The sequence below is a fragment of the Bufo gargarizans genome, chromosome 4 (genome assembly GCF_014858855.1).
Source record: "Bufo gargarizans isolate SCDJY-AF-19 chromosome 4, ASM1485885v1, whole genome shotgun sequence".
Classification (NCBI taxonomy): domain Eukaryota; kingdom Metazoa; phylum Chordata; class Amphibia; order Anura; family Bufonidae; genus Bufo; species Bufo gargarizans.
In genome coordinates this window covers 404,100,930-404,173,018 of record NC_058083.1, presented here as the reverse complement: position 1 = coordinate 404,173,018, position 72,089 = coordinate 404,100,930, and the positions used below count along the sequence as shown (strand labels likewise).

The window sequence follows — 72,089 nt, the reverse complement described above, 5'->3', positions numbered from 1 at the left end:
CGGAGTCAGTCCCTTTTCCAGCCCCCTCACCCCCCCGCTGCCGTCCCCCCTTAAAGCAACGGTTAGCTCCATGGGGCCCACCGCACCCAGTGCATTCATGCTTGAATTTGCACTTCGCCCCAAATCTGCAGTTTCCCTCATTAAAGAGGAAACACAGCCCCTTTGCCGACGCAGCCGCCAACGCTCCCGGAGAAGACCCACCCGGCTCCCCCCGAAAGGACTGCCCAGCCCTAGGTGCCGCCGTCACCCTCAGCCACAGCCCGATGTCCTTGTGATCCCACCGGATATCAGGCCTAACCGCCTTACGCTGCCGGAACTGCTCATCATACCGGAGCCAGCCCACCCCCCCGTAAACCCGATACGCTTCCCCTATGGCGTCCTGATAGCAAAACAGAGCCGAACAGCACTCCGGGGACCGTTCCCCAATGACACTAGCTAAAATGGCAAACGCCTGAAGCCAATTAGCAAATGTCCGCGGAATCAGCCGATGCCGCCGCTTCTCCTCCTCCTCCACCTTCTTACCCTCATCCTTCTTCCCCCTGTCCAAGTTAAACCGTTCCAACGGGAGCAGCGAAAAAATCTCCACATACTCCCCCTTCCATATCTTTTCCCGCACCTCCTGCTTCAAATGAGCCCCCAAAGGGCCCTCAAAGCACACATACACCTCGCCACGCGCCCTGTCATCCAACCTCTGCCCCTCCGCATCCCCCCCAACCTGCGTCTCCACCGACACTGACCCAGCCGCCCCCCCCGACGCCCCAGCCCCCAACCCCGGCAACACTCCCCACCCCTGCAATGGCGACCCCCCTCCGGACCCCAACCCAGACAACCATCCCGCCAGCCCCCCCAACAACTGCCCCAACCCCTTACCTAACTCACCCATGGCCGCCCCACCCCCAGCCCCCCCCACCGGGAAGCCCTGCGCTAAAATGGGTCCCCATGCAATCTCACCAGGCACCACGGGCGCTGTGACTCCCGCTGCCGCTGATCCAGACTCCCGCCGCACCGACACTTCACTGGCGTAGCTCCCGGACGTCGACGGCTGCTCCTCCTGGACCACCTGGACGACCCTCTGGACCACACTGGAAGGCCCCCGGGCCGGAACCGCGGCGTCCGTGTCGACGAGGGGACCCTCTACCTCACCGCCTCGATCTTCTCTGGGCCTGCACGGGGAATCCCCTCCATCCCATGCAGCCCGAAGCACCTGGAACTCATCCTGCCGCCGAGTGGACCGCCCGCTGTAAGAAGGCCCAGGCCGGTCCACCGTTCCTGGTCCCGCATCCACCAAGACTGCCGCCGGGAGCGGGGGAGGGGGCGTCCCGCTCCTCTCAGGGCCCCGCCGTGTAGTGGGATTCCTCCCGCGGCGAGGGCGACTCACTGCAGGCCGAGCGGCCGCCCTCCGCCGCGGAGGGTCCGCAGAGGGGCTCCCGACTCGGCGCCGGGCCCGGGGGGTGCTTTCAGGGCTGAGGCGCGCCGGTGGGTGACCCCGCCGCGGCCGTGCCGCCCGTTCAAGAGGGGTAGCCACAGGAGCAGGCAAAACTCCGCACGCACCCACCTGCTCCTGCAGCCAGCCAGGCCCCCGCACCTCCGCCTCTCTCCTCAGCCACTCCAGCAGCTGCTCCACCGACATCCCCTGAGACGCCATCTTAACACAGGTCCGCTCCGTTCGCTTGCCCTGGCCGCACTGTCCTCTCTCTCCCGCCTCTTCCCCTCGCAAGCGCTAGCCACGCCCCCACCCCCACCCGCTCCCCTGACAACTCGCGCCTAACTGACCCTGTCTCCCACTTAACCCTTACCTCACCTGTCCCTTCACTGCCATCACCTCTTCATGAACGGCCTCCCCCACCGCTGCGCTCCTCGTCCGGCCTGACTCACCCCCTAGTGGGAAAAAATGAAATTGCGGTAAAACAGTTTGAACATTTTGCAAGTCAGTCATATAAAAATACATACAATGGCATGAAGTATTGCCAAAAAGACGCTGTAAAAGCGATGTCCTCCTTCTATGCTCATAAACGTAAAGTGGGAAATTTATGAAAGGCTGCACCCCTGAATTGTTGAACAAGATGCACAAATATTTAAGACCTCTTTCCGTTATTGTCACTCTTGGCACTTTTGAAAAACGCAGGTATGGCTTTCTAGGAGGGAATGACCTCTCATAGCCTGACATACCGTATATACTCGAGTACAAGCCGACCCGAATATAAGCCGAGGCCCCTAATTTTACCCCCAAAAAATGGGAAAAATTATTGACTCGAGTATAAGACTAGGGTGGGAAATGCAGCAGCTACTGGTAAATTTCAAAAATAAAAATAGATACCGTACCAATAAAATTACATTAATTGAGGCATCAGTAGGAATATTCAATTTTTTTTTATGCGAAAATTTGAATGCGATTTTTTATTTATTTTTTGCGAATTTTCGCAATCAAGAAAACCCTCCCTACTTCATACTTGGGAGGGGGGCTGTCCAGGGGGAGGGGGGGATGTCCAGGGGGAGGGGAGGCTGTGCAGGGGCCGGTACTTACTGCCGGTGTAAATCTTGCGGTCTGCTCCCAGTGTAAATCTCGCGGCCCGCGTGTCTCGCGAGATTTACACTGGGAGCTTAACAGAGGTGCCGCGCGGACGTGCTGGGAGCTGACCGGAGCAGCTGTAAAGGTAAGTAACAGCTTCTCCGGCCCCCAACATGTCATGGTCTGTATTATGGCAATGTAAATTGCCATAATACAGACCTAGACTCGAGTATAAGACGAGGGGGCTTTTTGAGCACAAAAATATGTGCCCAAAAACTCGTCTTATACTCGAGTATATACGGTATTTACCATAATTTAGGCCAGAACTGGTGTAAACTACAATGCAAACCTTATTTTACTGGTGCACTGACCACCATACGATGCACCTCCTGCATTGTTACATTGTGGAAACCATACTATAGCAGAAGATGCAGGCAGCACAAAGCCATTACACTAAAACCGGTGTCTTTCAGTGGGGAATTCTTATGTGATGACATACAGTACTTCTACTGACAAGATTTAGAAATGCTTAATGAAAAGGACTGAATATGAAGATTGGCCTGAATAGATGGAGGTGTGTAAAAGCTGGATGCTCATTTTCTCATGCATGAATATTTCATACAAAAATATAATGAGCAGTCACTATTGATTTGCATTTCCGTCAAAACAGCTAGATGGATTCTCAAAGGAAAGGTCAACTGATTGCATGGCCATCATGGCCAGAAATTTCCCACAGACAACATCTGTTTCTGTAAACCATAGTCACTATGAAACCAGAAGCCAATTATTGTTACAAGTATCCAGGTCAATTCTACACGGTGTTCTCCATGACCATTATCTATCGTCTATTGCTAAGACAATGACCTTTTGTCGGACTGCTTCAATCTCATGGGTTTATAATCAAATAATGTCTTTTGTGAGATTGTGTATGATAGGTATAATCTGAAGCAGGTTCCTATACTAACATTTTAATCCAGGTCATAGACCATCCAGGGCTATAGAAGTAATGCCAGACGTTCTTTAATAAAGGCTAGATTGAGGGTCACAGAGTCAGTGAAGTATGTGCACCATATACTGTATACTTTTAGGGTAATATATAGGGGATGTGGCCCTCTCCACTAAAGTCTAAAGTATTGGGGGCAACCAAGGCAGCAACACCCTTTCAAAAGAGCCACATGTGTCTTCACCTCTGGTAGGATTGTATTATTATTATAATACAGTATGAGACATAGGGATCCCAGTGTGTCGGGATCTGTGCATGTGGGTGGAGTCAGCGATGACAGAGTTCTCAGGCTCCAGCAGTTAAAAAGTACAAAACAGATTATATTTTTCGTCCGTGGCATCCATGTTATACAGTCACTTGTATAGATCCATGACAAAATGAACACAAACAGCAAAATAAAGTACTTGCCCATCTAGGCACTAACTTAACATCGGGATCAGGCTTTACACAGCCAACATGTCATGCAGCTTCCAATCTGTGACATTAAATGAGGCATTTAGGCCTACATTTATTTTCCCAGTTATTAGGCCAGTAGCTACACCTAGGTTACCTCAAGCTAGAGAGAAATGTTGTACTGGAATGGGGAGGGAATGACCAGTTCCATTACCGACCTACCCACTATTCATAAAAAATGCAGCCCATAAAACAACTTCAAGAAAAGTGCCTCAGCAAACTATACTTTGGTGAAACAACCCAGCTTTCCTAGATTCTTTTACCTCACCCACCAAGGTAATCTAGGTGAGATATACCCGCCATTACATTTATAGAGAAAGTGTTACGCATTTCACATGTAGAGTATTTTTCGCTTTATAAGAAACACTTTTCCCCCCCAAAAGTGGGGGGAAATGGCTGTGTGTCTTATAAAGCAAATACTAGTGAGTGCTTCCATTATGGAAGCGCTCTCTAGTATGTATTAGGTTCAGGGAGCGGGTGAAGAGCTGTGAGCGCTGCTGGTACTCACCTTCCTTTGTCTTCTTCTTGGGGGCCGTGCTGCACTGCTGATCCTGACCACGTACAGTGTCAGGGAGTAGTGCGCACACTATGATCCGACGCTGCACGCAGTCAGGTGACAGTGTAGCGCAGGCTGGAGAAGACAAGGGAGTGTGAATGGAGTAGCGATCACGAACGTGGAGAGGAGTGGCGGAGCAGGAGAGGTAAGTGAAATTCTTTATTTTATCTATGATCTGAGGTCTGATGGGGTCTGGGATGGAAGTCTGAGCTGAGGTCTTATAAGGTTTTAGCATGGAAGTCTGAGCTGAGGTCTGATGGGGGTCTGACATGGAATTCTCATAGGGTTCTGGCATGAAAATTTGATCTGAGGTCTGATGGGGATCTGACATGGAGGTCTGATGGGGATCTGACATGGAGGTCTGATGGGGATCTGACATGGAGGTCTGATGGGGCTCTGACATGGAGGTCTGATGGGGCTCTGACATGGAGGTCTGATGGGGCTCTGACATGGTGGTTTGATGGGGGTCTGACATGGTGGTCTGATGGGAATTTGACATGGAGGTCTGATGGAGGTCTGAACTGAGTTGCTGATTTGAGGGTATGATCTGAGGATCTGATGTGAGGTCTGATGAAAAATATTTTTTTCTTATTTTCCTCTGTAAAGACTGTCCTGTGTGCAGTGCTATGCACAGAGAAAGTGTGTGTGTGGGGGGGAGGGGGCAATTTTATTGGCAACATAGCTCAGCAGTGGAGAGAGATACGTTGTGGTGAAGGACCTGAGTGATGCGATAATCATGGAAGAAGAGAGAGCCTTGCATTGCAGAGGAGAAGTGGCGAAGGACCTGTGGGATGTCATGATGCTCCTGTGTTGTGCATGGATGAGAGTTTAGTGGTTTATCTTCCTCTATAAGTTGTCAAATAATAGGAGTTGTAGTTCTTTCCTTATGCTCACTCCCTGTAATGCTCTCTGATAGCCCATAACAAAAGTCTGGATATGCTGGGAGCTGTAGATCTCTCCTCATATACTGTACCTCTTGCTGTAATGTCTACTGATGCCATATGAGAACAGTTTGGACATGCTGGGAGTCGTATTTCTCACCTCTTATACCCTTCTCCCTATAATGTCTAAAGATGCCCTAAAATAACAGTCTGGACATGCTAGGAGTTGTAGTTCTTCCTCTTATACCTCTCTCACTGTAATATCCTCTGATAATAACATATCAGAAATGCTTATAGAAAAGAAAATGGCTGCACACCATTATACATACAAACAATAGAGCTAAGAAATGGGGGTCATTCTAAATAAAAGTTGGGCCCATCTACCAGGCATCAAGGTAGCTTCTGTAGATGGGTCCCTAACACTAGTATAAGCCTACAATATTCAGGGCAGTGTAGGAACCAGCTTCATACATACTCTGCTCAGAAGCTCCAGGTAGATGGGTGTGTTCAGTCTAAAAGAGGCGCTACCCTCAATACTACAAGAAAATTTAGACTAGAACCTTCAGAATCACAAGTGCATATCCATGAAGCAAACATCTACCAGGCATCAAGGTGGCTTCCGCAAGGAGGAGGGAAGCAGGAGGGACGCCTGGTAGATGGGCCCGACACACGTTTGATCAAATATGTGCGCTAAGAGCTTCCATTGACTCATTTATAGTAGGTATTGTGCCACTTTTATTTAGAATGACCCCCATTTCTTAGCTCTATTGTTTGTATGTATAACTGTGTGCAGCCATTTTCTTTTTTATAATCATGTTTGCTTCATGGATATGCACCTGTGATTCTGAAGGTTCTAGTCTAAATTTTATTGTAGTTGTAATATCAGAAATACTGTCAACTGTGGCATGTGAACCATCACTGCTGTGGTCACATCCCCTGCGTCAAAATGGATGTTGATGCGGGGAGACCTGGGACCTGCAGTGGCGGTGGTGGAGCCAGAACCCAGCATAGTTACATAGTTCTTACAGTTGAAAAAAGAAGAAAGAAAGTTCCTCAAGTTCAACCAAGGATGGTTGGGGAACTGAATTTTAGAAACAGAGTGATACCCAGACTACTATACATTTTTACAAGCATAAGGCTCCATTCACACGTCCGTGATGTGTTGCGGACCCGCAAATTGCAGGTCCGCAACACACCAGCCCGGCACCCCCATAGAAATGACATGCGGACAAGAATAGGACATGTTCTATCTTTTGCGGAGCTGCGGACCCAAAGATCGGGGACGCGCTCCGCAATTGCGGATGCAGACAGCACACTGTGTGCTGTCTGCATCCATTCCGTCCCCATAGACAATCAATGGGTCCGCACCGTTCCTCAAAATTGCGGAACGGATGCGGACACATTCTGCGGACGTGTGAATGGAGGCTTAATATTATTTAATTTTAACAATTCATCTGGTGGGGATCAGATAAGTATGGTCACCACCGCGGGTCGCTGCGATTGCCTGCTGGAGTTGTGGAGAAGTTGCTGGGGGTAGGTGGGCATTCACTGACTGCCAGTCAGAATGACACACAAACACTTTATTCTACTTAGAAAAGCTCAGTCTTAAAAAAGCACATAAAACATCACTGATCGACCGGACCCGTGTTTCAATTTAGGTTTCCAAATCACTTTCTCACGGTATGACTTTTTGAGCCCTTCCCCTTCCTTTGCGCTCTTCTCCTAATTTTTATAAAAGTGACATTTATGCAATAAAATATATCTCTGAAAATTTCCCCATGAAATATAATTTATTGCATAAATGTCACTTTTATAAAAATAATGAGATGGTAGAAAAAGATGGAGAAATTAGGACAACAATAGTTAGGCATGGAAGCACAATCCTGTTTGTGATGCCAATTTCATACAGCGAGCCCCTGATGAGCCAGTCCAGGGGATAGGAGTGGTAGTGGCCCTAATGAGATGGTGTGTCATGGTGTACTCCCTCAGGCCGTTGCTCCCTAGGGATCAGTGCAGTGGAATGTTTTTTTTGAAGAATCAGGCTACAAGTAAACTTATAAACATCTCTCTTTACTTAGTGCAAAATATAACTGATGGCACATGCAGCAGTAGTGAGTACAAAGAGCAGTTTCTGGCACCAGATGAGCAGGTATGGTGGCTGGTTGTGTGGCAATTAAATGACACTAGCAGGCACTTGTGGATATAGGTGTCCATTAGGTGGTGCAGACTTGATATTTTTCTGGCCTGGTGGTTGTTCTAGGTTATAGGTGTCTGACCTGTTTGCCCTTACTGGCAGCAGGGTCTGTGAAGCTGTGGTCGTGCCGATCACTCTGCTGTCTAGGCACACTGAAGCTTCTTAAAAGTACTGTTCTTGTTTCTGGCAATTTTCCTGGAGTGATTTTCTCACAGGAGAATCAGATATGGAAGTTTGGAGAAATCGGATCAGCCCACTCCTACCAAGAGATGAGGAATAGTCCTGTTCCTGCCAACCATACCTCTTCTGGGCATGAACATGGCATAACATTACATAACATTTCATCAAACAATTGCAGATACTTCCAGGTGTGGGGTACTGCAAATGTACGCTGGTGATTGACTGCAAAGAGGAGTGGAGGAAGTGTGTTTCTTTTGTATCATCATATTACTTGAAAGGAGCTGTGTTGAAGCAACAATACTACATTTGTATTTTTGGGAGGAGGACCTATCCCTGGATGATCCAGCAGCTCTCATTGATGGGCTAGAGATAGCAACTTTTTAGATTTACATTTACATTCTGCCATGTTTATAAAAACATTTATCCCACCAAACAACCCCTTTAATACCGTCCATAATGGTTGTCCCTCAGCATTTTCAGAACCAGTAGAATTTTAAGAACTCATATACGTACTGTACATGTGATCTTTTTTTTTTTCCTGTTGGCCAATGTTAGGTAATGAAGAATGAAGTAGAATATCTCTTTCATGTATATTAATTTCGTCTCCTAATTTGGAGAAATAGACTTTCCTTGTACTTCATTGCACTTGTAGATAATGCCACCTTCCTCCTCATTTTGCGCTCATTTCAGTATCTTCTGATAATAACTTTTTTATGATGACTCTTTACTTTGACAGGTATTTTATAATAAGACCCTATAAGAAAAAATTGCCATCAAGCTGTTGAGTATGAAATGATGTTCAGCAGCAGTGCTATTATGTCTAATGAGGAAAGGGTTTAATTGTTTTTATGTAAACTAGTCCCAGTGCATTTCATTGCATGGTTTTATCTTTTTATGAACTCTTGCCTTCACAGATTTACTGCATTACTGCACCGTCTCCCGACATCACCTCCTAAGTGAAATATGAGTGTTCTTTTCCTAAGGCACTGACCAAGCAGAACCAACTTGTACTAAGTCTAAGTGTAATATTGTACTTCACTGCAATTCCTAGTCTAAGCTATATAGGGGAAGGAAGGTCATATTGCTCGAATTTCAATATTTTTAGTGATGGTCTAAATTAGTCCATTTCACAACATAAGGAATAATCACACCCTTCTACTATTAAGACAAAACTATTACAGCTTTAAGCTTTTTTTTTTATTTTGTGTGTTTTCTTAAATGTATTTTTTTTTCACCAAATGACATCATTCATAATAATACTGTACAATTACAACCCATCCCGTCCCCCGCCTATCCCTCCTTCCTGGAAGTAAGAGAGAAAAAAATAGCTTTAAAGGGGTTTTCTGGGATTTTTCATATTGATGGCCTATCCTCAGGATTTGTTATTCACATGAGATCAACGGGAGTGCAACTCCCAGCACCCCCATCGATCAGCTGTTTGAGGAAGAAGCTTACCAAGCACAGCGCCATCCTTTTTATAGTGCTTGTGTTTGGTATTGCAACTCAGCCCCAATCACTTGAATAAGACTGAGCTGCGCCTAGGCTATATGACCAATGAATGTGACATCAAATAGCCTTGGAAAAGGCCTGACCACTGTGGGGATTTGCTCTGGTAGACAGGCTTGCGGACGCAGTATAGAGGCAACGACAAAGTCTTTAACTTATACAGTTCAGTGCTTTATTCACACATAAGTAAAATTACAACAAAAAGTCAGTTTCATGGAAAAAACATTCACCTTGAGTCTGGTGTTTGTTCACACCAGGCAGCAATACATAAGTCCTTGGGTGAAGCAGAAATCCATCTGCTTTCATCCAAACACGATAGCAGGCCTTAATTTCAGGCTTCAACACATAGACTGGCAAATCTCCACTGTCAGATGGAGGATAATCCATCCCTAACCAAATCCCAGCCTGGAACATGGGGAACAGCCACCCACCCTGCACTTTGGCTGCTCCCAGTAAGAGCCGGCCCGGATCGGCTTTACAGCCACACTATATAACCAATAGTGTCAGTCAGCACTAGCTGTCGCTGACACTTAAAATTACCGACTCTTACCTCACCGAGGCCAGGAACCTTGGTGACACATATCTTCCGTCAATGATGGCCCCTTGCGCTTTCCTACATACCTCCCCCCTTTGTTCAACCCTGAGGGGGTGAACACCCGCCAGACAGTGTACCCGGGACACAGCATCTGCATTTCCCTGTAGCCTGCCTGCCCTATGTTCCACGGAAAAGTTCTGTAGGGACAAAAATCACCTGGTGACCCGAGTAATCCTCTCTTTGGCTTGGCTTATACACTTGAGAGGGGAGTGGTCAGTTACCAGACGGAACTTTCTTCCCAACAGATAATAGCGGAGAGACTCGAGTGCCCACTTGATGGCCAGGCACTCTCTCTCCACTATACCGCATCTAGTCTCGGCTGGGGTAAGTTTGCAGCTCAGGAAAAAAACTGAATGCTCCTCCCCATTGAGGTCCTGAGCGAGTACAGCTCCGAGGTCCAATTCAGAGGCATCTGTCTGTACCACCAACTCCCTCTTGAAGTCAGGCGTAACCAACACCGGGACCCACACAGGGCCGACTTCAGAGCGGAGAAAGCCTTTTCCGCCTGTTCATTCCACTGGACCATCACTGACTTGCGTCCCTTCAAAACACCTGTCAATGGTGCAGCGACTGTAGCAAAGTGGGGGACAAACCTCATATAGTATCCCACCATTCCCAGGAACGACTTTACCTTCCGAGTAGTGACCAGTTGTGGCCAATTCCGAATTGCCTCAATTTTGTTTACCTGAGGTTTAATAATTCTGAGCCCAATTACATACCCCAGGTACTTAGTCTCTTCTAACCCTATCGCTTTTTTGGGTTAGCGGTTAAGCCAGCCTTCCTAAGGGAGTCCACTACGGCCTGTACTTTAGGTAGGTGACTTTCCCAGTCTGTGCTGTAGATAACGATATTGTCCAAGTATGTTGAAGCGTACCGACGATGTGCACGGAGTACAATGTCCATTAGCCTTTGAAACGTGGCGGGCGCGCCATGTAGACCAAAGATTAATACCTTGTACTGATACAGCCCCTCTGGCGTGATGAAATCCATTTTTTCCTTTGCAGCCTCCGTCAAGGGTACCTGAAAGTACCCTTTGGTGGGTGAGGTCTAACACAGAAAAATACTGGGCTTGGCCTAACTTCTCAATAAGCTCATCTACTCGGGGCATGGGATATGCGTCAAACTTGGACAACTCATTCAGTTTGCGGAAGTCGTTACAGAAGCGCAATGTCCCATCCGGCTTGGGTATTAAGACTATCGGACTAGCCATTTTCACTTTTTGACTCCTGGATGACACCTAGCTGTAGCATTATATGCACTTCCTCCACGATGGCTTGTTGCCGAGCCTCGGGTACCCGCTATGGTTTTAACCAGACTTTTGCTTGAGGCTCAGTGATAGCGTCATGTCGGATTATGGAAGTGCGTCCAGGAAGGTCCGAAGACACATCTGTGTTCCGACTAAAGAACTCCCTGACTTCCTGAGCCTGTTTAGAGGAGAGGCTGTCAGCAATTTTCACTGTGGCAGCCGCTTCCCTTGCTTCAGACAGAGGGACCAAATCCGCTTCCTCTAGAAACCCTGGACATGGGCTGTCTTCCGTACAGGTTTCCCTATCTTTCCAGGGTTGGAGCAGATTCACATGGTACACCTGCTCCGGCTTTCGCCTCCCCGGCTGATGTACCTTGTAATCTACATCTCCAATTTTTTCAAGTACCTCGTAGGGCCCCTGCCACCTAGGTAGGAACTTACTGTCTATGGTTGATCCCAGCACCAGTACCTGATCACCCGGGTTAAAGTTTTGGACCCGAACCTGACGATTATAGACCCTACTCTGGGCTCGCTACGCTGCCTCCATATTCTCCCTAACCAGAGGTAACACTGTTTCCATCTGTCCTTGCATCGAGTGACATACTCAACACTTTTGTGCAGTGTGGGTTGTTGTTCCCACACCTCTTTGGCCATGTCCAACAGACTGCGAGGGTGTCTGCAGTATAGCACTTCGAAGGGCAAGAACCCAGTAGAGGCCTGGGGCACCTCTCGCACTGCGAACATGAGATAGGGCTGAAGAAGATCCCAGTCCATCCCATCCTTAGACACCACTCTTTTTAACATATTTTTTAATGTTTGATTAAACCTCTCCACCAGGCCGTCCGTTTGCGGGTGATAGACGGACGTCCGCAACCGTTTTATGTGGAGCAACTTACAGAGTTCTCTCATGACCTTGGACATAAAAGGCGTACTTTGGTCAGTCAGAACCTCTTTAGGCAGACCCACTCAGGAAAACATCTCCATTAACTCCTTAGCTATGAGTGTGGCTGATGTATGACGCAGTGGCACTGGCTCTGGGTACCGAGTGGCGTAGTCGAGGATGACCAAGATGTGTTGGTGCCCTCTAGCGGACTTCGGTACTGGGCCTATGAGATCCATAGCGATCAGCTCTAATGGAACCTCAATAATCGGGAGAGGGACCAGGGGACTACGGAAATGTGGCTGGGGGCTGGTTATCTGGCAGGTTGGGCAAGACTTGCAATACTCTTCCACCTCTCTGAACAGATATACAGATATAGATATAAACGGTAAATAGTAAAGAAAGATCCACCAACATTGGTTCTGATATATAGCCGGCAGTTCACCAAAATACGAAGCATTGTACAGAAGTGCTTGCCTATTTTATTTGATGACAACATTCTGTACAATGCTTTAAAATATGGCTGTAAAATAGTGTCCAGAAAAGCATTAACCATGGCGAGTTCCCTTTCCTCTTCCCTGTACATGGCCAACAAAGATAAAAAAAATCACAGAGTACGTGGATCAGTTATAAAGGTTTCACAAAATTAAAAACATATCAACTGCAATAGCATGGGGGTGATCTATGTTATACAGTGTGTGGAGTGTGACTTGATGTATGTTGGCAGCACCATACGTAAGTTCAAAAACAGAATATTAAAACATCTGAACTACATTTCAAATCCATCTATTCTAAATATATCTGGTGCTGCCAAACACTTCATCCACGCACACAATCGTGGTACTGGATCCCTCCGTGCTTTTGCAATTGAGAAGGTAATGGTGCCGCCAGGGGAGGGGACTACCAAAAGAAAATACTTCTGAGAGAGGCCTTTTGGATTTTCCTTCTAAATACAAGGGTGCCAAAAGGTCTCAATCAAAAGAAAGAACTGATGTATATTTACCAATAATTTCTCATATTTGAAGTCAGCGTCTAACCTTTTGGTTGCCATTGAATGAGAATTGCAATATTATATGTCCGTCTACTATGGTTCATTTATTCATTAACGAGTTAATTCCAACATGTCTAATTATATCTCAATAACTGTAAGATTGTGACCATATAAAATTCACCTTTTCATCCATTTCGCATGTAGAGTTCTCTACAGGTTACATGTATGTATATTTTACTTGTTATTGATATTTTGTATACGCCTTATTCACATGATGCGTTTCCTCACACCTTGCGCTTGTGCTCACCCCTTTGATATGCATAGGCTTCCAGCCATGATGACATACTTAGTCCAAGCGCAGGGGAGTGAGGAACACATCATTAGGGGCTATTTTAACCTATGTGTTAACTGAGAATGATATTTTAGGTGTGAGTCTTTGGGTTGATTAAGCTATGACATCATGTTACCACCACCCACTAGCTGTGGGAGGGTACATGGGTCTTTACATTTTCTAAACCTTCAGACCACATTGTTACAACTAAGGAGAAGGTCTCCGAAACGCGTAAACACCTGCTTGTATGTGATACTGTCCGCATATGCTGTGATTTAATAAAGAGGAAGATTTTATGGGAAGAACATACAGTACCGGATTCGTCTTTCATTCTCAATTTGCCTACACACCCAGGAACTTGCTGGTTTGACTCCGGGCACACGGGATATCATATGCCGAATAGGTGAGCTGGACAAACGTTTCTTATACACCTCTCTGAACACATTGGGCCAGTAGAACCGCTGCAGAATCCGGTCCTGCGTTTTGTGCTGGCCCAGGTGTTCCCAAGAACATGTTGGTAGGCTAACTCCAACACGAGCTTGCGATACACCTTGGGTACCACCAGCTGTTCAAAATGTTCACCCTGTAGTTGATTTATCCGGTACAACATCTCCTGTTGAACCACAAAACGGGGAACATAGACTCGGCCCCCGATTGTTATGGTTCACCCTCAACTATTACCACATTTTCCCAGGCTTGAGACAGAGTCGGGTCCTGGTGCTGTGCTGTATCAAAATTATCCCCAGAGACATTGAGGTCTGCCAGCTCAGGAGCCAGCGGCAAGTCCTCCACATCTCCCACCATCACACTTAGCAGGGTTGTCTCCCCTTCTTCCACCAAAGTGGTGGTTACCCCTACTGCTGGCCCTTCTGACTCAGGTTCCCAGGGTTCTGGCCTCCCCCCTGAGCTGGGCCACTTTGCTAGCATTACATCTGTCTCCTGGGTATCAGTAACTTTCGTATCCGGCCGGGGAAGTCTCTCCCAATTATTAACTCATACGGTAACTTTGTGGCGACGGTCACCTCATGCATCCACCTGCCGGCCACTGTTGACAGAGAGACCAGGGCGGTGGGATAGTCCTTTAAGTCCCCATGAATTCAGAGAACGCAACTTTTCGGCCAGTATACTCGGCGGGCTGCACCAGGGCAAATCTTACCAGGGATACCAGGCTCCCTGAATCCAGCAGTGCCACCGCCAGAGTGTCCCCCACTTGCACCTGGCACAGGTCACTATTGTCTACAGTCTCGGAGGTACCTGTGGCGCACAGCTTCCTGGCATACAATAAGTGGCAGCAGCCATAGTTGGTATCCATGGGTTCACCCCGATGGGGACAGTCAGCTCTTGACAGGCTTGTGACACCGCCAGCAGACCACTGGGGCTGGTCCTGCAGGGGGTACGCCCCGGGCGGGTTTGGCTGGCACCAGCTGCCGGGTTTGGAGTGGAGATTTCCGGGGTTTGGCTGGCCCCCTCCCAAAAGAACCCCCCTGCAGATTTCTGGTGGCCTCATAGCACTCCACAAGGTCAACCATCTCCAAGGCATTATGTGGAGACACCTGGCTGATCCAGTGCTGGAGAGGGTACGGCAAAGCCCTCCAAAACACATCCGCTAACAGCCGATCCAACATAGCAGTGGGAGTCAATATGTCAGTCTGCAGCCATTTTTGCAATCGGTGCAGCAGATCATAATATTGTGGTCTGGTGGGTTCAGCCAAGTTGAATTCCCACTGATGCACCCCCTGGGCCAGGACCAATACATTCACCCCGAGTCTCGCCAGGATCTCACCTTTTACTGTCGGGTAGTCGGCCGCTTGATCATCGGGCAGATCAAAAAATACTTTTTGCGAATATTTAGAATATAGTGATATATATTCGTATTTTCGAATATTCTAGATTTTTTTTCATCTGAACCCATGATCCCTCCCTGCTTCTTGCTTGTGGGCCAATAAGAAGGCTGCAATGTCTTTGTCTGAGCTTAGCAACATCCCTAGCAACCAATAGGAAAGTTGCCTACCCCTTACTATATAAGAACCTCCCCAGCAGCCATTTTCTACAGTTTTTTTTAGTTCTGAGAGAGAGCAGTGTCATTGCTGTGCTCTGTGCTTTCCACTCATTACATTAGATAGATAGTTAGATAGCTTATATATATATACAGGTATAATACCGATAGTGGGAGATAGTCAGTGTAGGTTAGATAGTGATATAGTGTAGCTGACCATACATACATGCTACAGACATAGTGCTGTGATGTACCAAGTTCACAACAATACTTAGTGCACCAATTAGTAATATGTAGTCAGACCTGCTAAAATGTGAAGTTTCACATATTGCTCCAAAATATTTGCATCATTAGTGCCGATTAGCGCAATCGCGAATATATTGGAGCACATCCTCAATACTATGGTTTTATCTAATAACTGCTTCTCAGCATAATTAACATCACTTCTCAGCGCAATTTATCATATACCTACCCCTATGTTGCATGCTATACATGAGGCATTAGTATACAATTTGATCAAAAAGCATAGGCCCACTCACCACGACAAGGTTGCATCCTTGAATGGGAATCTACTCTAAATTTGGTGCAGATGGAGCATATAAAGCCATTTTTAATGTTCTGCTGTTTTCTCCAGCCTCAGGAAACTTCTAGCAGCTTGGAAAATGAAGCAAAAGTGACCCACGCCTGTATTGTGCGTGCATTACACAATGTTCACAACCAAGAAAATAAATATATGACGAATATTCTACAAAATATTCGCCAAATATCGCGAATTCGAATATTGCCCCTGCTGTGCATCACTAATCCTTAGGTTAAGCCATCAATATAAAAATCTCAGAAAACCCCTTTAAGCTTACTGTTTGGTTACTGCATGCTCCCCTTTGGCTGTGTCTGTATGGATGAGTGCTGATTATTATTATTAAAGGGACACTCATAATTTTCATTACATATTAACACACTATATATGGCAATTCTATGTGGTTTTCTTTTCTAAAAAATGAGTGGATATTTTCTGGATATCATTTTTTAAGTCACTTTATGTATTCTAATTTATGTAATGGGCTACTTAATTTCCTCTTTGTTTTGCCTTTTAGCATGGCATAGTTTTGCTTAACGTTTAGAAGGTGTTTGACTCAATTAGAGCATCAGAAATTACACTAATCAATGCAATGCTCTTCTGTGGGTATTTATATTGAATCCTATCACGAGAATAATAAAGGTGTCATACTGTTAGCCCAGTTTGACACCTACTATTATAATGAAGATTACCCTTCAGATCAGATCTTCCCCTCACAAGAACAGTAATTTGACAATGGATTAACTATTTATTTAGATGGTTTAATAATAATTTGTGTTGAGTGCTACAGAAGGACAATATTTTGTGTTTACTGTATTTTTCGAATTATAAGACAAAAATATTTCTAAAAAGTTCCTGTGTCTTATAGTTATCAGTCAGAGTGGTCCAGCAGTGCCAGACCTCTCTGACTGCTTCCATGCGAGTCTGCCACTGACTTTTCACTATAAAAACAAATTTCAGTAATAAAACTACCTGCAGTGGGCATCAGTATATGGAAATACCATTCCGATCATACTTCAAAACACTTAGTGTACCATGATATCTATCTATACACCATATAGTATGCGGTCCATAGCAATAGCCGAAGCTTAAAGCAGCGATGTCACAAATCGCTCTAGCAGAGTGCGAGAAGTGCTGCTGGCCAAGGCACACTCCAATATAGCGTGGAATTACTAGCTGGCTCATCAGATCTTGGAAATTAAGCAGCGGACCGGTGGAGTGCATCAGACGGGGACCTGCAACATATACCCACTAACCTCATCATATTCTAATAGCTAGGAGCTCTGTACTGGTGGCAATAGGTAACTGCATGATCCCCACACAATCGTAACACTGCCAATTGAGTGTGGATGAGCATTGTCTGCAGTGCTAAGTTGGTTAGCCAGCACAGTGGTGTATAGATAAATTGCATGTTTTGAAGTATTATTGAGTACAGAGTACCTGGGAAGGTTAGTTTTTTTCTAAGGCTACATGCACACGAACGTTGTTTGTTTCCATGTCCGTTTAGTTTTTTTTTGCGGTTAGGATGCGGACCCATTCATTTCAATGGGTCCACAAAAAATGCGGACAGCACACCGTGTGCTGTCCGCATCAGTATGTCCATTCCGTAGCCCCGCAAAAAAAATAGAACATGTCCTATTCTTGTCCGTTTTAGGCACTGTTACAAATGATCCGCAAACAAACGGATAGCATACAGATGTCATCCGTTTTTTTTTTTTGCGGACCGCAAAACACATACAGTCGTGTGCATGTAGCCTAAACCTGTATAGTCTAATGCAGCCAACAATTCCCCCCCAAAAAATTTCTATGAACATTGAGTTTAAAAAAAAATAGCCCTTTCTGATAAAACCAATTAAACACTTTTAACTGAGCCTTCACAATAGGGTAATGCTGTCTGTCCCTCGGCTGTATACACTTGGGTCTGCAGTTACGTCAATGTAAACAGAGGGCAGGATTACAATGGAAGGTAACAGTGGCATGGTGACATATTCACCATAATAAGTTAGTAATATTAATAAAATGCCACACATAAAATAATGATAATAAATTATTTATTTATTGATGGATTAATAAAGGCCGCAATGCTTATTTTGTTTACTAGATAATTAATAAATTGTAATTAATAAACCAACATCAATAAATTTGACCTGCTAATAACCACAAACAGCTCCCACAATGGTTTTGTTGGCCACCATCCAGACACAGGTGCCACCTTCATAACCCTTGTCTCAGCCCAGGCCATCAAATTATATGAATTTACCATTAGTACACTCGATTGAGCAACTTAACCCCATCAATAAGCATCGCGTCAAGAAAATAATAATATGGGGTAGGAGGGAGTGCTGAAAATACTTACGTGCATGTGCTGATACCGTTGTTCTCACTTCTTTTATAGGTTTACAGATGAATACATTACTGATCCTCCAATTAAATTCCAGTTGATCTCTCATGTTCAACCGAATTTTCCTGAGATTGACCCATCATCACCTGAATATTAGGTAAGTAGATTATTCACATTACCATTGTAATACAATGATGGGTGTCATGTCATCATGGCTCCCCTCATTGTATTCACAATGTGGTTTGCACCATACTTACCTTAGAGTCAGACCATGCGACTGTTATGGGGTCCCGACGCTGAACTATATCTCATGATCCCAACATAGATCCCCAACATAGTGCAATGAGATTATTTACAGCTTCCACTGAAAGCAATGGAGACTGTATAAATTCCTATAGCTATGGCTATAGACAGATAGTTATACAGATATAATACACTATATGAAGGGAAGCAGAGAATTTAGAGCTGTATGGAAGACACTTATCAATGTATTTATGCCACTTATGGAGAAAAATATAACGCACCCATAAATAAATGTGGCATCCAGTTACGTCTCAGGCAGATATGTAAATTATTACAAATGTGATCTGATTAGACATTGGGTCTTGCCACAAGGGGATGTAAAAGTGCTTCCTCCACTGCCTTTTAAAACATCTCTCAGAGTTTACCTCTTAGTGGGAGATCACTGACTGCTAGACATGCCTCTACAAGGTAGTCAAAGACACTTTGCCCAGTTGACAGACTTTGGGGGCGCTTAATTGGATTGAGAGAAGCATGATGGTCATTTTGATGACTGCCCCACCATCTAGGCTGTTCTAACCTAGCTCTTAGAAGGTGTTGGAAGCAGTGGTTATGTGAGGTTATGCACACAGGGTGAACAGGTTCCGGGCGGCCCAGATAGGCCACCAATAGAGGGGATCATTTGGCCTGCTAATAACCACAAACAGCTCCCACAATAGTTTTGTTGGCCACCATCCAGACACAGGTGCCACCTTCATAACCCTTGTCTCTGCCCGGGCCATTTCCAGGTGCAACGAAATGGCACCCATTATGTGTTCTGCCATCATCTGTAGTGTAGTCATGAATGGGAAACCTGGAACACTACAGGCTGGAACTATATTGCCTTTAGCAACTATTCCAGGGTCTGTCTGGTATCCCACGATGGTTTCAATCAGGCTAAACGTTTCAATCATGCCTCTGCTATGGAGCGACACACTGCCCCAACTGCTGGGGCAGCTATTGCTTGCAACAGTCAGTCAGCCCTAGTAGTGATACAGGGGCGCCAATAGCCCAGTGATGTGTACAGGACACCCTGCGGTCACATGTGTTGCCTCTCATGGCAGGGCTTCCAACTGGCATTTTTCAGCAGGATCATTCTCATCCACACACACACAGCAAGTGTTTCCCAGGAATATCTCCGCAAGATTGCAACACTTCCTTGGCCTGTCTGGGCACCAGATTTATCGCCTATTGAGCATTTCTGTGACCATCTGAGATGCCAGGTTCAGCAACCTACAAGTGTGCAGGATCTACAGGTCCAGCTACAACATGTGTGGGCAAATGTTCTGCAGAATACCATACAGAACCTATATGACCTATGCCCCACCATATCTCATCTTGTATCCAGGCTAGAGGTGGCCCAACAGGGTACTAGAGCCTCCTGTCTTTTGGACAATTATTCCCAATAAACCTAACCGTTAACTGTAATACTGTAATCACTTACATACATCATCATTACATTCACACATAGAAGGTTTCTTTTGATTCCAATGGTGTGTTGCTTTTTTTGGGGGGGTTAATGAGTGTACAATCAATAAGTGTTCTCTATAAGTATTCTATATTCAGAGTTGTTACTTAAAGCTCCTCCAAAGCAAAATCTGCAATAGGGCCCCCACCTACCTTGTACCATTTAAAATACTAATGGTTTATTTTGTGTAAGAGGGCTTTTAGGTCCCCTCAGCAGGAACAGATTTGATAGAGGGGATGGGGTGTTAGGGGCAGTCAGCTCCAAGACTGCTGCAATTGTGCTAATTTGACTGGGCTTGAATCCAACTGCATTCATTAAATAGAAAATCAGCACTGGTACTACTAGGTGCAAGGGTCTTAACTGTACTGATAGTAGCACCAATCCGCACCCTATCTGTGATGGTATCATTGTGCCACTTGCATTGTTCTGAAGAAACCAGCCACAAGTGGCAAGTTGCCAGAGTGTGAACATTGGGAGGTGAGTATTCTGATAGTGGGGTGGCAAGATGTGGAACATACATTTATTCAGGGGGCACAGTGGAGGGCGACATTGCTATTTTCTTAATCAGAGCAAAGTGGGTACATTTTTTTAATCAAGGCAACAGTGGAGGCATTTGTAATTCAGGAAGCACAGTGTGGTCTATTTTATTTAGAGAGCACAGAAGTGCTCCGTAGTGCTTCCATGAGCTACCGCTTCGTGCCTCCACTCCGTATCTCAGCGCACAGGAAATTTTTATTAATATGTTAAAAGTTCAGACATTTTCTAACACAACGATACATAATATGTTTTTTTTTTTGTTTATACCTTTTTATGTGTAAAATTGGGAAAGGGGGTGATTTAAACTTTTAATATATATATATATATATATATATATATATATATATATTTATTTTAGTTTTTTACTTTTACAGTGACAACTTTTAACCCCCTTAGCGGGCTAGAACCTGGGATCTTTCGAATAGCATTTTGACACACTTCTTGCTGATCTGTGCCTCATGCACAGCACAGCAGGGAGGTTATCATGGCAGCTACGGGAAGCTTCAAAAGTGTCCAGGCTGCCATAGTAACCGATCAAAGCACGTGATTTTACTGCAGGGGTTCTGACCGGAAGCCAGAGGGAGACAGATTTATCTGTCTTAAATCACATATTGGCAGCATTTGAGAGGTTAAATGACGGGGTTCGGCGGGATCACCATTCCCTGTCATTGAGGAAAAGTGTCTGCTATATGATAAAGCCGGCACCAGCCGCAAATGGAACGGGCTTACAACAGGCCACTCCATACATTCCCTCTGCCACCGTGACGTCTAGGTATACCTGATTTGCAGCAATTTGTTACAAATTTCTTGGCTAACTTCAGTGGATTGGCCGAATCAAATTTTTCTAAATTTCGCTCATCTCTAGCTATTATATGTCATGGTCTTACCTTCTTGCTGTTCTCCTTTGTTTGACATGTGCTGGCGGCCATCTTGGTTTCTGGGTTTCTTGTAGCCTCCCACCCTGCGGCTTCTCCTTCCCACTGGGAGGAGCTGGATGCCTAGCTCATATATATAGGAGGTCTGTGGCTTCAGTTCCTTGCTTGGTCCTCCTGTGTTCACATGCTTCCAAGACTGCTGCTGCTTCTGGTTCCTGATCCTGGCTTCGTCTGACTACCCTGCTGGTTCCTGATCCAGGCTTCGTCTGACTACCCTGCTGGTTCCTGATCCAGGCTTCGTCTGACTACCCTTCTGGTTCCTGACCTCTGGCTTCGCAAGACCCTGCTTCGGTTTAGCCATCCGTTTGGACTTTTGCCTTACAGCTTGATTTTCAATAAAGCCTTCTTATTTCCACTTATCTCTTGTTGTACGTCTGGTTCATGGTTCCTTGACATTAGGACCAAGCCATGAATTCTGACGGTACAGGGCCATCCTCGCTACCTACGCTGGTTGCCAGACTTGATCAGCAGGATCACCTGTTGGGTCGGTTCGCTGTGGCGTTGCAAACCCTGCTTGAACGCACGGCTCATTTAGCTTCCGTTGCCGATGGGTCGGTTGTCGCTCCTGGGCCCGCTCCTACTGCCGCTCCGGTTGTTGCGCCAGAGTCTACCCCGACACCTGTTGCTGCGCCTGCGGTGTTTCGGGGTATGACCGGTTCTGCCCCCCTTCCACAGCGCTTTGGGGGAGAGCCAACTCAGTGCCGAGGTTTCCTTAACCAGGTGGGCATTTATTTCGAGTTGCTGCCACATGCCTTTCCTACTGAGAGATCAAAGGTGGGCTTCTTGATCTCGCTGCTCTCGGACAAGGCCTTGGCCTGGGCCAGCCCTTTATGGGAGAACAACAATCCGGTGGTTGCCGAGTTTTCCGGTTTTGTTGCTTCTCTTCGGAAGGTATTCGATGTGCCGGCTCGTGCTGCCTCTGCTGCGAAGCTCCTTATGTCCATCAGACAGGGTTCACGATCCGTAGCTGAATACGCCATTGAGTTTCGTACCCTGGCAGCAGAGGTGGGCTGGAATAATGAGGCTCTGGTTGCTGCTTTCTCTCATGGTCTCTCGGATGTCTTGAAGGATGAGGTTGCAGCTAAGGACCTACCAGTGGAGCTTGAGTCTCTTATTTCTTTCCTGATTTTGATTGACACCAGACTCAGGGAGAGACCTTCCTTTAAGGAGAGCCTGCGGAGGTCTTCTAACAGATTGGCGCCTACGTTTGCTGTCCCACCCGTGCCTCCCTCTCCTCCCACGCCTCCTGGGGATGACTTGTCTGGGGGTGAACCCATGCAGCTGGGGTTTGCTCGCCTGTCCGAGGGGGAGAGGGTACTCCGGAGACGCGAGGGCCGATGCATGTACTGTGGTCTCGGTGGGCATTTTCGGTTGGCATGCCCGAACCGTCCGGGAAACGCTCGCACCTGAGATCCTGTCGGGGGCAGATCTTGGGTGGAGTCTCCTCATCCCCGGTTTCCCGTGTTGACAAACCACTGATTACTGTTGTCCTCTCCTGGGTCGGGGGCTCGGTGACGACCCAGGCGTTGGTGGACTCTGGTGCTGGTGGTTTGTTCATTGATAGTGTGTTCGCTGCCGCCAATTCCATTCCTCTGCAGCCTCGAGGTTCCCCACTGGCTCTTGAGGCGATAGACGGCAGACCCCTTCTGCCGCCACACGTGACTCATGAGACCCTTCCAGTGGGGATGGCCATTGGTGCCGTTCACAGAGAGTCGGTCTGTCTCCAGGTTATTTCGTCTCCACACTACTCGGTGGTCTTGGGGTACCCCTGGCTCCAGAAGCATAATCCGACTTTCGATTGGAGATCGGCCGAGATCCTCTCGTGGTCACCGCAGTGTGGGGCTAGTTGCATCCATGGGTCTGTCAAGTTGCTGTGTACTTCCTCGGACTCTCTGTTGCCTCCTGAATACGAGGAGTACCAGGATGTATTCGATAAGGTGCGTGCGGTTGCCCTACCTCCGCACCGCCCATACGATTGTGCCATAGAGTTACAATCTGGTGCCGTTCCTCCTCGTGGCAAAGTCTATCCACTGTCGGTAGCGGAGAATGAGGCCATGGAGGAGTACGTGAGGGAGGCGCTTTCACGCGGACACATTCGCAAATCCTCGTCCCCGGCAGGGGCTGGATTTTTCTTTGTGAAAAAGAAGGGCGGTGAGTTGAGGCCTTGCATCGATTACAGGGGTCTCAATCGCATCACGATCAAGAACGCTTACCCGATACCCTTGATTTCCGAGCTGTTCGATCGCCTCAAAGGGGCCACGGTCTTTACCAAACTCGACCTGAGGGCGGCATATAACCTGGTAAGGATCAAGGCGGGCGATGAGTGGAAGACCGCGTTTAACACCAGGACCGGTCATTATGAATCCTTGGTTATGCCCTTTGGGTTGTGCAATGCGCCCGCAGTCTTCCAGGAATTCATCAACGATGTTTTCCGTGACCTGTTGCAGCAGTGTGTGGTGGTCTATTTGGATGACATCTTGGTATATTCTGAATCCATGGAGGCCCACATTGTGGATGTCAGACGAGTGTTGCAACGGTTACGAGAGAACAAGCTGTTCGGTAAGCTTGAGAAATGCGAATTTCACCGATCCCAGGTAACCTTCTTAGGTTACATCATTTCCGCTGAGGGGTTCTCCATGGATCCTGAGAAGGTTTCGGCTGTCTTACAGTGGCCCCAGCCCAGTGGTCTTCGTGCCCTGCAGCGCTTTTTGGGCTTCGCCAATTATTATCGGAAGTTCATCAGGGACTTTTCCATGCTAGCCAAGCCTCTCACGGATCTGACCAGGAAGGGCAGTAATCCCCAGGTCTGGCCGCTCGAGGCCATCCGAGCTTTTGAGGCTCTAAAGTCCGCCTTTGTGTCGGCTCCGATTCTGTCGCATCCCAACCCTGGGTTGCCTTTTGTCCTCGAGGTGGACGCGTCTGAGACGGGAGTAGGCGCCCTTCTGTCTCAGCGTAGAACACCAGAGGGTCCTCTGCTTCCTTGTGGGTTTTACTCCCGGAAACTGTCTTCCGCGGAGTGCAACTATCAGATTGGTGACAGGGAGTTATTGGCCATCGTGCAGGCCCTTAAAGAATGGAGGCACTTGCTCGAGGGCTCGGTGGTTCCGGTTCTCATCCTGACGGACCACAAGAATCTGACCTACCTCTCTGAGGCCAAGAGATTGACACCACGTCAGGCCAGATGGGCTCTGTTCTTGTCACGTTTTAATTACGTGGTCTCCTACCTACCCGGTTCCAAGAACATCAGAGCGGATGCCTTATCACGACAGTACTCCGAGCTGTCCGGGGAGGAGTCGATTCCGACTTCGGTCATACCGCCGAATCAGATCCTGGCCGCCATTCGCACCAGCCTGACCTCTCCCCTGGGTGAGCAGATTTTGGCGGCTCAATCTGGTGCTCCCTCTGGGAGACCCAACGGCAGATGTTTTGTGCCTGAGGAGTTGCGCACTCGGTTGTTGCGAACCTACCATAACTCCAAGGCCGCGGGGCATCCTGGAAAGAATCAACTGTCCTGGGCTGTTTCACGTCTGTTCTGGTGGCCTTCTCTACGTTCCGACATCGCCGCATATGTAGCGGCATGCTCCGTTTGTGCCCAGAGTAAGTCCCCTCGGCACCTTCCGTTGGGCCTTTTGCAACCCATAGCCACCGGGGAGCGTCCATGGTCACACCTGGGGATGGATTTCATTGTGGACCTCCCTGCATCCCGAGGCCATACGGTCATTCTCATGATTGTGGATCGGTTTTCCAAAATGTGCCACTGTGTTCCTCTCAAGAAGTTACCCTCTGCACAAGAGTTGGCCACGATTTTTGCCAGGGAGGTCTTCCGGTTGCACGGTTTGCCCAAGAAGATTGTGTCGGATCGGGGGAGTCAGTTTGTGTCCAGGTTCTGGCGCTCCTTTTGCTCCCAGTTGGGGATTCATCTCTCTTTCTCCTCGGCCTACCACCCTCAGTCCAATGGGGCCGCAGAACGATCCAATCAGGCCTTGGAGCAATTCCTTTGTTGCTATGTCTCTGATCACCAAGACAATTGGGTTGACCTCCTGCCTTGGGCTGAGTTTGCCAGGAACACGGCGGTGAACTCTTCCTCTGGGACGTCTCCCTTCATGGCCAATTATGGGTTCCAACCTGCCGTGTTACCGGAGGTATTCTCTCCCCAGGATATTCCGGCTGTGGAGGATCACCTTTCCGTCCTACGTGCTTCTTGGGTACAGATCCAGAGGTCCCTTGAGGTCTCTGCGCAGCGCCAGAGACTCCAGGCTGATCGCAGACGAGCGCCCGCTCCTTCCTACCAGGTCGGAGACCGCGTATGGTTGTCCACCCGCAACCTCAACCTTCGAGTGCCCACTCCCAAGCTGGCGCCTCGCTTTGTTGGTCCCTTCCGAGTGCTTCGCAGGGTAAACCCGGTAGCCTATGCCCTTGCGCTTCCTCCTGGCATGCGGATCTCCAACGTGTTTCATGTCTCCCTGTTGAAGCCACTGGTGTGTAATCGTTTCACTTCCTCGGTTCCTCGGCCTCGTCCGGTCCAAGTGGGCAATCGTGAGGAGTATGAGGTGAGCAACATCCTGGACTCACGCCTGGTCCGCGGTCGGGTGCAGTTTTTGGTCCATTGGCGTGGTTATGGTCCAGAGGAGCGTTCCTGGGTTCCCTCCGCAGATGTCCATGCTCCTGCCTTGCTCCGAGCCTTCCACGCACGCTTCCCTCAGAAACCGTTCTTTACTCCGCGGAGGAGGGGCCCTTGAGGGGGAGGTACTGTCATGGTCTTACCTTCTTGCTGTTCTCCTTCGTTTGACATGTGCTGGCGGCCATCTTGGTTTCTGGGTTTCTTGTAGCCTCCCACCCTGCGGCTTCTCCTTCCCACTGGGAGGAGCTGGATGCCTAGCTCATATATATAGGAGGTCTGTGGCTTCAGTTCCTTGCTTGGTCCTCCTGTGTTCACATGCTTCCAAGACTGCTGCTGCTTCTGGTTCCTGATCCTGGCTTCGTCTGACTACCCTGCTGGTTCCTGATCCAGGCTTCGTCTGACTACCCTGCTGGTTCCTGATCCAGGCTTCGTCTGACTACCCTTCTGGTTCCTGACCTCTGGCTTCGCAAGACCCTGCTTCGGTTTAGCCATCCGTTTGGACTTTTGCCTTACAGCTTGATTTTCAATAAAGCCTTCTTATTTCCACTTATCTCTTGTTGTACGTCTGGTTCATGGTTCCTTGACATTATATCCAAGGGGCATAGTGTGTGGAGCTATATACATTTATGGGCACTGACACATACCCACAGTATGGGTAAGTGTAGTAAAATTATGACATCAGGGTGAAAGACTCTGCAGAGACGAGTAAACGATGGCTGTGAGAAAACATCATGAAGGTATGGACCAAATAAAGAATAAGAGAAATCAAACAAACCCAATGATAAGAGTTGTAGTCTGCAATTATTATTCTGCCTCTGACTGATTAGTGCTGTATTCTCTTCTATAGTTAGTTAATAATTTTTTAGATTAGATGTGTTTGACCTTTAGTGGTATGTGTGGGCTGTCTGGAGGCTTGCCCTCCTAATAGCTGTGACAGAACCGCCTAGATGGTGGTCAATTCAACAAAAGAACCATCGTGATTCTCTCAGTTCATTAAATCGCAGCACATCCTTTCAAAGCCTGTCAACTGGGCGAAATGTTTTCAAGAGTGTCAGAGAGGCATGCCTAGCAGTCAATGGTCTCTCACCAAGAGGTACACTACTAAAAACCAGCTTCTAACAGCTGCCTTTTTTAAAGGGCAATGCAGGCAGGGGTGATAGGTAAAGTACAAGTGTGGTAGTGGTGGCAAGAATAGTGGTAGTAGTACTCATAGTGGCATTCCTCACTCTGGTGCTCCTTGGGCTGTGCAGTGAAGGGAGAGGTGCATTGTTTTTCCCGCTCGGTACACACCATGTTTTTGGGTCTCCTTCCTGGTGGTAGGTGGGGTGTCCTTGGTGTTGATGGGTTTTGGGGTGCAAGGCAGGGATGCCTTGAGATACAGGACAGTGCAGGTGGTGATACAGAGCCGATTTGGTGGAAACAAGTCAATGGAACTTTACTGAAGAAGTGTGGCATACACATACTTGCTAGAGTAGGAACACTCTTTAAATATTGCATAAAACTGTTTTCCCACGGCTGCCTATATGGGTAGAAAGCACAGGATTCTCTCTGAGTCCCTTTATAGATAATTTATGCAATCTTCCCAATCTGGCCTAAGGGGTACAAATTCGCTCTCGTTCTCCATCTGTAATTGTCACAACCAGACATCTGAGAAGCTCTGACAGATGCCTTTCAGAACCTCCTCCTTGAGCTTCTTTGTTTTGGCTTTCAGTTCCTCATCTCGTTAGCCTCTCTCAGCTGTCTTGTAGTTGGACTGATTGCTTCCCTTTAAATTCCTCCCCATAATGCATTAGTGTGCGGTTTATACAACTTCCTGGAGTGTGTGTGCATGCTAATCCATTTCCCAGTCTGCTACAAGATAAGTGTTGTACATTCATTTGTGATTTTATGTTTGCTGGATCCCAGGTGACTCTGACTCCCTCCGTGTCTAGAGTAGGGAGCCGGTGGTCGTGTCCCCTCACTATTGTAGGGTGTTCAGGTGTTATATAGTCGAGGTTCATGGATATGCGATCATCCACCATTGGGGTGTTTGCATAGGCCCAGCAGAGTCAGGGAGAGTGCCAGGTCTTATGCAGGGGTCTCCCTTTTGTTCCTTAGTTTTGGATCCAGTGAGTCATATATTCATTTTTGCATTGTCTTGTTTCCTGTACACCTTCCGTGACAGTAATTCAACAATAACTAGCTGTGGGGTCTAGTCCCTTAACAGATGGCCAGTCTGTCTCTTACCAAAAAGGGGGTCAGTCAGCACATCCCAATGCGCAGGTGCACATCGCCATGGCTAGAAATCCGGAAAAAAAACACAACAGCACTCTGCAAATACAAATAAAGTACAATAATGCCATAATTAGAGAAAATATTCTGGTGCTAATGCTACTCTAATTTTGTAAATTTGAGATTCTTATCAAATAAATTTTGTACAAAATTATTTGGGCCCGTCTGCTAAACGTCAAGGCGATCCCTAACACTAGATACTAGCACATAACAGGGAACATAACACTAAATACTGCCTGTTATGTGCCATAATGTCCACCATCAAAGTTAGGGAATGCAGGTTCCACATGCATACTGGATTCACTCTGCCATTTATATTTTTTTTGCGCCATAATCATCTCCATTAAATCCAGGGAATGCAGGTACCAACATGCATGCTGAGCCCACTCTATACCTTTCCTCGTGCCAGACGGCTTCCAATGAATGCAATGAGAGCCCACTCTATACCTCTCCTGGTGCCAAAAGGCTTTGAATTAATGCAGTGAGAGCAGGCTACAGAATATTTTCTATAATTATGGCATTATTGTACTTTATTTTTTTTGCAGAGTGCTGTTGCATTGTGTTTTTTTCTTTGTGTTACTACCCATGGCTGCGTGCACCTGCGCATTGGGATATGCTGACTGACCCCCTTTTTCTTGCAGTTGTGCTGAGCTGGAGGTGTGGCTGACTTCTGTTGGTCTTGCACTCCTGACCTGCCTTTCTGTCCTATAGGCTGATTTTAATTAGTATAAGTATAAGGCTACATTCACACGACTGTATGTGTTTTGAGGTCCGCAAATTGCGGATCTGCAAAAAAAACCAAAAAAAAAAACCACATGATGTCTGTATGACATCCGTTTGTTTTGCGGATCCATTGTAACAATGCCTATCCTCTTCTGCAAAACAGACAAGAATAGGACATGTTCTACTATTTTTGTGTGGCTACGGAACGGACATACAGATGCGGACAACACGCGGTGTGCTGTCCGCATTTTTTGCGGACCCATTAAAATGAACGGGTCTGCATCCTATAAGCAAAAAAACTGAACGGACACGGAAACAAAATATGGTTGTGTAAATGTAGCCTAGAGCTGTAGCCTGCTCTCCCTGCATTAATTGGAAGCCACCTGAAACCAGGAGAGTAATAGAGTGGGCTTGGCATGCATGTTGGTACCTGCATTCCCTGGATTTAATGGAGGCTATATGGAAAAAAAATTGTAAAAAGCTGAATGTACCCAGCATGTATGTGGAACCTGCACTCCCTGAATTTTATGGGGGCCATTATGGCACATAACACTTAGTATTTAGTGTTAGGTTTCCATCTTATAGAGATCACCTTGACGTTTGGCAGACGGGCCCAAATAATTTGGTACAAAATGTATTTACCACGTATCTCAAATTTGCAAAATAAGCGTAGCATCAGCACCAGAATATTTTCCATAATTATGGCATTATTTTACTTTATTTGTGTTTGTAAAGTGTTGTTGCATTGTGTTTTTTGAAGATTCTCTAACTCAATCCAAATAGTAGTGAAGTCCATAGCCTGACACATGTGTTACCTTCACTAGCTTTTTGTCCATCCACTGTCCCTTGTAATAGCCGCTCTATATTTTATATATAGACATAACTGCATGACAATTTATGCAGCCATACGACACTCTTTCATATCAATGAGTGTACACACTATGCTTCATTTTTGTACAAATAAGAACTTTGGTTCATTCTTTCAGCAGTACACTGAAAGTCTGATGGGGCTTGTATTGCATACTTTGCTATCAATTAACCTAACAGGTTAATCGTACCAAAGTCTTATACTCCTTACAAATCTTCATATGATTTGACCCTTCAGTACCTGCTATGTAGTAGGAAATTGGCGCAGCGTTTACGCAAAGATGAAAGTCCACCTTCAACTAGAAATTAAAAAGTACTTAGCAAAGGACAAAGTACACCGGGAAGCAAAAAAACATCAATCATATGTCTTCACAGCGTTTGGCTGCAATGGTCTACTCACAAGGGAAATTACAATAATTGCTCTGACTGTAAAAGAAAAAACACTCTGGAGTCTGCTCTAGAGTAATGGAACGCTCCCGACTTCAGTATGAGGCCTATTAATCTTTCCTGGGTATTTATTGCTTGCATCCCTTGTGTGGTTTAATCCATAGGGCTAACAGCAGTAGTGCTTTAGTGGACAACTTGGAAATGTTTCAATAAAATCCAATAATTATTCATTGTGTAGGGAAACATGCAAATTCCCTGCATTTTCAAGATCTTTTGCAGTCACTGAATGGAAACCTTCGTGGTTGTTTGAGTCTCACACAGGTGTACAGATCACTCTGTGCAGTTACCAGAGCTCTATCTAGTAATGAGCTGTGCATGACTTGGACAAAATGTCATTCTCTTCAAGCAATTCATCTCCCACTAAAGGGGTATTCTCATCTGAGACAATTGGGGGAACATCTCTAGGATATGCCCCCATTGCCTGATAGGATATGCCTCTGGGACCCACAACGACACAGAAAACAGAGCAAGGAAGGTGGTGGCCGGAGGCCCCCGGGGTCTGACCACCACCAAACGCTCTCCCTGTAGTAATGTGTGGCCACCGCGCTTATGTGGCCACCGCTCCCAATCATTCCTATGGGGCCGACGAAAATAGCCGAGCCATGCACAGCGCACCCTCCATAACTTTCAGGTCTCCGTTCTCAGTGTAGGTGCAGGTCCCAGAGGTGGGACCCACACCTAACAGACAATGGGGACATATCCTAGGGATATGCCCATATTGTCTGAGATGAGACAACCCCTTTAAGGGTGGGTTTGCATTGGTGTCCCATTCTGTTATAGTTTTCCGTTATAACAGGGTTATAAAGGAATATAATGGAATGCAAAAATGGAACCCTTTAAGAAGCATTCCGTTTTGCTCCTTCCTAATACATTTCTATGGGCACAAATAATGGTTCCGTTTTGCTCCGTTATGTTGATTTAAAGGGTTAATGCCTCTTAAAGGATTCCATTTTGCATTCCGTCCTTAAATTATATAATAAAATTAGGGGCGCTAATGCGAACCCACCCTAAGTGCTTCTGACTGTATGTCCCAGATGTATGAAATGGAACGTCTGCACATTTATACGGTATATGTCTGCCATTCACTTATATTAAAAATATAGTCAGCAGAGATGGGGAAACGCTGGTGCTGCAAAGTTTTTGTCCCTCTCTTTCGTCTGCATGTAATATAGTTATTTCCATGTAATGTTCACTTTTCACCAGCAGATGGCAGAAAGCATTGCATACAGACTGTCATAGTACATGAGGTGAAGGGCAGCAGTGCGGAGTCTGTATTCCCCTTTTCTTGTGTATACCACCGAATCTGAAACTTTTTAGCATGTTTGCACAAATGGTTGCTCTAAACTATACTTTTTGTGCCCATTAATTTTGTGTTAACTTCTCCTCCAAAGTCAATATCAACACAAAAACACTTAATTCCTCCTCACTGAGCCATAAAAAGTTAAGAGTTCAATGTCACATGCTCCACGAAGCTCGGCCTATTGTGAAATCTGAGCAATATTCCTCCCCTTTCTCTTATCTTTGCTTTAAAAGCAAAACAGAAGCGTGGAGATCTCCTTGTGTGTGAACCTGAGGGAGGAATTCATGGCTATTTTCTCATTTTTCAGCCCGTTTTTTCTTGCTGTAATATGTGTGTTAATAATTATCATTTTGCAAAGTATGAAGAAAACAGATGCGAAAAAAGGAAAAGGTGAAAACACAGCGAGAGCAGAATCCCGTCCTTGGGTGGATGAAGATCTAAAAGACAGCACGGAGCTCCTAGCGGAGGATGGTAAGGGATGGTAATGGGGTAGAGTGGTCAGACGTCCGGACAGTCTGGTTCCCTGGCTCCCTGTCCTCCGTCCGGTGTGCGCTACAGGGTGAGAGAAACCCTGTCAGTCAGTCATTAGAGCAAGCTGACATGTCACTCTGTGACTGATTGAGGGCTCATGCACACGACCGTATGTATTTTGCGGTCCGCAAAAACAGATCCGCCAAAAATACGGATGACGTCCGTGTGCATTCCGTATTTTGCGGAACGGAACAGCTGGCCCCTAATAGAACAGTACTATCCTTGTCCGTAATGGGACATGTTCTATTATTTTGCAGAACGGACATACGAAAACGGAATGCACACTTTTTTTGTCGACCCATTGAAATGAATGGTTCCGTATGCGATCCGCAAAAAAAATCGGAACGGACACGGAAAGAAGATATGTTTGTGTGCATAAGCCATTAGGGTATGTTCACAAGACAGATTTAGAAAATGTGTCAAAAAAATGTGCACTGATTTTCTGTGCGGTCTTTTGGCACGTTTTTTTTTTCCGCTTCCCATTCATTTTAATTGCAGAATCAGTGAGTATTCTGCTCCAAGATAAAGCATGCTGCTTCTCTTTTCCTTGCAAAAAAACCCTTTAAAATAGCTTGAAATGAATGTGAAACTTTTTAGAAGCATTTTTTGGTGTGGAAACACGTGAAAAACGGTGCCAAAAAGGTTGTGTGTATGGGCCCTTACTAGGAGAGGGGTATGGCTTAGCTGAGTTGTGAGCATGCCAAGGGGAGAAAAAACAGAACTGGATCTCACATCCACAGTGCTATGCTTTGATCTAACTCGCTTCTCAGCGCCATATTAAAGTGTACAGCCCCCCATACATGCTGTACAAGAGGCATTAGTGTACGTTTTGATCAAAAGGCATAAGCCCACTCACCACGCCAAGGTCGCCTCGATGAGTGGGGCCTACTCTGACAAAATGGCGCAGCGCAGTGCGGTGACAAAGCGGCACTGCCCTACTAGGAGGCAGGACCCAGGAGTCAAACAGCAACTCTGCTGTCTGACAATGCCACCCATGGCACTGGGCCCCACCAGCACAGCTCCACAAAAACAAAGGCCACCACGCAGTGCCGCACCATGTGAACAGTTGTCTAACACAACATGTCCATTGCTATCAGGAGCTACAGGTCAATGACCACTTTATGCAGACTTGTGTGATTAAGGCTCCTTTCACACTAGCGTTCGCTGGTCCGCTCGTGAGCTCCGTTTGAAGGAGCTCACGAGCGGACCCGAACGCAGCCGTCCAGCCCTGATGCAGTCTGAATGGAGCGGATCCGCTCAGACTGCATCAGTCTGGCGGCGTTCAGCCTCCGCTCCGCTCGCCTCCGCACGCACAGGCGGACAGCTGAACGCTGCTTGCAGCGCGGAGGCGAGCGGATCCGTTCAGACTTACAATGTAAGTCAATGGGAACGGATCCGCTTGAAGATGTCACCCTGTGGCTCAATCTTCAAGCGGATCCGTCCCCCATTGACTTTACATTGAAAGTCTGAACGGATCCGCTCAGGCTGCTTTCACACTTAGATTTTTTTCTAAGTTATTAATGCAGACGGATCCGTACTGAACGGAGCCTCCGTCTGCATTAATATGATCGGATCCGTTCAGAACGGATCCGATCAAACGCTAGTGTGAAAGTAGCCTAAAACCACCTGTGCCGAATGGGAGGAGTTCTGATACCAGTAATAAAGAAAAAGATAGACCAATAATATGCCAAGGGGAGAAAAAACAGAACTGGATCGCACATCCACAATGCTATGCTTTGATCTAACTCGCTTCTCAGCGCTATATTAGAGTGTACAGCCCCCCATACTGCATGCTGTACAAGAGGCATTAGTGTACATTTTGATCAATGGGAGCATGGCCTAGAACAGTGATGGCGAACCTTTTAGAGACCCGAGTGCTCACTTATTTATCGCAAAGTGGATACATGGCAATTTAACCTAAATAAGACAGCCCAATATACAGGGTATATCTTCCATGTGCAATGGGTGGCCTCCCCTCAGGGCCCTACTATAAATCACGACCCAGGCGTAGGAATGCCGAGTGGTAGAGTGCGGCCTAAAATGTCTCTTTATGTGTGTCACGGTGCTCCGACCTGGATATGGCTGGACCCCAGGCTTTGGCTCTGAAGCAATAAATAGGGGGAATAATTGAGGGATAAAAGAATAACTTGAGTCCAGACCTTGATATGAAGTTTAATGGCAGCTTTACTTTGCATAAACGTTCTCCAAAACGGTTTACAGGCTTTGCCGTGTTTGCTGCCACCTGCTGGTGAACCAGGTACATTACATGAACATAACAGTTGCAAACAGATTAGGAATGCACATTGTGGAGGACCTGGAATAAATGCATAAGATGACATGAGGTTAGACCAATAAAGACAGTAGCAGGGTGCAGAAGTGGTAACACCACTCTGGGGTGTTACACATGTACTGTAATTTATCATTTAGCTATAATAGCCTGCCTGCATACAATGCGCTGCCTGTGCCATTTATAGTGCGCCGTGCGCTAATGAATGGCAGGAAAAGTCTAAGACATATTGGTACACCTTAGACTTTTTCCAGGGCTTTTGTGCCATAGGTTCGCCACCACTGGCCTAGGATGTCCTATTTTTTGGGGTTAAGCAAGTGGCTGCCCTATACTGGGGACCAGTGCTGCTTGGTAGAATATAGGTAGAGATGAGCAAATCGAAGTTGACAAAGTGGAATTCGATCCGAATTTTGCGAAAAAATTTGATTCGCACCAAAGCCGAATTTCCTCACACTTCGTGGTAATTAATCACATTTGCTGCTGCACGTGTTAGGACATGGAGCAAAGAACTCTGGGAACCCAGGGATCACCCACAATACCATGCATTCAGCTAATCAGCAGCCAGCCAGCCCTGTGATGTCACAGCCCTATAAATAGCCTCAGCCATTTTGGAGTCTGCCATTTTCCAGTGTACTTAGTGCAGGCGGAGATGTGACAGGCGCTAGGGACAGTGCTAGAAAGACTTCATTGTGCTGAAAAAACGATTTACAAGTTCAGGGAAAGATTATTCAAGGTGTAGGGAAAGGATAGGGAGACATCATCTACACTATAAAAGGAGAACAGGGTGCATTCGGAGAGTGTACAGCCTGGGCAATCGGAGAGATTCTATTACACCTTGCTGCACTAATTGGGGATCCAAATTGCAGTTATACGGCTGCTTTTAGGTTGTTTCCACTATGTGATACATCAGTAATTCCAGCAAACCTTGCTTGTGATTGGGGTGCAGGTTCTGTGCGATACAGCTATTTACAGGGTGTATTAATAGGAAAGATACATACGTCCTATTAGCCATTCTGCGTTGATTTTACATTGTTTTACTTTTTTGGGGATGTATTAATAGGAAAAAGAATACGTCTTAATTGCCGTTCTGGGGTGAAGTTACATTGTACTACAGCCATTTATGGGGTGTATTGAAGGGAAATAAACCTACTTCCTATTATCTGTTCTGCAGTGAATTGTGATTTTTTTTTTTTGGGGGGGGGGGGGGGGGGAGGGGGAGTTTATTAATCAGAAAAAAATATATATGTGTAATTTGACGTTCAGCGGTTAAGTTACATTTTACTGCAGCCATTTACGTGGTATATTGAAAGGAAATATACGTACATCCCATTAGTTGTGTGCTGAATTGTGATTGTAATATGTGTAGTAATAGGAAAAAGAATATGTCTTAATTGCTGTTCTGCAGTGAATTGTTATTGTTTTTTTTTTTTGGGGGGGGCAAAATTTATTAATCAGAAAAAATATATATGTCTTAATCGCAGTTCAGCGGTGAAGTTACATTGTACTACAACCTTTTTTTTTGGGGGGGGGGGGTAATATTTTTATTTAATTCTTTTATTATACAGTATGTCAGACAGACAGGTGACAGGCCCTCAAAGGGAACGGGCAGTGGGCAAAATGTTTCTGTCTCAGGCAGCAGAAGAAGGGGGGGGTGGCAGCAGGAGTCGCAGCGAGAGGCCCGAACTCCTGATGTCATCTAGCGGTCGTGTCTTCACCAGCAACTCAGCTGTGCTTGAATGGTTGACCCAGTCTTCGACTTCGTAGCAAATGACATCAGACACCCCCTGTCAAGAGACGGTGGGCTCCTCTGACACGACGCTTAGGCTACTTTAACACCCGGCAGGGTTCAGCAAAAACACTTCCGTTACTGATAATACAACCATCTGCATCCATTTGAATGGATCCGGTTGTATTATCTTTAACATATTTTTAACATTGCCAAAACGGATCCGTCATTAACTCCATTGAAAGTCAATGGGGGATGGATCAGTTTTCTATTGTGGCAGATTGTGCCAGAGAAAACGTATCCGTCCCCATTGACTTGCATTGGGGTCATGACAGATCCGATTTGCTCCTCATCCCCAGGACAGAAAGCGAAATACAACATGTTGCGGTTTGCTCTCTGGTCTGGGAACACAACTAAACGGAACTGAATGCATTTTGGAGCACTCCGTTCTGTTCAGTTTTGTCCCAATTGACAATGAATGGGGACAAAACTGAAGCATTTTTTCACTGGTGTTGAGCCCCTATGACGGAACTCAATACCGGAAAACTTTAACGCTAGTGTGAAAGTAGCCTTAGTTGGCATGGCCTGGGAGCAGGCCCTGTGCCCCCACCTGTCATCAAACTTCCTCTGTCATTTTCAGTTTCTTCAGCACGAGAAGTATTATATGCCGTAGGCTCGGCTCCACTTTTCAGCAAGGACAAACTACTGCACCTTTCAGAGAACTGATGGCTTGTGCTGAGCCGAGGTGGAGATCCCCAAGCTGTCATTTCTTTGCAAAACAGGCAGTACCAGCCCTGCACACATATGTAGAACAGAAGGTGGGCCAGGCCTTGAGCCTGTCGGTGTCTGCCCGGCAATGCACGGCAGCGCCGACGTGTGGAACTGTAACTACGGTCAAGGACAATATATGTACTTTACAGCCCACTGGGTAAATGTGGTTCCTGCCCAGCCACACCAGCAACTTGGCCAGCTGACGCCGCTTCTGCCTCCACATTCTCACGCCATTGGTCCTGTGACAATGTATGTGTCACGGCCTATGGTGTGCTTAGTGACACTTTATTTACTTGGTTGCCCGTTACTACGTTTGGTGTTGTGTCCATGTGGTGGCATTGTCTCGGTCTTCTGGCTGATCCCCAGGACATGGTTGCCACGCATGCCATTGCCCGCGGTAACAGGTGGAGTGTGATCTTTATGTGTGTACTTCCCCTTTAAGTGTCTGTCTTCCCTTGCCTTGTGTTGGAAGGGTTAACTTCCTTCCTAGTGTGTGTGCACTGGGTGTGTCTGTGTGTGGGTGTGGCTACATGGGCTATTTAGCCTCTGCTGTGATCAGTAGTCTGAGGGGGTACTTCAGCCATGGCTAGCTGGAGTCATCCTCCTGTGTTATACCATCTGCCAGTGGGGGCCACCCTTGTGGTCATAGGTTCATGTATGGTGTTATGAAGATGTTTCTTTGGTCTCTTTATTTATTGCAGCTTATGGTTTCCTGGGTTCCCGTGTGGTGTGTGCTGTGTCCTTTGTGTTGTTGTGGACAGCAGCACTTGTACATGGGTTCCAGGCTGTGTGTCTGTGGCAGGTAGGGTTGGTACTAGTTTCACTTACCTGACATTGCCATATGTCTGTTTATGTTTCCCCTTTCTTTATTGCTTGGCCAGTGAGACTCCTGTTCGTCCGTATCTTGGAGGAACAGGTAGTCTTACCCTGCTCCTAGTCCAGGGCCACCATGAGGGCTAGTAGGAATATTAGGTTACGGAGTATGAGCCCTCCTACCATCAGGGTCGGCTCATACGGCTAGGAGACAGGGTCAGAATTAGGGATTGATAGGAGGTGACCTTATCCCTGATTCCTGTCCTGGCCTTGCATCGACCATCCATCTTCTGGCATCGCACGGCTGAGGGTTTTCCCCATCCTCAGCCATGACAGTACGCCTCTGCCACCTCATCCTCCACCGTGTCCTCAGCCTTCACTGTAGGGACAATTCACAGTGCCCCTCTAGCATACCACATGTGCAGGGGACGGCGGTGTCACACTGTTCTGCACCTAGTTTGCCTGGGCGAATGAAGTCACACAGGGGAGGAACTGCTCCGCATCCTTCATCAAGAAATCGAATACTGGCTTTCTCCTCGACAACTCAAAATCGGAACCATGGTGACCGACAACGGGAAAAACATGGTGTCGGCGCTGCGTCAAGGAGGGCTGAGCCCTGCATGGTGCACATGTTCAATCTGGTTGTAAAGTGGTTCCTGAAGTCTTAACCCCATCTCCCAACCGCATTCAGCAAAGTGATGTGGCCTCCCAATCCAGATAGAGGTTAATTAAAGTGTCTGCATATGTCTGATGCTTCCTTCATTGAAGTTACGTAAGTTATAGAAACAGATAAGCAAGTAATAAGAAAAAATAAGTATATAGTTACATGTGTGTATAAATATATATATATATATATATATATATATATATATATACACACAATATTTTTCTTTTTTGGTGTTGTGATCTGAGTATTCACAAATGTGTGCCATGGTTACAAAGTGGGTTTGATAATGTCTATTCTATGACAGTTGTACTGCCTGATTTAACCAGTTATACACCACAATAGCTTTTATAAAGTGCAGTACTGTAGTCACATTCATGAGTCTGGGCCACATTTCCATTAATTGGCTGGCACATCGGAAACTGCGCCATTTTCTGGCTGGTTCGAGTTAGCTGCTGGAATTTCCCCGATTCTCAGAATGAAGGATTCAATTTTTCCCTGCTCAGTTACTCTCCAGGCCACCAGGAGCGCTGCTGTGCAGGTGAAATGGCCCTTGGTTTTTACAATTGGTGGGGCTCCTAGAGGTGGGGCTCCTAGAAGCAAAAGTTTCCTTATGCTTAGAACAAGTTGTGCCTTTTTGCAACTTTTAATTTTAAATTTCTTAAAGGGTTTGCCAAGGGATAAAAAAAAAAAAAACATAACATTTGACAATGCTACTTGTCAAATGTTGCATAGTTCTAGTGAATTGTTTGATGTTTCTGTGCAGTTCTGGCAGAGGGTTCAGTGTAAAATGCTCTGCCATTTAGTATTAATATTTAGGCAGTTGTGCTCTGTTATCTGAATTGCTAAGGTTGGAGAACAATCAAATCTTTTTAGAGATCTACTGTATATATGGACAATGCCCAGTGATGTGCAGTTATCTCTAAGAACCGTAGAACATACCAGGTTCTTACCGCAGTTAAGTTAGGCCGGGTTCACATATCCGGTACATATGCTGGCTTTCAGCGAAACAAAAAATACTTCATGCAGCAATTTTTGGCCGGCCAAAAGCTAGCATAGATGCTGGTTTTAATCATACACTCAGCTGCTCAGCTTGTAAACACTGGGCACAACACAGTAATGACCAGTAAAGAATGAAGATGGCCAGACACATTAAATAAATGTTGGCTAAACCCACAAGTTCCTGGTGGGGCTGGCTGACTGCCTGTTATAGATGTCAGGGATGATAAGGATTGGGTAGCTGGATTTCAACTTCCCTATCCTTTTATCCTCTAGCATATATCATTGCCAGAAGTATCTAGAAGTGGTTTCCTTCCCTCTTCCTATGCACAACACATGCATGCTTGGCCGAACCAAGCATGTATATATATGGGGAAATCGGGAGAGACAGTTGTCAGTCAAATAAGTGACAGTTATCTCACATATATGGCTGGCCTAATACACATTAGATAGCTGTTGGCCAAACACTCATTTGGTCAACAGCCTCCCGATACCACATACACCTGCATGCTCATTCATGTGCATGTTTTCTCATCAGGAAGAGGGAAATAGTCATTGTCAGACACATATGGTGGCTTATCTTCTTTAAAAATACAAGATTCGGGCACTGAAGGTCAACATGCCTTATTCTTCTTTTCCCAGACATTTGCAGCCAGGGGAGAATCCGGACACCACCGTACACTGTCACAATTGCACACGCATGGGACACAACAGGCCACAAGGTGCACTGTGGCATTCACTGCACCCGTGACCTTGGATGTGACTGTAAGGGGGACCACCACTTACGTGCTTGCTTTCACATGTACCTAATACATTAGGCTCCCAAGGAGTAAAAAGACCATCAAACATGTCCACAATACGGCCACCATCGGTCAGTATGGCCAACGGAACGCCCTGGTTACTGACGCACAGCCCTCACAGGAACACACCACATTCTAGCATACGATAGGCCAGTGTTTCCCAACCAGTGTGCCTCCAGCTGTTACAAAACTACAACTCCCAGCATGCCCGCACAGCCAAATGCTGTCCGAGCATGCTGGGAGTTGTAGTTTTGCAACAGCTGGAGGCACACTGGTTGGGAAACACTGCGATAGGCAAACCTCTAGCACACTGGCCTTCAATGGTAACAATGCAAAGCAGTACTTAGAAGGCGTGGGATGTTTAGAGCAAGGAAAGACTTTAGGATTTATATACAAAAATGTACAGTGCTAAAAGGTTACAAAAATATGACAAAAAGGACATACTAATAAGCAAACAGTACTGTAATAAACAGGATAAAATAATGAATCGCATACTAATTAGATCGGTGAAGGATCCACGTTGGTCGAACAGCTGAAAGTTGATCAGACCTAGAACTAGGTGTATCTTCAGCATCTGACCATGTGAGGTTTACAGTATACAACTAATTAAATTTCAGCCAAAACTTTTTCTAGGTATCTCTAAGGATAATGTGACCGGCAAGTTTTACAGGATAGATTTACCAACCCAGATAACACTAATATAAAATATTATTCCTTTCAACCAATATGTAATTTGATAGGTTCCCTAAGGCCGAAAATCTGGTACTTGAGATCAAAGAAGCACCCAGGTTCCCTGATCACAAGAACATAAATTATTTATTACAAAACCTGAATTATGACAAGGCTGCTTTTGAAGTGTATCTTCTGGTCTATTGATATATACACAGAACACTATTCACTAGGATTGAGTGGGTTTGAGACGTATCGTCTGTGGCCTGCATTAATTCCATTAGCACCTCTGTAGTAACTGGCAAGCCGTACAGTTTGGCCTTTTGTCTGCAAACCACTTTAATTGGTCACCCAGTGTACAACATCCTGTCTAATAAGTTCTTATGTGTCCAGAAAAGTGGCATCATAACTCATAACATTTTTATGCGACATGAAAATATGAATCTATTCGATTTCGACATTTTTGCCCACTGTTCCCTCCTATGGCCTGTAATTTCAATATGGAAATGGTCATCCATGGCAAAGTTGACCTTGTCCCTGCACATTCTTCTGTATTATCGAAAAAATATTTCGCTTATCATCTATTGGCAATGTACCACCATGGACAATGAATTAGTCACCTGGTATTTTGCTTGTTTGATTTTGGACATTGCAAGTTTATCTTTTATACCAAGTGATTGAGTTTCTCTATATTTTACTTTTTTTTTTTTATACTATTTCTGCTATGAAAGCGCCCTCTACTGTTTCTTTTGGCTTAAAACATCTTTTACTGTGCTTAGAATATTCTGGATAATCACTGAACATTGATTTAGAGCAGTCTGCCCCATAACGATGTAGGTTTGCGATAATTATATATCACAGCTGTGGCTTTACTTCATGAGAAAAATTCCGCTTTAGGGTCCATTCAGACGCCTGTATGTTTTATGTGGTCTGCAAAAATGCAGATCCATTTTTCTTTTAGGTCACTTCAGCATGTCCGCAAAAAAACTGATTGCATTCCGCATTTATGCGGACCCATAGACTTCAATGGGGCCACTTCCCTATTTTCAGTGGCAAGTATAGGACATGTTTAATTTGTTTTGCGGGGCTGTGGCCGCACATTTTGAGGATCCATAGAATTGAATGGGTCTGCATCTAATCCACAAAATTGAGGATCAGATGCGGAAAGCAACATACGGCTGTCTGAATGAGCCCTTAAAGTTAAAAGTAACTTTATTGCTGCCCTTTAGACTTGTTTTTACAGCTCATGACTAATATAATGTAATTAGGGGAAACGCTCCATTCAAGAAGAAGGGGCGGGAGCTGAAGAAAAGATCTTCGATATTCTCACCCTGTTCACCTAATTGTTACTCCTAGATCTCACATGGAAAGATCATAGTACAGGTGTGTAGTACAGCATCCCCAGAAATCTATGTGCCCCGACTGCGACTCAGTAAGCCTTCTATTCCGCACACAGGCGCACAGAGTTTTTTTATGGACTAATATGGAAACTATAATAAATAAGATGGTGCCATGTTCCATGATGTGGCTGCATTACAGCGGCAATGCTTAAAGGCTAGTATAAAGTGACATAGAGTCACCGTACCGCAGGACATGGTGTGCCAAAGTGTCTGTACTAAGGGTCCATGGCCATGCTCAGAGCTGTAATTTTATCTAGGTCACTGTAAGTCTCCTGTGCCTTGACTGTCACCCACCCAGTACACAGTACATCAATAATACCACCAGTGGCATTAAGGGCACATTCACATGTGTCATTTGTACCAAAAACACCCAAAACAAATTCTGCTTTGGAAAATATTTGGGAGAGAGGCATGATGCAAAGTGTGTAATTAAACCCTTTTACTACTAGAGGCTTGAGTGCTATATTTGTTCTGTTTTTTTTCTTCTGTTTTTGCTTTCCCATATTCCAACAACTATAACAATTAGTTGTTTTTAGGGGACATTTTGGGATGCACATAAGTAAAGAATAGTGTTAAGCGCGAATATTCGAATCACAAATTTTAATCGCGAATATTGCCACTTCGAGAATTCGCGAATATTTAGAATATAGTGCTATATATTCGTATTCGCGAATAGTGTTGAATATTCTAATCGCAAATTTATCGCAAATATATTACATTGCTGATTTTCGCAATCAAGTAAACAATGACAGGAGATCACGAATTCTCGAATTTGTGAATTTATGGCGAATATTTGGCCAAAAATTTGCGAAATATAGCGAATTCGAATATTCCCTATGCAGCTCATCACTAGTAAAGAAATCACATTTATTATGAGGGAAATTGCAGAAAAAAGCATCTTGATATAGAAGTATTTTTATGCCATTGTCAGGATCCATAAAAAGATCACCAACGTATAGTATATTGATACATACATGCTCCCTCAGATCACTTCATAAATGGCTGGACAATCTGGTCAGTGTACATTTGAGCATCTTTGGCAGGTTTCTAAGGGGTGTTCCTGCTGAAAATTATTTTTAATAATGGAATGTCCACAAAATGATCAAATTCAGTTTCAAAGCGGTTCTATAATGCAACATAAAAGGAAACCTGTTGGTTAGCTTACACACATATACAGTACATATAAAAATAAACACATATAGGCACATACATGCATTAAAACACATTCAGCTAAACAAATATATGTAGAGAACAGATATAAAAATAAAAAATGAAAAATTTAGAAATCCACAGCACTCTTCAAATCAGGTGAAAACTCTGGTTACTTTATTGGTAACAGCAGCATACGAGAAGCAACGTTTTAACCATCTCTGGTCTTTCTATAGCTTAAGAAAGACCAGAGATTATTGAAATGTTGCTATTTGTATGCTGCTGTTACCAATAAAGTAACCGTAATTTTCACCTGAATTGAAGAGTGCTGTGAATTTCTCAATTTTTCGCTCTTTGACGGGACCCCCAGCCAGAATCCCCATCCGCGGGCAAAATTTTTCTATATTTCCATTGACATATCTTCCCAAATTGGGACCTGGAGTGCTAATTACCCCATTTTTTTCTTGAGAACAGATATTAATACATACTGTACAACGCTACATACATTGAGGTAGAAATACACATAGATACATACCTATGCATATATTAAATATACAGTGACTGATCCTGTTATGGCATCAGTATTAATCTCCATTGGTGTAACCAATTACTTAAAAACTTCTTGCATGTTTATCCATGCAAGTCATAGACACACGCATTAACTGTATCAAGGTGAACTGTGTCAGTGGACCACTACAACAGGCCTTAGCAGGGATAGACTGGGAATTTAAAGTGGCCCTGGAAAAAATACTAAAAGTGGCTCAGTTTTGTAATCGGGTCCAAATTGATGGAAAGCAGGTCCAACACAAATAGGCCAACACACTGTCCGTCTGTTATCAGGGCTCAGACGGCCCCCTGGGAATCAGCCCACTAGGAGATTTCCCTGTAAGGTCTATGGCCAATCCGCCCCTGGGCCTTGGGCACTCGCCATAGATCCTACAGGGAAATTTCCTGGTGGGCCAATGCCAAGGGGGCTACCCAAACCCTCCTTTCTGCCACTGGCAGCATCAGATACTTATGTACCTGGCCAGTGGCTGCAGGTCCCTCTCCTGAATTCAACTGCAACTCTATCCTCAGGATACTCCATTAGGGCATGTGAGAACACGGCTCTCTGTCCTGCTGTTCACCTTCATAGGTCACAGGCCATTTATCAGTGTACAAATGGCTCAGGTACACAGGCCACAGGCCTGGTCATTACTAAAGGAAGTTGAGGCAGCATGCTGAGAGTAGAGCGGGCTTGGTGCTGTGGTTTGATTCTCACCTTCTAAGTCCCTGCTCAGTATTCAGATAATTGGAGGACAGAACATCTAAGCTATTGAGGGAATCAAAGAGGGGCAGCTATGTTGTGCTGCACTGTGGTATTTAGTTCTGCTGAAATTGTATTTTGTGCTTGCTGACTCCACCATTGGTGTCAATTTAGAACATAGGAGCCACTTTTTTTTTTTTGGGTTAGGTCCACTTTAAGTTTCCAGTCTGCCCTGGCCTTGGGTGTCTTGTACTGATGCTCGACCACAGGGGCAGAGCTATAGAGGGTGCAGGAGAAGCAGACAACACCATGACTTGTGTCTGATGGGGATAGTGGTGGTGGGGTGAGCAAAAGCCCTCTACTACATAGCAGGAACCAGTAGTAAAATGGACATATTAGATGGGGTCCCTATTAGTGATTTTAGATTGGAGCCAACGAGCTTCCAGTTCAAGTGCCAATCATGAAGAGAATGTTCTTTATTTTTAAAACGTAGTATTTACAGTGTGTCATGATAAAAAGTGACAGTACAAAGGATGTTTGTCCTGTATGTGATACACTTTTATAATATTTATGTTTCAGAAGAGAAAGATGAATGGCAAGATACAGATGAAGAAAATCTCACACATGTTCCCTTTAGCCCAAGACTTTACTCTGAGCAAGAAATGTTGAAAAGATCAAAGGAATTTTACGAATTGCTCAACCAAAGAAGATCTGTAAGGTTTATCAGTGATGAAGCCATTCCAAGAGAAGTCATCGACAATATCATCCGGGCAGCAGGTCATTTGATTTTTACATTTTCTAACACAACCCTACTGAAAACTGTGATCTTTAGACCTCTTCGGACACAAATATAAACTGTCTAATTCCAAGCCAGACTTAGAAGGTTTTCTTTAGCCTTGAGGAAATGAGAGAGAAAACAGTGATTCATTAGTTTTGCTCCTCTCCATCTTCACTTGGAAGGGCAGGGCCAGCTAAATCAAGTGGTGTCTTAAAGTGCATACAGAATACTGTTATTTGGGTTGCAAAACAGGGCAAAAAGTTGGAATGGGACAAAAGAAGAGCACAATAACACGTTTTTGATGAATTTTTTAATATATTTTTAAAGGGAGTCTGTCACCTCCATATGGCCATATACAGCACTTACATGGCTCTGTAGCACATCTATACAGGATTGTAACGGTACCTTTGGTCTTTTCTTTAGACTTGCACTAGCAGGAAAAACAAAGTTTAATTCATAAGCAAATGAGCACTCGCAAGTGCCCAGGGGCGGCGTTCAGTGTGTAGGTGCCCAGGCTGCCCTGCCTTCTTTTCACTTTACTCCATCCCAGCCTCTTCCTTTGCCCGCCCTCTAAGTCTCTTGCCTCATCGATAGGTCCGGACTTGGAGGGCAGGCAAAGGCAGAGGCTGGGGAGGAGTAAAGTGAAAAGAAGGCAGAGCAGCCTGGACACCTACACACTGAACGCCGCCCTTGGGCACTTGCGAGTGCTCATTTGCATATGAACTAAACTTCATTTTTCCTGCTGGTGCAAGTCTAAAGAAAAGAACAAAGGTACCGTTACAATCCTGTATAGGTGTGCTACAGAGCCATGGAAGCACTGTATATGGCCATATGGAGGTGACAGACTCCCTTTAAGGCTATGGATAACTTTCCATTGAAATGTTTTTATTATCCATTTGCTTCCTAAATGTAAAATTATATTATAATCATATCACAAGGGGTCGGCAGTATGTTATAGATCAGGAGGAGCTGAGCAGATTGATATATAGTTTTATGGGAAATGATTCAGTATCACTTTTAATTTATTGATTGAAAACCTACCTCTTTCAATGTTTAGAAGTACAATGGGTAGGCAGTGATAGACTTTTCAGTGACTGAAAGTTATCTGTATAGGCATGCTCTTACAGGGAGGGCTGTTAGTCACTGAGTAGGACCACCCAGTTGGTTCTTAAAGGGGTTGTCTCATCTAAGACTGATGGCATATTGATGCCATCCAAGATAGATGCAGGTGCTACCTCTGGGACCTATCTCCAGAACAGGCCCCTCTAAGTGAAGGAGACCACACCACGCAAGCGTGGCTATCCTCCATTCACTGCTGTGGGAGTTCTGAAAATAGCCAAGCTTAGGATTTTCTATTTCCAACAGTCCCATAGAGGTGAATGAGTAGGTGGATGTGCATGTATAGTGAGATCTCCATTCACTTCTGGACTTCTGAAATTAGCCAAGTACACCGCTCAGCTAATTTTGGAACTCTCATAGAAGTAAATGGAGAGCACTTTAGGGGGTCTGTACTGGATATAAGTACCAGCACCTATCTGACTTTGATGACATGTCCTAGTAATATACCATCGAAGTCTGAGATGAGACAACCCCTTCAACCCGCAGAGGACCCGCACCGTACATGTACAGCGAAGATGTCTGTGACTTAAGGACCAGAGCCGTACATGTATGGCGCTGTCATCAGGCGGGTGCAGGAAATGGTGCAGGAAATCAGCACTGACCGCTGCACATGCGATGTCCTTGCAGGTATCATAGCTGCCATCTAGTCCCCGTGCTGCTGTGACGGGGACCCGATGGCATGGAAGGCAGCTTGATACCGCTCCAAAAAAAAATTCAAAGTTTCAAGTAAAAAAAAATTATAAATATCCTTTTGCCAAAATAAAAGGAAAGAAAAATTGTAAAAAATAGGGGAAAAAAGAAAAGTACACATATTAGGTATCACCGCATCCGTATTGACCGGCTCTATAAAAATATCACATGACCTAACCCCTCAGTTGAACACCGTCAAAAATATAAAATAAAAACTGTGCTAAATAAACAATTCTTTGGTCACCCTACATCACTAAAAGTGCAACACCAAGTGATCAAAAAGGCGTATACCCCCCAAAATAGTACCAATCTAACCGTCACCTCATCCCGCAAAAAATGAGCCCCTTCCTAAGACAATCACCCAAAAAAAGAAAATATGGCTCAAAATATGGAGACACTAAAACATAGTTTTTTTGGTTTAAAAAATGTTGTTATTGTGTAAAAGTTAAGTAAATAAAAAAAGGATACGTATTAGGTATTGCCGCATCTGTAACTACCTGTTCTATAAAAATATCACATGAACTAACCCCTCAGGGGACCACCGTAAAAAATAAAAAATAAGAACGGTGTCAAAAAAGCCATTTTTTGTCACCTTACATCACAAAAAGTGTAATAGCAAGCGATTAAAAATTCATATGCACCAAAATTGTGCCAATCAAACCATCATCTCATCCCACAAAAATCATACCCTACCTAAGACAATTGCCCAAAAACTGAAAAAACTATGGCTCTCAGAATATGGAAACACTAAAACATGATTTATTTTTTGTTTCAAAAAAGATATTATTGTGTAAAACTTACGTAAATAAAAAAAGTTTACATATTAGTTATCGCCGAATCTGAAATAACCTTCTCTATAAAAATATCACATTACCTAACCACTCTGGTGAATACCGTAAAAAAAGTGTAATATCAAGCGATCAAAAAGTCATACGCACCCCAAAATAGTGCCAATCAAACCGTCATCCCATCCCGAAAAAAATTAGCCCCTACACAAGACAGTTGCTAAAAAAAAAACTACAGCTTTCAGAATATTTTTTTTTCAAAAATGCTTTGTTATGTAAAACTGAAACAAACAACCCAAAAAAGTAGTTATATTTGGTATTGTCGCGTCCATAACAACCTGCTCTATAAAAATACCACATGATCTAACCTGTCAGATGAATGTTGTAAATAACAAAAAATAAAAACTGTTCCAAAACAGCTATTTCTTGTTACCTTGCCTCACAAAAAGTGTAATATAGAGCAACCATAAATCATATGTATCCTAAAATAGTATCAACAAAACTGCCACCTTATCCCGTAGTTTCCAAAATGGGGTCACTTTTTTGGAGTTTCTACTCTAGGGGTGCATCAGGGGGATTTCAAATGGGACATGGTGTCAAAAAACCAGTCCAGCAAAATCTGCCTTCCAAAAAACGTATGGCGTTCCTTTCCTTTTGCGCAATGTTGTGTGCCCGTACAACAGTTTATGACAACATATGGGGTGTTTCTGTTTTTTTGACTTTGTATTTTTGTTTTTCGCTCCCAGCCTTCCTAGAGCCATAACTTTTTTATTTATTCGTTCATATAGTCGTATGGGGGCTTATTTATATTTTTGTTTTTCACTCCCCGCCTTCCCAGAGCCATAACTTTTTTATTTATCCATTCACATAGTCTTATGAGGGCTTATGTTTGCAGGACAATTTGTACTTTACAACACCACCATTTAATAATGCATACAATATAGTGGGAAGTGGAGGAAAAAAATTACAAAAGTGATGGAATTGGAAAGGAACACAATTTTGCCACAGTTTTACATCATTCTTTTTTTTTTTGCGGCGTTCATTATGCGGTAAAACTGACTTGTGATCTTCATTCTCCAGGTCAGTAAAATTCCAACAATACCACATATGTATACTTTTCCTTGCGTTTTGATGCTGAAAACAAAATAAAAAAACGTATTGTCATTTTCTGACCCCATAAACTTTTTGTAGTTATGTGTGTGGAACTGTATGTGGGCTCTTTTGTTTGCAGGGCAATCTGTACTTTTCATTGATACAATTCTGGGGCATGTACAACTTTTTGATCACTTTTTATAAAAAAAAATTGTGGGAGGAGAAGCAACAAAAAAATGGCAAATCAGCCATTTTGACCCTTTTTTTCGTTTTGCCTTTTTCCGTATGGGATAAGTACTTTTTATATTTTGATAGTACGGCTGTTTTCAGACGCAGTGATACCCATGATGTGTATTTTTTCTAATTTAAAAAAAATAATTATTCTCATTTTGGGGAAAAGGGGTTGATTTGAACTTTTATATATATTTTTTTATTTGGAAAAACTTTATTACTTTATTTACACTTATTTATAGTTTCCATAGGGAACTATAACAATCAATCATTAGATTGCTATTACCATAGACTCCAATGCACTAGCATTGGAGTCTATGATGATTTTACTACTTTCCTATGGAGCCCTATTACGGACAAGGGTTCCATAGGAAAGACTGTACAACAGCCTCCTGTCATTCACTATGACAGGGGCTGCCGCACATAAGCTCCAGCTCCTCCAATTGTCGCACGGGGGAGCCGGATCATCACCAGAAGCACGCACTTTCGGTTTTCAGCTTGCTCAGATGCCATGGTCAGGTTTGACCATGGCATCTCAGGGATTAAATGTCCACAATTAGCATTATCGTCAGTCGTGGACATTAGCCGCGGGTGTCTGCTGTAAGTAGGCACGGAGCAGGCTCCATCTTTAAAGACCTGACATGTGATGTAATAGTATGTCACATGTTGGGAAAGGGTTAAGTAGCCATAGATAGTAATATGTTGGTTTAAACCAGTTCTTCCAAAATAGTAATAATGTTCTCTCTTTTTTTTAATATAATATATAGGGACATCTCCTAGTGGAGCTCATACTGAGCCATGGACGTTTGTGGTTGTTGAGAATCCAGAAGTGAAGCATAAGATTAGAGAAATTATTGAAGAGGAGGAAGAAATAAACTACCGAAAAAGAATGGGGGACAAATGGGTGAATGATCTGAAAAAATTAAAGTAGGTTGTGTTAAAATAAATGGCATATTTTTTGTAATCTTCAATGTTTTTACCATAGTAAAATATACGCCAACGCATCCCGGATAAATAGTGCTGTACAGTTCACAATTCTGGGGGAATGCAACACAGCACATACTGAATACCGTGAACAGATATTACATTTACACACATGATAATTTGCCCTCATAGGTAATACTTTGGTCATAATTGGAACATTCAGTGTCTAATACTTCTTTAAGTAAATATCCTGTAAAACATTATGGTTGAAGGCCTGCTGGTGAGCTGACCCTCAAAAACATTAGATGCGAGGGCCTGCTGGTGAGCTGACCCTCTAAAAGATTGTAGGTAAGGACCTGCAGGTGAGCTGACCCTCTAGAAGATTGTAGGTGAGGGCCTGCTGGTGAGCTGACCCTGTAAAACATAATGGTTAAGGGCCTTCTGGTGAGCTGACCCTCAAAAACATTATATGCAAGGACGTGCAGGTGAGCTGACCCTCTAAAAGATTATATGCGAGGGCATGTGGGTGAGCTGACCCTCTAAAAGATTATATGCGAGGGCCTGCAGGTTAGCTGACCCTCTACAACGTTAGGAGCGGGGCAGACTAATAAACATCCTGATATGATGGAAGAGGAGGAGGACGAGAAAAGGAAGATTGAACCATATATCCTTTTTTGTGGTAAAAAGGGTGCATAGGAATACAGTGTATTCAGTACATTATAAAAACACTTTTAAAGTGCCTTTATGTTCAGTCTCTTTCCTCTGGTGGAGTAGAGAAGTCAGGGGCAATCCAGGCCTTGTTCATTTTTATAAGAGTCAACCTGTCAGCATTTTCGGTTGACAGGCGGATGCGCTTATCAGTTATTATGCCCCCAGCAGCACTAAATACCCGCTCTGACAAAACACTTGCGGCAGGGCAGGCCAGCACCTACAAGGCGTAGAGCGCCAGCTCATGCCACGTGTCCAGCTTGGACACCCAGTAGTTGTAAGACACAGAGGGATCATTGAGGACGCTGACACGGTCTGCTATGTACTCCTTCACCATCTTCCAAAATGTTTCCCTCCTTGTGACACTAGGTTGCGCATCAGGGTGAGGGTGCTGGTGGGGTGTCATGAAACTGTCCCAGGCTTTAGAGAGTGTTGCCCTGCCTCTGTTGGAACTGCTGTGTGTTCCCCTCATCTACCCTCCTCGGTTGCGCAAGGAACTACATACTCTGCCGCCAGCGTTGTCAGCTGGAAATTTTTGGAGCAATTTTTCCACAAGGACCTTCTGGTATTGCACCGTTTTGCTCGTCCTCTCCACCACAGAAATGAGAGATGAGAAGTTCTCTTTGTAGCGGGGGTCGAGAAGGGTGAACAACCAGTAATCGGTGTTGTCCAAAATGCGTAAAACCCATGGGTCATGAGAAAGGCAGCCTAACATAAAGTAAGCCATGTTTTCCAGAGTCCCAACAGGCAAGACTTCGCTGTCGTCATCAGGAGGATGACTCTCAATCTCCTCATCCTCTTCCTCCTCTTCTGCCCATCCACGCTGAACAGATGGAATTAAACTTCCATGGGTACTACCTTCTGTAGCGGAGGCAAACATCTGCTGCTCCTCCTCCTCCTTCTCATTATCCAATTTGCGCTGAGAAGACGAACTGAGGGTGGTCTGGCTATCGCCCTGTGTAATGTCTTCCCCCATTTCCACCTCTTCTACATGCAAAGCGTCGACCTTAATTGTGAGCAGCGAGACACAGAAGAGGGATGGTGATGCTGATAATAGCGTTATCATTGCTCACCATCTGTGTTGAATCCTCAAAGTTCCTTAAAACTCACAGAGGTCAGACATCCATGTCCACTCCTCACTTGTGAAGAGCAGATGCTGACTGGAAAGGCGACGACCATGTTTGTTGCAGCTGGTATTCCACTACTGCCCTCTGCTGCTCACAAAGCCTGGCCAACATGTGAAACGTGGAGTTCCAGCGTGTGCTCACGTCACACAACAGTCGGCGAGCTGGCAATTGTAAGCGCTGCTGCAGCGTTGACAGACCGGTGGAAGATGTCGATGACTTGCGGAAATGGGCACACATGCGGAGCACCTTCACCAGTAGCTCAGGCAAATTAGGCTAGGTTTTGAGAAACCACTGAACCACTAAGTTGAAGATGTGGGCTAGGCATGGGATGTGTGTGAGCTTGCTGAGCTCCAAAGCCGCCACCAAGTTACGGCCATTATCAGACACAACCATGCCTGGTTCTAGGTTGAGTGGCGAGAGCCACAGCTCAGTCTGGTCTCTTATACCCTGCCACAGCTCTGTGGCAGTGTGCTGTTTGTCACCTAAGCAGATGAGCTTAAGCACGGCCAGTTGACGCTTTCCTAGTGTAGTGCTACACTGCTTCCATCTACCGACTGATGGCCGACTGGTGCTGCAAGAGTAGAATTCTGAGGTGGAAGTGGAGGAGGAGGAGGCGGAGGAGGAGAAGTGGTGGTTGGAGCAACTAACGTAGGTGGTGGCGGAAACCCTGTTGGAATTAGGGCCCGCAATCCTTGGCATCGATAGCACCTGTGCCATCCTAGGGTTTGACTTGCTCCTGGCCTCCACAACGTTCACCCAGTATGCCATCAGGGAAGGGTAGCCTTCCTGGCCGAAAGCACTTGTCCATGTGTCAGTGGTTAAGTGGACCTTCCCAGTAACTGCGTTGGTAAGGGCAAGTGTGACATTTTATGACATGTTGGTGTAAGGAAGGCACGGCACACCTTGAAAAATAGTGGTGACTGGGGACAGAGTACCATGGGACGGCCGCCGACATCAGGCTGCAGAAGGCCTCAGTGTCCACAAGCCTAAATGGCAACATTTCCAGGCCAGTAATTTTTAAAGGTGCACATTTAATGCTATGGCCTGTGGGTGGATGGCTGTGTATTTGCGCTTGTGTTCAAATGCCCGGGGTAATGACATTTGGACGCTGCGCTGGGACAGGGAAGTGGGTGTGGTCGCTGATGGTGCTTGCGAAGGTCCAGGTGCAGAGCGAGAGGGATCTGGGCCTGCACCTTCGACAGGGGATTGGCCAGCACGTAACACAGGGGAAGAGGAAGCAGTGGTGTGACCCACAGACACAAATTGTGGACCCAGGCGTTCGCCCCATCTATTATGGTTCTTTGATGCCATGTGGTGGTGGTGAGGTTGCTAGTGTTCACGCCCCTTCTCATTTTTGTATGGCACAGGTTGTAAATTACAATTCTTTTGTCGTCCGCACTTTCCTCAAAAAAGCGCCACACTGCAGAACACCTACCCCTTGGCAAGGGGGTGCTTTGGGGAACATTTGCGGGCCTGTTTGGTGTGGCCCACCTTCTCCCTTTTGCCACCCCACTGCCTCTTCCAGCCTGCTGCAGTGCTGCGGATCCCTCCCCCTCTGTACTGCTGTCCTCACTCGACTTGACACCTTCCCAGGTTGAGTCAATGACTTCATCGTCCACCACCTCCTCTTCCACTTCCTCACTCTGCTCATCCTCCTGACATGTTGACCTAACAACAACCTCAGTTATTGACAACTGTGTCTCATCTTGATCATCAACCTCTTGAGACACTAATTTCCGTTGACTTATTGGCAACTGTGTCTCATCATCATCATCCACCTTGTGAAACACTAATTGCCGTTCCCCACCGTCATCTTCTTGTGACTGTGGATGCGCAAGAGTTTGGGAATCAGGGCACAAGATCTCATGTCCCTCTTCAAACGGGCTTGTTGTGGCGCCCAAATGAAGGATTGACGCTGAAAAGAGCTCCTCAGAATATCCGAGCGTGGGATCACTTGTTTGGCAATACTCTCCATGGTGGGAGGAAGGAGGATCAGGGTAAGGATTGTGTTGACCAGACTCTTGGCTACTGAGACTGGACTTGGTGGAAGACAGGGTGGTGCTTAAGCGACTGGAAGCATTATCTGCTGCAATCCAACCAACCACCTGGTTGCACTGGTTTGACTTCAGAGGCGTTGTCCTGCGCTGCCCTGCAAACTGGGACATGAAGCTAGGAATCATTGATGATTGTTTTTCTTGTGTTCTGGCAGAAGGCACAGTTTCAACACTCCCAGGGCCACAGCCTCTGCATGCACCATCAGCATTGCAGCCACTTCCCTGTCCCTTACTGCTCGTCTTCTACATATTAAATGTTATATATGCTTGAAAATATGTCACACGTACGGTAACGTAGGATTTGTAAGTGTATGCGCAAAAAAATAAAAAAAATGTATTTGGGATGTGGAAATGTCACACAGGAGATATACCGCAGATAATGTTGCTGATGTCACCAGCGGCTAATAAAAAATTACAGGGAATGTCACAGGTATTTGGGATATGGAAACTTCACACAGGAGATATACCGCAGATAATGTCAATGCTGTCACCAGCGGCTAATAAAAATTTACAGGTAATGTCATAGGTATTTGGAAACATTAATCAGGAGAAATACCGCAGATAATGTCGCTGATGTCAGCAGCGGCTAATATAAAATTACAGAGAATGTCACAGGTATTTGGGATGTGGAAACGTTACACAGGAGAAATACCGCAGATAGTGTCGCTGATGTCACCAGCGGCTAATAAAAACGTACAGGGAATGTCACAGGTATTTGGTATATTGAAACGTCACACAGGAGAAATACCACAGATAATGTCGCTGATGTCACTACCGGCTAATACAAAATTACAGGGAATGTCACAGGTATTTGGGCTGTGGAAAACGTTAATCAGGGGAAATACCGCAGATAATGTCGCTGATGTCAGCAGCGGCTAATAAAAAATTACAGGGAATGTCACAGGTATTTGGGATATGGAAACGTCACACAGGAGCTATACCGCAGATAATGTCAGTGCTGTCACCAGCGGCTAATACAAAATTACAGGGAATGTCATAGGTATTTGGGATGTATCCCAGGTAATGTCACTGTCCGCAGTGGACATCGTTTACGTAAAAACATTACACTGGATGTCACAGATATTTTTGGGATGCGCACACGTTACACAGGAGATGTAGTGCAGATAATGTCGCTGTCTGCAGCTGCCTAACTATTGCATGCTATTTAGCGCAGGATGCGCTAAAAATAGATATTGTTACCACACACAGTAGTCCTTAAAAGGACTTTTGGGTCTCTAAAGTTTTAGCAATTTAGCGCACGTTGCACTAGAACTATATATTGCTGCTGCCACACACAACAATAGTCCTTAAAAGTACTTTGGGTCTCTGAATATTCACTCCCTACACACTATCTTTCCCTTCTTCAGCACAGCTCTCCCTGACTAACACTGAGCCTAATACGTGTCATCGGGTGCTATATAGCACCCAATGACGCGTTCCGGCCAGCCAATCACTGTAATGCCATTAACCAATATTATTTTACCAGTACTTACCTGCATGTTTATTGGCTGTGTAGCAGCCAACAAACGTGCGGGGAGGAGACTCGAGCATTGCACTCGAGCACATGCAGTATTCGGCCGAATACTGCCATGTGCCGAGCATCTCGATGCTCGAGCCGAACTGGTTTTCGGCCGAGCATGCTTGATCAACACTATTTATGAACTGATTTATTGTGTATTCTTGTTATTTTAGAACCGACTGGGTTAAGGAATATTTAGACACTGCACCTTACTTAATCTTGATCTTCAAGCAAGTATATGGAATTCTTTCTAACAACAGAAAGAAGACGCATTATTATAATGAGATCAGCGTGTCAATCGCATGTGGAATTCTCCTGGCTGCTATTCAGGTACAGAATATTTATTGGCCAGGTCTGTGACCAAATGTTTATATGTCAATTCGCCAACAGTCACAGTCTCATAAGTGATACCATATTGGCTTCTAGGTTTTGTGTATATAAACTTGCATATTAACCTCATAAAGAGTTGTCCTGACAATGTCTGTTTTAGTAAATAAAAAAATGGCATTCTTCATAAATTCTGGGACACATTTTCTTAGTTCTCAAGGGTCATCTTCTCAAAAAGCAGGGCTGGACTGGGCCTGAAATTCAGCCCTGGCATTTTAAACGCTTACTGTGTGATAAACATGAAATATGCCCCATAGTGCCCCCAGTACTGATAAAGTTGGCCTCAGTAGTAATAGGGCCCCCTAAAGTACCCCTAGTAGGAATAAGGCACCTGTATAGTGCCCTAGTAGTTATAATGTTTCCCTGGTGTGCCCCTCTTTATTGCCCCAGTACTTAGAATGTTCCCCTGTAGTGCCCTCAGTAGTTATACTGTCCCCCTGTAGTGCCCCAATTACTTGTGTCCTCCTGTAGTGCGCCCAGTAGTTGGACTGTCCCCCTGTAGTGCCCCAAGTAGTTTTGTGCTCCTGTTGTGCGCCCAGTAGTTAGAATGTCCTCCTGTAGTGCCCCCAATAGTTTTAATGCCACCCTGTCATGCCCCACTTCTTATGTCTCCCTGTAGTGCCCCCAGTAGTCATAGTGTCTCTTGAAGTGTCCCTAGTAGTTATACTAAGCCCCTTTATTACCCCAAAAGTGAACAAAATATTTTTTTGATTTTACATACAGGATATAATCACATCAATCTGTAACTGAAATTATTGTTTCTGTTCAGAATGCAGGTTTGGTGACAGTAACCACAACTCCTCTCAATTGTGGCCCTCGGCTCAGATTACTGCTTGAACGACCAGTCAATGAAAAATTACTCATGTTGCTTCCTGTGGGTTATGCAAGCAAAAATGCCACTGTACCAGACTTGCAAAGAAAGCCATTGGAAGACGTCATGGTGGTTGTTTAAAAACAGTACATCTTCATGTCATCTACAATGTTCATTAAATCGACATTATACTACTAAGGCTATGTCAACTTTATGTAACACTTTTTCTTTGCATTTAAACATAGAATATACAATATTAATTTACCTTTTGTTATTATTATGTATATAATGGAAACCACAGTGAAGGTTTATATACACTGCTTTCATCACTGAACACTATTGTCTGCCACCAATGGCCACCTGCTGCCATCATGCATAGTGTGGAGACACACAGGACCAACACCAGGTGTCATGATGTAGGGCGATATTAGCTACTGTGACCACTCCAGTTTAGTATTTGGGCAGAGAACATTGACCAGCCTTTGTTATGTCCAAGACATTGTGAAACCAGTCTTACTGCCTTTTATGACTCACTTAAGCTACTCTTAAACCAGCGTTTTCCCTTTCCGCTATTGAGATCTGTCATAGAATCTCAATAGCGGGGGAAAACACTTCCGTTTTGTGGGGACAAAACTGAACTGAAGGGAAAGGAGTGCACCAGAATGCATTCCGTTCCATTTGATTGCATTCCCATGCCGGACAGAATAATCATTTTTCTGTCCACGATGCAGTGCTTGCATCATGACACACAATGTAAATCAATGGGGATGGATCCGTTTTCTCTGACCCAATTGAAAAAGGATCCGTCCCTCATTGACTTTTAATGGTGTTCATGACGGATCCGTCATGGCTGTGTTAGAGAAAATACAACCGGATCTATTCATAACGGATGCAGACGGTTGTATTATCATGATGGAAGTGTAACGCCCCAGAGGTGCATTACCACTTCTGCACCCCGCCACTATCTGCTGTGGTTAACCTAATGTCATTCTATGTATTAATTTCCAGGTCCTGCACAATGTGTACTCATATTTCTTATCTTGTAACTGTTCACGTGTAATTTGCCTGGTTCACCAGCAGGTGGCAGCAAGCATGGCAGAGCTACCTTACAGAGAATGGAGCTTTCTACTCCATTCTAACCCCCCTCTGTGGTGTGGTGGGCATTTTCCCACTTGCTGCAGGGAGGGTGGAGTTCTAGTTAGAGGTCAGAATAGAGTACCCCCCTGCTTGGGGAAAGAAGCAGGAGCCCATCCCTGTTGGACAAGCCCTGTATGGACCAGCTAGAGCACCTTCAGCTCTGCTGGATCTAGAGGCCACAGCCTGAAGCCTCTGAAGCCAGGTGTGGTGTTCCCTGGACAAAGAAAGAAACAGACCAGACTATCAAGTAAAGTACAGCCTAAAAAAGAAGCTGAGTTCTATAGCCAGCCTGTTAGCACAGCAGAACCAGAGGGCAATAGATGTAGCAGAGAGGAGTTTGCCTGCCACAGTTAATGTCAAAGCCTGCTGGAACAAAGACAAAGCCTGTAAAACTGTTTGGAGGAACGTTTATTGAAAGTAAAGCTGTTATCAACTTCATCACCACGTCTGGACTCAATTTATTTCATCCTCCCCTTCATCAGCTACCCCTTTTTCTGCATCAGAGCTAACACCTGGGGTTCCAGCGTATGTAGGAGTACTGTGACACGTGCACAATATCTTAAAGGGACATTTAGGCCACCCTACACCACTCTGGAATTCCTACACCTGGGTACCACCTACTACAGTATCACTAAAAGGGGCCCTGTGCCCTTGTTGCTTCACTGCAACTGGTGTCATAACAAAACAAGTAACTTTTACCCTTTTAAAGGGCCCTGGGGGGAGGCGCCTGCTGCAAAAGCGTTTTTGCTGATCCATGACGGATACAGCAAAAACGCTGGTGTGAAAGTAGCCTTAGGTGATGTGGTATTCCAACAAGATGATGTCTGCACACCCACTGCCTGCTCTACATAACATGCTTTTCAGGGTATGCAGTAGTTTCCCTGACCAGCTCGATCACCAGATCTCTCCCCTATCGAGAATATCTGGGACTGGTTGGAATGACAGATCTCCTAGGCCCAGCAATCAACAACCCAACAACAACCTTGGCCGAACTGTGAAGTTGAAAGATCTTGGAATGACATTCCACACAAAGAGATCCAGCATCTGTATGACCATTATCAGAATGGTCACAGCAAGGGGGTATGCCACCCAGTATAATTGTGACCCTGCCTCACCATATAGCCTACTGCAGAACCCCAAAAAAGGGTTCACCACCTTGGATGTCTGCTCATTGACCAAGCACCACCAGCAGTGCACTGTATATAATTGTACATAAAAACAGCATATATATGAAACATATTCCATATACTGTCCATGCAATAACACAATTAAGTACCCAAGCACAAATGTCACACAGTACCCAATAATACAACCATATAGTGCCCACATAGCATTAACAAACATTAACCAATTAAAACGACTATTTATTATTCTATTAAAGCTGTCATTTGGTATCCACATATTACAGCTATACAATGCTTAAAAGTGAAGGGGTTGATAGTAAAGTCCCTTGTGGTGTAGGGCAGACCACACTGAGGTACCCTATTTGGGCCCTATAAGTTCCCTTTATTGCAGACAAAACTACATTCAAGCTTTGCTTTTAATGTCTCTTTAATGTATGATATAAATAAGTCTTCATATATTTTTCTTTAAAATATAAATTTTATTTAAATGAGTTGTCTGGGACCATAGTGAAATTTCAAAGTCCACTAAAGCTGTCCCACATAAAGTCTAAAATTGTAGGATATACTCACCCTTAGGGTATGTTCAAACACATTTCTCCTTCTGGGTAAAATATAGTAATGCGTAGCAGCCATTCAGAGTGTACCTATATACCCTGCAGATCATTGTTAATTATCTTCCAATATGTTCCCTCAAACATTATAAAAGCAATTGCATCTTTAATGAGACATTCACTGTTCCTTTTCTTATGTATTCAGCGAAGACCACCATGCAATTTCTTCCAGCCATAAAATTTCTTGCTGCCCAGATGTCTTTATCTCCTTGCTTTTCCATCACCCCCAACTATTACCAATCCGTGACACAAACTCTACTATCTACTATTACCCTTAATGCCTGTTGAGGACCTACTATTTTTGTGCAAAATGTCCTCAAATACTGTACTTCAGAAATAAATTATGGCAGGGATCAGTAACCTTCTCTTCTATGGGATTTCCAAAGTGGGCTTTGGTACTAGCTAGTACTTCAGTACTAAAGCCCACTTTGGATTCCTATTTTAAACACCCAGATTTGCCTACAGTAGTATTTCACTAAAGTCTTGCAAAACTTTGGGTGAGACAAAGTTTGGCTTCACGGAGCCAATACATTTTAATGCTTTACAGAAACAGCATTAACATCGAAGTTTTTGAACGAATGAACTTTGTATCTATGATCCGAAGGACAGTTCGCTCAAGTCTAGTATTGTCTCCAAAAATAATAAGGCCAAGCAGATAGTGCCATAGACTGTAACAGTGCCCTAGATTGTGCTTTAGACAGTCATACTGCCTGAATAGTGCCTCGTGTGGTAATACTGCCTAAATGGTCCTCCACAAAAGTGCTCTCCTTTGTTCTACACAGAGTAATATTCTGAGTTCAGAGTTATGCTGTACAGCGGGAAGGCTCGCTACCCGTCCATAAACTTACATTAGCCTGATGGAGTTCAAAGGAGGTTCCTTGGCTGGTGTACAGAAGTAGCAGCTGTCATCAGTAGAAATGATGTGAGCAACATGCCACGGTGTGCTATGTGTGCTATGCTGGTTGCTGGAAAATACTACATATTTCTCATAGTAAGTCTACTAGAATGCACTGCGCAAATAGCATAGTGAGCTGTGATGCATCACTTACAGGAACCTGGCACCACAAAATGCAGTCCAATCTATATCAAAATGATAAATGACAAGTTTTACCGATCTTTTCCCATAAAACTATACTGTATATCAATCTGCTCACCTTGCTGCTTGCATTGCATTTTGTGGTGACAGGTCCTCTTTAAATAGATTATCATGTTGTTTGTATAGATGGTGGTTGATACATCTGTACATCACTATACTGCAGAAAACAGTATTAAATAGTGTAATAGACTATGCTGTTCTATACAGCAGCATCCTGTGCCTTAAATAAATACAAATAAAATGTTGTCCAGCACTTCACAACATCCTCAAGTTTCCATAAAAGATGATTAGAGAAGTTCCTTGAAATGCGTAAGAGTCTTTGAGGCTTTTATGAGAACAAACAAGTCTAGGACAACAGATTATGTGTGACCTACAGCAGTGTTCCTCAATCCAGTCCTCAGGGCCCACCTGCCGGTCATGATTTGAGAATATCCCACAGAATGAATATGTGGTAAGTCCTGAGGCACTGACACTAATTATATCACCTGCTCAATACTAAAGAAAATCCTGAAAACATGACCGACAGGTGGGCCCTGAGGACTGGAGTTCAGGAACACTGACCTACAGGATACCCTGGTGAGCTTTTTTACAGTTATGATTGACTGATAAATACAGAGTCCAGACCCCAAGATAAAATGGACTCCTGAATGAGAGTCCAGAATAAAAGCAGATCCAAGACCATAAAATAAATGCAAACCCTCCAAATTGACCAAATCCTCTAAATACAAACCCAGACCTGTGGGAAGCAGAAGGTACTTAGGGTCAGTTCTGATCACGTTTTTTATGCCTCTGTTTGATGTATACGTTACAAAAAAGATACAAAAACGCAGCACAACACGTTCTTGTATCCTTACACAATTGTTTTCAACTGCATCTGTTTCCAAAGAATGCAAATACAGCTGAGAATGTCGATGTTGTCAGGGGGACCCAGAGAAAATGCACCATTTGCCTTATGGTAAAACTGGCCCTGCTATCATGAAATGCTATTTACCTTCTGTGTAGTGCATCACCTAGGTAAAGATACATAGCCCAGCTGGCTATCGGGGGCCCAAACTGACACGATAATGGGCCCCAAGGTCTATAGTGATTTTGTCAATGTAGTGCATTACAGTTTAAGGGTCCAATCACACATCAGCAAAATGGGTCCGCATCCGTTCCGCAATTTTGCGTAACAGATGCGGACCCATTTATTTTCAATGGGGCCGGAATGTGCTGTCCGCATTAGCGGATTCGCACTTCCGTTCCGCAAAAAAATAGCAATTGCGGACAAGAAAACCCATTTTCTATGAGGTGCCAGCGATGTACGGTCCACAAAACACATATGGACGTGTGAATGGACCCTTAACATAAATCATAGAATTATTGACTAGTTTTATATACAATAGGACATTTATTGATTCCCCCTGTGCCGTTGGAGGATGCGTCAAATTTATGCAAAAAAGCATGTGTCTGTATGACTTTCTGATGTGTAAATAGCATAGTAAATGATCCCCCTTAGCGATTAGTTTTAAGCATACTTTTTTATTTTTAAAAAAATACACACTTGTCGAGTATATTGTAAATGCACCAACACACATAGCAGAGAACTGGTATGGAAATAATTGCACAAATGGCCCGTACTATTACACTCCCATTATTCTGTCTGTAATTCCTATGTTACGCCTCTAGGTGGCAGAGTTTAGCTGCTTATGATTTGTAATTGCTCTAATAGCAGAGGTTTACCACACAGTCCTTAAGAATTTATGGTAAAAAAAAAAGAATAATCCCTTTACTATAAAGTTAAAAGTCAGTGTATATGAATAATTACTCTGGCTTTTATTAAACCGGCAAGCTTTTGTGTGAAATTCTAGGGTTCGTATTGATAATTCATAGCTATGACTGCATAAACAATTTATACTGCTGCTTTGGGTATAGCATGCAATCCACCAGGAGGAACAGAAATTAATATAATCGCTGTATAGTGTCATGGTCAGAATTTGTGCAATTGGCATACAGGAGTATTGATATTGCATGATAGTCGTGTTTTGTTACCTTTTGCTATTTCACAGCAGCTGGCCTAAAAACCTGACCTATGTTTTGGGGGTCATTTATAAAACATAAAAATGCCTAAATTAGGTGTATTTCTAGCACAGATTTCCTTTGCACCACAATCTGCGACTTCCCCCCGCTCACACCAGGTCTAAAAAAGTGGGCGTGGGTGGGGAACATTTTCTACACCTGTTTTAGGCACACAAAATGGTCTAAATGTAAGACTGCTAGGAAGCTGTCTTACATTTAGAAGCAGCGGTGGATCCGCTGAAGTTATGTAAAAGCTGGCGCCTCTTCATAACTGCGAAAGATCTAACGCCAGCGCAGGGGGCTTATTAAGACCGGCGTCTAAAACACTGGGTTTAATAAATGTGCACCTTAATAGTAGTAGGGATGAAAATAAAAAGGTCTCAATACATTGCATTTCCTGATGAGAAGTGACGTTCGTTAAGTCATAGGAAAGAGAGCTAAAGCAAACTAAGAGGTAGAAACATTGGCACCTCCTTAGCACCTCTAACCTCAGCATTATAGCGATATATACGCACTGCACTGTTGTAGTTATTTCTGGTGAAAGCGTATAGGGGAGTATTTTTAGTACAACAATAAAAATATATACGCACTGCACTGTTTTAGTTATTTCTTGTGAAAGCGTATAGGGGAGTATTTCAGTAAAAAAAAAGAAAAATATATGCACACTGCACTGTTGCAGTTATTTCTGGTGAAAGAGTATAGGGGCGTATTTCAGTAAAACAAGAAAAAATATATACGCACTGCATTGTTGCAGTTATTTCTTGTGAAAGCGTATAGGGGCATATTTCAGTAAAAAAAGAAAAATATATGCACACTGCACTGTTGCAGTTATTTCTAGTGAAAGTGTATAGGGGCGTATTTCAGTACAACAAGACAAATATATACCCACTGCACTGTTGCAGTTATTTCTTGTGAAAGCATATAGTGGCGTATTTCAGTAAAAAAAGAAAAATATATACGCATTGCATTGTTGCAGTTATTTCTGGTGAAAGCGTATAGGGGCGTATTTCAGTAAAAAAAGAAAAATATATACGCATGCACTGTTGCAGTTATTTCTGGTGAAAGCGTATAGAAGCGTATATCAGTAAAGCAAGGAAAATATATACGCTCTGCACTGTTGCAGTTATTTCTGGTAAAAGCGTATAATGGCATATTTCAGTTAAAAAAGGAAAATATATATATAAGCACTGCACTGTTGCAGTTATTTTTTGTGAAAGCATATAGAGTGTATTTCAGTAAAAAAAGATAAATATATACTCACTGCACTGTTGTAGTTATTTCTGTTGAAAGCGTATAGGGGCATATTTCAGTAAAAAAAGAAAAATATATGCACACTGCACTGTTGCAGTTATTTCTAGTGAAAGTGTATAGGGGCGTATTTCAGTACAACAAGACAAATATATACCCACTGCACTGTTGCAGTTATTTCTTGTGAAAGCATATAGTGGCGTATTTCAGTAAAAAAAGAAAAATATATACGCATTGCATTGTTGCAGTTATTTCTGGTGAAAGCGTATAGGGGCGTATTTCAGTAAAAAAAGAAAAATATATATGCATGCACTGTTGCAGTTATTTCTGGTGAAAGCGTATAGAAGCGTATATCAGTAAAGCAAGGAAAATATATACGCTCTGCACTGTTGCAGTTATTTCTGGTAAAAGCGTATAATGGCATATTTCAGTTAAAAAAGGAAAATATATATATAAGCACTGCACTGTTGCAGTTATTTTTTGTGAAAGCATATAGAGCGTATTTCAGTAAAAAAAGATAAATATATACGCACTGCATTGTTGCAGTTATTTCTGGTGAAAGCATATAGGGGCGTATTTCAGTAAAAAAATATATGTATGCATGCACTGTTGCAGTTATTTCTGGTGAAAGCCTATAGGGGCGTATTTTCAGTGAAAAAAAGGAAAATATATACGCACTGCACTGTTGTAGTTATTTCTGGTGAAAGCGTATAGGGGCGTATTTTAGTAAAAAAATAAAAATATATACACACTTCACTGTTGCAGTTATTTCTGATGAATGCGTATAGGGGCGTATTTCAGTAAAAAAGAAAAATATATACTCACTGCACTGTTGTAGTTATTTCTGGTGAAAGCGTATAGTGGCGTATTTCAGTAAAAAAAGAAAAATATATACGCATTGCATTGTTGCAGTTATTTCTGGTGAAAGCGTATAGGGGCGTATTTCAGTAAAAAAAGAAAAATATATATGCATGCACTGTTGCAGTTATTTCTGGTGAAAGCGTATAGAAGCGTATATCAGTAAAGCAAGGAAAATATATACGCTCTGCACTGTTGCAGTTATTTCTGGTAAAAGCGTATAATGGCATATTTCAGTTAAAAAAGGAAAATATATATATAAGCACTGCACTGTTGCAGTTATTTTTTGTGAAAGCATATAGAGCGTATTTCAGTAAAAAAAGATAAATATATACGCACTGCATTGTTGCAGTTATTTCTGGTGAAAGCATATAGGGGCGTATTTCAGTAAAAAAATATATGTATGCATGCACTGTTGCAGTTATTTCTGGTGAAAGCCTATAGGGGCGTATTTTCAGTGAAAAAAAGGAAAATATATACGCACTGCACTGTTGTAGTTATTTCTGGTGAAAGCGTATAGGGGCGTATTTTAGTAAAAAAATAAAAATATATACACACTTCACTGTTGCAGTTATTTCTGATGAATGCGTATAGGGGCGTATTTCAGTAAAAAAGAAAAATATATACTCACTGCACTGTTGTAGTTATTTCTGGTGAAAGCGTATAGTGGCGTATTTCAGTAAAAAAAGAAAAATATATACGCATTGCATTGTTGCAGTTATTTCTGGTGAAAGCGTATAGGGGCGTATTTCAGTAAAAAAAGAAAAATATATATGCATGCACTGTTGCAGTTATTTCTGGTGAAAGCGTATAGAAGCGTATATCAGTAAAGCAAGGAAAATATATACGCTCTGCACTGTTGCAGTTATTTCTGGTAAAAGCGTATAATGGCATATTTCAGTTAAAAAAGGAAAATATATATATAAGCACTGCACTGTTGCAGTTATTTTTTGTGAAAGCATATAGAGCGTATTTCAGTAAAAAAAGATAAATATATACGCACTGCATTGTTGCAGTTATTTCTGGTGAAAGCATATAGGGGCGTATTTCAGTAAAAAAATATATGTATGCATGCACTGTTGCAGTTATTTCTGGTGAAAGCCTATAGGGGCGTATTTTCAGTGAAAAAAAGGAAAATATATACGCACTGCACTGTTGTAGTTATTTCTGGTGAAAGCGTATAGGGGCGTATTTTAGTAAAAAAATAAAAATATATACACACTTCACTGTTGCAGTTATTTCTGATGAATGCGTATAGGGGCGTATTTCAGTAAAAAAGAAAAATATATACTCACTGCACTGTTGTAGTTATTTCTGGTGAAAGCGTATAGGGGTGTATTTCAGTAAAAAAAGAAAAATATATACGCACTGCACTGTTGCAGGTATTTCTGGTGAAAGCATATAGGGGTGTTTTTCATAAAAAAAAAGGAAAATATATACACACTGCACTGTTGCAGTAAATTCTGGTGAAAGCAAATAAGGGCGTATTTTAGTACTTCAAGAAATATATATATGCACTTCACTTTTTAAGTTTTTTTGTTTTTTTTATTTCTTTTTATTGAACAAAGATAGTAAGCTACCATAAGTATCAAGCATTGGCAATGTGTTATACATCGAGGTGAGATTCACATTAAAGCATCCACAACTTGCTAGTAAAGTTACACATCTTGGGTTGACAGTTATGCATCATGAAGGACATTATGGCTTATGAACAATTAGAGGGGACTGTAAGGAAGGGTGGAGAAGGGAAATGGGGAGTGAGGAATGGGGGGCTAGGGGAGGGGAGGTCAGGTGGGCCCCTAAGAGCAAAACACCTCAACCCCGTCTCTCCCGGCATCGCAAGTTAAGTATTTGGTTAATCCAAACAATGTCGATGCTATGTTTCAAGGTGAAAGTTTAGGATACCCAGAATTTATTCATGGTCGGAGATATGCAAACAAACCATCCCTCGTTAAGGCCAAAACTAGCACGAACTACGCCTCTCTATTATGGAGCTTTGACATTATCCACCTGTTCCATTGCTTCAAATATTTCTCATGTTCTCTATCGTCCCAATTTGCCAACTCCTCCAATCGGTACAATTGGTCAACTTTATCCCTCCATTGATCTATGGTAGGAGGTTCTTCCCTAAGCCAATTCAGAGGTATGAGCAGTCTTGCTGCCTGAATTAAATGAGTTGCAAGACTTCTCATCGAAGGCCTCCAGGTTGATGTGGGGAGCCACAGGAGTACTACCTCCGGAGTAAGGGTAATGGGTTGTATGACCAAACTATTTATTATTTGCAATATTTCCGACCAGAACGCAGCAATCTTCGGGCACGACCAGAAAATATGACTCAAGAAACCAGATTCTGTTTTGCATCTCCAGCACCTATCAGAACTCTGAAGTCCTCTTATAAATATCTGCTTAGGAGACTTGTACCACTGCGTTAGGACCTTAACCACTTCAGCCCCGCTAGCTAAAACCCCCTTCATGACCAGAGCACTTTTTACACTTCGGCACTACACTACTTTCACCGTTTATCGCTCGGTCATGCAACTTACCACCCAAATGAATTTTACCTCCTTTTCTTCTCACTAATAGAGCTTTCATTTGGTGGTATTTCATTGCTGCTGACATTTTTACTTTTTTTGTTATTAATCGAAATGTAACGTTTTTTTTGCAAAAAAATGACATTTTTCACTTTCAGCTGTAAAATTTTGCAAAAAAAACGACATCCATATATACATTTTTCGCTAAATTTATTGTTCTACATGTCTTTGATAAAAAAAAATGTTTGGGCAAAAAAAAAAAATGGTTTGGGTAAAAGTTATAGCGTTTACAAACTATGGTACAAAAATGTGAATTTCCGCTTTTTGAAGCAGCTCTGACTTTCTGAGCACCTGTCATGTTTCCTGAGGTTCTACAATGCCCAGACAGTAGAAAAACCCCACAAATGACCCCATTTCGGAAAGTAGACACCCTAAGGTATTCGCTGATGGGCATAGTGAGTTCATAGAACTTTTTATTTTTTGTCACAAGTTAGCGGAAAATGATGATTTTTATTTATTTATTTTAATTTTTTTTTTTTCTTACAAAGTCTCATATTCCACTAACTTGCGACAAAAAATAAAAACACATTCCCCAACTTCTCCTGAGTACGGCGATACCAGATGTGTGACACTTTTTTGCAGCCAAGGTGGGCAAAGGGGCACACATTCCAAAGTGCACCTTTCGGATTTCACAGGCCATTTTTTACAGATTTTGATTGCAAGGTACTTCTCACACATTTGGGCCCCTAAATTGCCAGGGCAGTATAACTACGCCACAAGTGACGCCATTTTGGAAAGAAGACACCCCAAGGTATTCCTTGAGGGGCACGGCGAGTTCCTCAAATTTTTTATTTTTTGTCACAAGTTAGCGGAAAATGATGATTTTTCTTTTTTTTTCTTTTTTCCTTACAAAGTCTCATATTCCACTAACTTGCGACAAAAAAGAAAAAATTCTAGGAACTCGCCATGCCCCTCACGGAATACCTTGGGGTGTCTTCTTTCCAAAATGGGGTCACTTGTGGCGTAGTTATACTGCCCTGGCAATTTAGGGGCCAAATGTGTCAGAAGAACTTTGCAATCAAAATGTGTAAAAAATGGCCGGCGAAATCCGATATTTTTCTCACCTAGCATGGGTATATGTAAAATGACACCCCAAAACACATTCCCCAACTTCTCCTGAGTACGGCGATACCACATGTGTGACACTTTTTTGCAGCCAAGGTGGGCAAAGGGGCACATATTCCAAAGTGCACCTTTCGGATTTCGCCGGCCATTTTTTACACATTTTGATTGCAAAGTTCTTCTGACACATTTGGCCCCTAAATTGACAGGGCAGTATAACTACGCCACAAGTGACCCCATTTTGGAAAGAAGATACCCCAAGGTATTCCGTGAGGGGCATGGCGAGTTCCTAGAATTTTTTATTTTTTGTCGCAAGTTAGTGGAATATGAGACTTTGTAAGGAAAAAAAGAAAAAAAAAGAAAAATCATCATTTTCCGCTAACTTGTGACAAAAAATAAAAAATTTGAGGAACTCGCCGTGCCCCTCAAGGAATACCTTGGGGTGTCTTCTTTCCAAAATGGCGTCACTTGTGGCGTAGATCAAAATCTGTAAAAAATGGCCTGTGAAATCCGAAAGGTGCACTTTGGAATGTGTGCCCCTTTGCCCACCTTGGCTGCAAAAAAGTGTCACACATCTGGTATCGCCGTACTCAGGAGAAGTTGGGGAATGTGTTTTGGGGTGTCATTTTACATATACCCATGCTGGGTGAGAGAAATATCTTGGCAAAAGATAACTTTTCCCATTTTTTTATACAAAGTTGGCATTTGACCAAGATACTTTTCTCACCCAGCATGGGTATATGTAAAATGACACCCCAAAACACATTCCCCAACTTCTCCTGAGTACGGCGATACCAGATGTGTGACACTTTTTTGCAGCCTAGATGCGCAAAGGTGCCCAAATTCCTTTTAGGAGGGCATTTTTAGACATTTGGATCCCAGACTTCGTCTCACACTTTCGGGCCCCTAAAAAGCCAGGGCAGTATAAATACCCCACATGTGACCCCACTTTGGAAAGAAGACACCCCAAGGTATTCAATGAGGGGCCTGGCGAGTTCATAGAAATTTTTATTTTTTGCATAAGTTAGCGGAAATTGATTTTTTTTTGTTTTTTTTCTCACAAAGTCTCACTTTCCGCTAACTTAGGACAAAAATGTCAATCTTTCATGGACTCAATATGCCCCTCACGGAATACCTTGGGGTGTCTTCTTTCCGAAATGGGGTCACATGTGGGGTATTTATACTGCCCTGGCTTTTTAGGGGCCCTAAAGCGTGAGAAGAAGTCTGGAATATAAATGTCTAAAAATGTTTACGCATTTGGATTCCGTGAGGGGTATGGTGAGTTCATGTGAGATTTTATTTTTTGACACAAGTTAGTGGAATATGAGACTTTGTAAGAAAAAACAAACAAAAAAATATATATATTTCCGCTAACTTGGGCCAAAAAAATGTCTGAATGGAGCCTTACGGGGGGGGGGGGGGGGGGGGGGTGATCAATGACAGGGGGGTGATCAATGACAGGGGGGTGATCACCCATATAGACTCCCTGATCACCCCCCTGTCATTGATCACCCCCCTGGTAAGGCTCCATTCAGACGTCCGTATGATTTTTACGGATCCACTGATACATGGATCGGATCCGCAAAACACATGCGGACGTCTGAATGGAGCCTTAAAGGGCGGTGATCAATGACAGGGGATGATCAGGGTGATCACCCCCCTGTCATTGATCACCCCCCCCCTGTAAGGCTCCATTCAGACGTCCGTATGATTTTTACGGATCCATGGATCCATGGATCGGATCCGCAAAACACATGCGGACGTCTGAATGGAGCCTTACAGGGGGGTAATCAATGACAGGGGGTGATCAGGGAGTGTATATGGGTGATCACCCCCCTGTAAAGCTCCATTCAGACGTCCGTATGATTTTTACGGATCCATGGATACATGGATTGGATCCGCAAAACACATGCGGACGTCTAAATGGAGCCTTACAGGGGGGTGATCAATGACAGGGGGGTGATCAGGGAGTGTATATGGGTGATCACCCGCCTGTCATTGATCACCCCCCTGTAAGGCTCCATTCAGACGTCCGCATGTGTTTTGCGGATCCGATCCATGTATCCGTGGATCCGTAAAAATCATACGGATGTCTGAACGGAGCCTGACAAGGGGGTGATCAATGACAGGGGGGTGATCAATGACAGGGGGGTGATCAGGGAGTTTATATGGGGTGATCATGGGTGATCAGGGGTTTATAAGGGGTTAATAAGTGACGGGGGGGTGTAGTGTAGTGTAGTGTGGTGTTTGGTGCGACTGTACTGAGCTACCTGAGTCCTCTGGTGGTCGATCCTAACAAAAGGGACCACCAGAGGACCAGGTAGCAGGTATATTAGACGCTGTTATCAAAACAGCATCTAATATACCTGTTAGGGGTTAAAAAAATCTGATCTCCAGCCTGCCAGCGAGCGATCGCCGCTGGCAGGCTGGAGATCCACTCGCTTAACTTCCGTTCCTGTGAGCGTGGGCGCCTGTGTGCGCGCGTTCACAGGAAATCCCGGCCCTCGTGAGATGACGCGTATATGCGTCGTCGTGCGCAGGGCTGCCGCCTCCGGACCGCACATCTGCGTTAGGCGGTCCGGAGGCGGTTAAAGGAGTGTTCTTGAATCCTAACACATTGCGAGAACCCATGAGAGTGCGAGTGCATGCGCATAATATCTGTTTCAAAGAACTCTCTACCAAGCTCTGGAGCCCAGGAATGTATGTATGGTGGAGTAATTTTACGTCTTGGGAGAGGTAAAGGGAGAGGTAAAATTGTAAGATCAGTTTCCCAGGAAAGACCTCCATTTGCATTAGTTTCTCTAACCATGTTTTGTCCCTGTTCTCCCCTATTTTGTCTAATAGCAGTTTGCCTGTTAATTTAAGCTTGGCGGATTCCAGAAAATTACCAGATATTAGGACTTGGCTCAGAGGGTGTTCTGCCTCCAGCCTGTGAGAGAGGCTATTATGGAATTACTCCACTGCAAAGTTTTTGAGTTTCCCCCAGATCAAAGCTGGGATTACCACTTTAGGTCTCACAATGAAGGGTACAAGGTCTGCCGACATGTTTAAGGAAGGATGTGTCAGTAGGTTATAGTTGTTTGAAAGGGTTCTTATCACTGAGGCTGTTCCTTCAATGATGTTTTGTTAAGGTTCCATAGACCTGCCCTCTGCACCTGGGTGAGCTGGAATAATTCCATGTCATTGCCTAGGACCCTGTATTTAGGGGTATGTATTTGTAACCATCTTTTAAGATGTATTGCTTGGTATTATGTTTGAGCATCCGGGAGGCTGAACCCTCCATGCTCTTTTCTAAGTACTAGTCTAGAATAGGCTATTCTAGGTCTCCTACCACCCC

General features: G+C 44.2%; 1 protein-coding gene across 1 annotated transcript; it reads left to right on the top strand.

Moving 5' to 3' along the window:
• Positions 1-31,912: 31,912 nt before the first annotated feature.
• IYD (iodotyrosine deiodinase) lies at positions 31,913-57,161 on the top strand. Its single transcript, XM_044291664.1, has 5 exons — positions 31,913-32,158; positions 45,322-45,519; positions 50,205-50,364; positions 55,943-56,099; positions 56,926-57,161. Exons 1-5 carry the CDS (start codon positions 31,972-31,974, stop codon positions 57,106-57,108), a joined length of 885 nt encoding a protein of 294 aa, XP_044147599.1. The 5' UTR covers positions 31,913-31,971; the 3' UTR covers positions 57,109-57,161.
• Positions 57,162-72,089: the final 14,928 nt, after the last annotated feature.

What these genes read in the sequence shown, in the direction of transcription:
- IYD (XM_044291664.1), top strand. Translation starts at nt 31,972, where the DNA reads ATGGCTATTTTCTCATTTTTCAGCCCGTTTTTTCTTGCTGTAATATGT. An exon ending in CAATATCATCCGGGCAGCAG is followed by an intron (nt 45,520 to 50,204) that starts GTCATTTGATTT and finishes TATAATATATAG; the next exon opens with GGACATCTCCTAGTGGAGCT. An exon ending in AATGATCTGAAAAAATTAAA is followed by an intron (nt 50,365 to 55,942) that starts GTAGGTTGTGTT and finishes TTGTTATTTTAG; the next exon opens with AACCGACTGGGTTAAGGAAT.